The sequence below is a fragment of the Panicum virgatum genome, chromosome 1K (assembly GCF_016808335.1).
Source record: "Panicum virgatum strain AP13 chromosome 1K, P.virgatum_v5, whole genome shotgun sequence".
Taxonomy (NCBI): domain Eukaryota; kingdom Viridiplantae; phylum Streptophyta; class Magnoliopsida; order Poales; family Poaceae; genus Panicum; species Panicum virgatum.
The window spans coordinates 44,425,106-44,482,216 of record NC_053136.1 but is presented as its reverse complement, the minus strand read 5'-3'; the positions used below and the strand labels follow the sequence as shown (position 1 = coordinate 44,482,216).

Sequence of the window (57,111 nt, the reverse complement as noted above, 5' to 3'; positions counted from 1 at the left end):
CGAAACACACTTTCCTTTTATTCCTAGTAACTACTTTTATATTTTTTATTATAGTTGCTACAGCAAGCTACTAAAATCCAATCATCAAAGATAGTTTAGAGAGATGAATCCCCTTCATTTAAATGAGATGGGGTGTATGTTGGTTATTAAAAAATTAAATAATAGAAATTGGATTGGTAATATGCTGAAGTACCGCCAATTATCAAAATAATATTTTTTTATTAGGAAGAGGGAGATTAATTTTTTGGAGATACTCTAGGTATATACTTATCGTGTATGTACTCTTTGGTGAGGAATTCTGTAGAATTACATTCCTACCAAATATGAGGTTTAAGGGTGATTTCAGAATATCCCCATAGAAACTCTTTACGTCCCTCCTCATTTTGGAGTACAAACATAAACTCCGACCTCATTCTGAATTCCATAATCCGAAGCACATTGTGTATATTTGTGTGTTGCTTTTCATGTATATAGTGGCGTGTGCACTTTTTTGGAAATTGTAGAAGAACACTTGTTTTTCTTACGTTTCTAGCCTAAGGTTCCTACGACCAGTCGGCTGATGCCGGCGGCACCCCCGCGGCCGGCAGTTGGAGTTCGAATCTCATGTGGGATGAATTTCTGGTCCGTGGGATAAAAATCCTTCTCACTATGCTCGCCGCAATGCATGATTCCTTGTGGGCATGGGCTAGAGACGGCTGGGGACCGTTGCATCCCCCCGAACAAGTTTATGGGATTCGGTTTGACCAGGAAACAAGATGGCTGGCTTGAGAGTTGGTTGGCCCCAGCCGATCGATCAACCCATGTTACCGTGCAGTCTGAGCTGGTGGTCAAACAACAGGCCAGATGGACAGGGGAAAGGGATGGCAGCATCAGCATGCAGGCTGTCAAGGCATCATCGATCCATCGTGCTGGTGCTCGTCCATTCCCATGTCCACAGACCGGCCGGTCGACGACGCTGCAGCTTCAGCCAGAGAGCCCACCAGACCAGAGCCAGCCACGGGAGCCCTCACCCGACGCTGCCTTTGACTGCAACCTGCTGCTTTGCTAGCGCTTGTAGAGTTTGTACAAGATGCATCGCCCCCGTCACGGTCATCCTCGGCAGGCTGCATGCAGGTGTGCCGTGTGTCTGAAGCGATCCAAGATGTTTACCGTTTTACACTGTAGAATACTAGTGCAAAACAGATAACAGTGTACCACTCCGCGCGCACGTACTGTACGTGCGTGATGCTGCATTTTGCATTTTTGGAAGCAAGCCCATGACCATCAATCAATATTACTCTTAGTTGCTCATTAATGAACAACCATAAACACTAAACAAGGAATTATAGGGAGTAGATGCTACTACTACTAGTATATTCAGCTCATACGTTATGCGGGCATAGAGAAAGGGGAGGTCAAAATTTTGGGAACGGCAACGGGGGCGGTCGCCGTAGCTTGAAGCCGCAGCCACCAATGCAAGAATCCCAACACGAACGACACGACCACTCTGCATTGCAGTACAAGACAAGCCAAGCCAAGCCAAGCCAGGGCGTCGATGTTTGCCGCGTATTTGGCGGCGTGGGATCCGTTTGGTCTCACAGTCCGTTCACGCATGGGCATGCTGATTCCTAACGTTTTCTTTGCAGAGTGGCACATTGACGGCTGCCAAAGCACATACTATCTAGAACGAAAAAGGTGCGTTTGAGTTCAGTTTCTAGACCACGTACCAAACATCTATCGAACGAGCACCTGCATGTGTTGATTCGGTATTGCGCAGCTCGTCTTTTCTAAAACAATTATTACTGCACCAGTGAGATGGTGATTTGGTACGCATCTGATGATTACCCTAGTTCAAGCACAAGCACAAAGCAGCATGCAGCGAATTGCGTAATTATTGGAGAAGTGGACAGCCGCGCCATAGGATTAGTGGCAGATTGGCAGTGTGGCGCCACCGCGCCAGAAAAAACGGTCCTCGAGGTGTCAAGGGTGCTTGGACTCAGGGTTAACCGAACCGTCGGTAACCGGTCCGGTTTGACCGGTTACCGGTCAAACCGGTCCGGACCGGTTCCGGTTCGGTCCGGTATGAAACCGGTCCAAATTCAAAATTTAAATTTAAATTCAAAAAAATAAAAAATTCCCAAAAAATTCCTAAAAATATTTCAAGGTGCAAAGAATCTAATGGTGTCAAATTTTCTCAAAAATTCGTTTATTTAGTATGGTTTGCGGAATTTATAAGTTAAATAAAAAAAATGTGCATACGAAAGTATACAAATACAATGTAAAAGTAGTATAAAAAAGAGTTGGAGGGTTCATTTAGACTAAAATATGTTGTACAAATATTTATTTAGTATACTTTGTGGGCATTTGAATTTAAAAAAAAAGAAAAAAATTTGAATTTGACCGGTTACCAGTCAAACCGGCCGGTTATCATCCAAACCGACCGGTATACCGGCTAAACCGGCCGGTATACCGGTCTAACCGACCGGTATACCGGTAGGAACCGGTTGAACGGGGAAGTTTGAATTCAAATTTGAATTCCACCGGTTCCGACCGGTAACCGGCCAAACCGGACCGATATACCGGAACCGGAGGCCGGCTGCTTGGACTTTGCATCGAAAGCAGGCAATCAGTGGCGCTGTGTGCTGTTCGGATGCAGCTCTCCTTTTCAGGGCCGGGCACGTGGGAGTGCGGCTGGTGCGGCCACACAGCGACCCCAAAATTTTTGGTCTGCAGCCCACCAACCAGACCCGTTAAAAAAACTATGGTCCAGATGGGTATTTTGGCAGCCTGTCACGGTCTCGCAAGCCAAAGTTTTTGTAACCTTTCCTCACGCAACATTGATCCGTCCTCTCATGAGAGTCCCGTCTCGATTCCTGATCAGCATCTCGGCTAGGCCCTGTCTTTGAGCCTCACGTTTGGGTGGGTCAGTGGGTGCGCCGAGGGCCAGCCGGCCAGCGGCGCTGAGCACACCTGCACGGCTGCAAGTGCAGTGGCTGCACATCATCGGATCATCATCCTTGCCTTGCAAGTTGATCTCGAAAGGTTACAGGTCAAGGTAATTTTTTATTCCTCACTTATTCAACTCGACTCTATTTCCAGTCCTTCGCATATACGTACGAACTAGAACTGTTAATCCATTATACTAGCTTGCTTTTTTTCAAACTCAAGTTACTGAAGTTCTACTTGCATTCCACAATGAAAGAATGAATGACACAAAAGGAGACTTAATAATTTGCCACAATAGCACTTGAGAGTAAATTGGTGGAGAAGATTGATTATATCATTGAAAGATTTTATTTTAAAGAATACTAAAAGAAAGAAACATGTTGTTCGAGTAAAGATTATGTACCCGCAAAAAAAATGTACCAGGAGCTGAATAGATAATAGATTCTAGATTTTACATTATCATTGTTCTATTTTTCTAGACTGAAAAGGCCCCATCCTATATTTGGTAGAGGTCCCAAAATTTGCCGGCACAGCCCTGCCCCTTTTCTTTACTTTTTTGCTCGCTGCTCTCAAGTCTAAAAAACTCATCATTGTCCTCTTGCCATGGACACCGCCGCTAGACAAATTAGGAGTACTCCATACTAGTATAATGTCCGTGCTAACTCTACGGCGACATTTAGTATCACAAGCCAAAACAAACTAAAATATAAAATATGTTGTGGTAATTAAGCATATAATTAAAAAAATCAAGGCTTTTAAAACATTGGTCCCACCAATGCAATAAGCAAAGATCTGTGCCTCAAAGCATATACAACATTCCGCAATACATATTCATCTACATCTTCTACTTCTGGTGTGCAGGAAGAAAGAGCTTCATTTGCCTCAATAAGAGTAGCCACACAAGCCTCTCTAGAAGTCACACATTCATGCGGCCCATGTCACAACTCGCAACCCGTTCTGCTCTTGGACCCAGCAATCTTCAACTGAAATCGCACTCCATTTAAAAATCTGCCTCAGTCCGAGAACCTCGCGTCAGAGTTCATCGTCTTGTCTTGTTTAGATGCGTAAAGTTTTTGGTATAAAGTATTGTAGCACTTTTATTTATATTTGATAATTATTGTCCCGCTATGAGTTAACTAGGTTCAAAAAATTCATCTCGCAAATTATAGACAAACTGTGTAATTAATTATTTTGTTTAGTTACATTTAATACTTTATGCATGCGTTAAAACATTCAATGTGATGATGAATTTTTGTAAAGTTTTGGAATTTTGAAAGAAACTAATTAACAAGAAGGCCTAGTGCTGAAAACGTACGTACACACGTCCCGTTTTACTGCTCTGTACCTATTCTTTTCCTCATGCTTAGACGCACGTACGTACTACGTACAAAGAGGACCGTGATGTTCAGAGGCTATGATTGCAAAGCTCTGTGATTTGACAGCGGAATTGGCAGGTCGTCGCGGCAAAAGGGGAGAGGGGCACACACAACACTGACAGGAAAAGAAATAAATGACTGTTTTGTGGTACCTGACCCTGTACTACTGCATGGCTTACGTTGCGGTTAGCCGGGGATTACGGTAATCGCGTGGAAACAAAACACCGAGCTCAGGCCAAAAAAACCTGTCTCGGTGTCCCATGGTCAATCGGCATTCTCCCGGCCGGGCCGGCGCACTATTCCCTTGCCCGGCACCGGCAGGCCGCAGCGGCATCGTTTTCTTCTTTCCACGTCGCCACAAGGACGCCCCCGGCGCCTCATCTTCTCATCATAAAACGGAAAAAAATCCCGTGAGCGCCGCGCGCACGGGGCGCTGGGTGCGCACCCCCTCGTGGCGTGCAATGATTGGACGTCGCCGGACGTGTGGGTCCTGAGCGCGGAAGCGCGGCTCGCCATCGCGCGCGCTGCCGGCCTGCCCCATCGCGCCGCTCGGCTCCCTCGCAGGTTTCGAGCCCGCTCGCGCACGAACGCAGGCTCGCATCGCATCGGCTCCACTTCCTGGGCGAACTACAGCTATTCAGTTTCTCAGTTAACACTCCGTGACAGCGACAAAATTCCATCTTTGAGGTTAGATTAAAATTAGTAAACATCTTTTACTATTCCAACCAATGGAACCATGGTAATCCTTACTTCCAAACCTTATTTACCATCAACAAAACTTGCTGTCATACAAAGCAAATTTCTCACAAAATAATTCCAAACTTCCTTAAGCATCACTATGGGCAGGCAGCCCAGACTTAGAATTTTCTTTCAAGTCTGGCGCCCAGGATGTGCAGTGCTGAAATCAATTTTTGGAGCTCTCTTAAAATTACTTAATTCCAACATCTAGCTCAACAAATGAGAGTACAAGCTCACCAATATTCATAGATCCCATTTTAAGTATTGTCTGCGCTCGCGACCAATCTCATTATAGCAATCCATCTTAGTAAATGGTACTTTGTCTTCCCCTCCATAATGCTCCTTCATAAAATTGAAAACTTGGGATGGCTTCATTCCAGACTGCCGTGCCTGCCCAATTAATTTTCTATCTGCCTCTATAATCTCTCGTTGGGACCTCAACTTATGTATCTTATTTGGACTGGCAAGATAATGGTTGTGCTCTACTACGATCTTTTGCACAGTCCATACATTCTCCTTGCTGATACTAAACTGGACACGAGCATCACAACAGGTCCTTGTAATATCTTTTTGTGATGCCTCATTTTTCCCAAGTCCTTGGCCACTGCAAACAAAATATTTCTGAGATAAACTATCATCTGATTTGCGGCGCTTCGTCCTGCTCTTTCTAACACTGAAGCCAACAAGTCCAGCATAGTTATTGTACATCTCATAAGCTTTTTTCTCACAGTCAAAAGTCATTCCAACTTTAGGTGCCATCTCAGCATATTTATCAACCACATCCTGTACAAATAATTATCAATTAAATGTCTAACATAACAAAAAATATTAGATATCGTTTGTGAAGTTTGTTACTTTTATTTTACCTCATTTGGTACTTCAATCTCCACTGCTCCAACATGTGGTATTTGTTGTTCCTCTTCTCCACGATCACAAGCAACATCATGATTCGCAGAAGGAGCATTTAATCTACATTTGAAAAATTGATAGTGAGGTGTAATAATAAACCCTAACGATCACGAGGGATCGCAGGAGCTTCCTCAGGGAGTAACAACATGGATCAATAACCAAGACATGGATGGGGATCATGATGAAGCGAGGAACAGCCACACAAGTTAGCTGAGGATCGACGACGACAGAATAGCTTGCTCGCGATCGACCAGGGACGTCGCGGGCACGCCACCTTCTGCCCCGTCAGTGGCGTGGCCGTCGCCGCCTGCTGTTCCGTCGACGGCGTGGCCGTCACTGCCTTCTGCTCCGTCTGCGGCGTGGCCATCGTCGGGTAGGGCTTCGCAGCGCAGCCCTTCTTCCATAGCTGAGATGGCACCTATTCCGGCGCCACTGTTCCGCTGTGGGCAGTAGTGCGGCGAAGACGAATCGACGGCGGGCGCCTGGAAACCTAGGTCACGATAGCCTCCCGCTAGCAGGCGGAGCCGAGCGCTACGAGACGATTCAGTTCGCAACAAGACAATTCGCAGGCGGAGCCGAGTGCTACGAGCCGCGCGAGGGGCCGAGCCGGGAGCGATCCAGCGCAGGGACGCGAGGGGGCGAGCCGCGCCAGACCCCGTGCACTCCGTCCAATCCCGACACGCCACGAGGGGGGCGCACCCCGTCGCTGGTGCGCGCGGCGCCCATGCAATTTTTTTCCCATAAAACCCCCCTCGCTCCCGCACCCTCAGCTCCCAAGTCCCATCTCACCACTCTCGCCTCTCCTCCGTCCGCGCACAGTCACACTCCTCCCGGTAGGCGGCAGCAGCAGCTCCCTGCTGCCAACCAACTCACCCGCGCACCCATGTCACAACCCGTTCTGCTCTTGGACCCAGCAACCTTCAACGAAGAAGTTTTTAGTGCAGGTCTCATCTTCTCACGACTACTTTACTGAACTCCTGTTATAGTTGTTCAGAGTAAGCTTGAGTATAATCTTTTGCTGAATTTATAGAAGATCAGAACCGAGGAACCATAAAAAAGAACTATGAACCAGATAGTACCATTTCATAAGTAAGATGACAAGAAAGTCTTATCAGTTCAGTAATAAGAAGGAAGACTGATAAACACGATCTTTTTCTAGCATTTGCTTTGCAAATCAATTTGCATACGAGACATCAAAATCTTGCTATTAATAGGGTCGTCAAAGTTTGAAAAAACTGGAGCCTTATCTCCAAGATGTCGCTTTAGATGCCTTGTGCCTCCATGCAACATATGATTTGATAAGGGTTCATGCAACCTCGCTCATCTGCTGTCTGAATTCAGCAAGTGTTCAAATATGCATTTGAATGATAAATTAACTGATTTGACAAGGGTCATTATATTAGAGTAAAATCTAAGACTAATAATTAAAATGGAATAAACCAGAAAACGCACAGCTTAGAACTCATCTATTTGTAAACAAAGTTTCTTTGATGTCTGAATAATTTACAGCATAGACTACAAACGAAAGAACTCTGACCCAATTTTGTGAAATTAAGTCTACAAGTATTTGCAAGATTAAAGGTTGGGCAGCCGAGTTGGCTAGCTCAGTCACGAGGTCGTGAGTTCGAATTCTAGCTGGGACGAATTTTTGCTCGTGGTTAAAAAAAATCCCCTCATTGTGCTCGCCGCAAGGCTTGGCCCTCTCGGGCATGGGCCAGGGTTCGGGGGTTTTTCCGCGATCGGGAGAAGCCTTAGTCGCTTCCTCTTAATGAAAAATGGTGGAGTCCGTTCACCCCCCCCCACCCCCGCGGGGCCGCGTTTTTTAACACTTCAGAAGTAGATGGGCCTCATCTATTTGTAAATAAAGCTTCTTTGATGTCTGAATAATTTATAATATATATACAAACAAAGAACTTTGACCCAATTTTGTAAAATTAAGCTTACAAGTATTTGCTAGATTAACTTTTAAGAAGTAGATGGGGCCAAATCTAGCACAGGACCAAAAGCACAATTAAGCTGGAATTTTAAATTTAGGTAGGTCCGAGATCAAGAACCTAATTATTTAATAGGCTCTTAACTGGTTGTTATGTCATTGCATTTTCTTCGTAATATACTTTTCATGATGCCAGTAGCCCTCCTTGAAATTGTATCATGAAGGTGGACCATATGGCAGATTTCAGATTGGTGATGACTGAATAAGCAACAGAGCCATCCGAACAAACACCCAAAGAAAAGAGAAAGAAATAGAAACATGTTTGCTCCTTTTGAACGAGCAGCTGATATTACCAATGTAATATATAACTATAGGAGTTATACTTGCATGGGACAAATTAGAAACAAGTTCTATGTTTGGTTCTAAAACTTACAAAATAGACCAACATTCTTCCTCAATTTGGTTTTATTACAGAGCAATGTCCAGTGTCAGACTTTATATGCGTGAAACAGTCAAGCTTCCACAACAAATTTGTATTATAGAAACTGACTCCCAACTCCTAAAGTGCTAACAAGTCTAGATATTACAAAATCAATCCAAGTCAACCACCAATACAGTTATTATCTTTGTCAAGCCACAAACAAATTATCTTTGCCATGATCCAATCACCAAGGAGATATGCCAAAATTATATCAGTATTGCCCTTCAAAATATAGCAAACCATACAGGAATACATCAACAGTTAGTTCTGACTTCTGAATATTCCTTCAATCTAATTTTGAAATAGAACAACCAATATGCTAGTCAATAGGACATGTGACAGACCCGCCGAGTTAAAACGTTTAATTAAGCATAACCGCCATTATTTGAACGCATCAGACGCATTAGTTTAATTAAGTGTAACTTGACAGGCTGTTCCAACTTACAGGCCGATCGAAACACACCAGAAGTCTCGCACGAAGGCGGGCGCAGAAGGTACCAGCATGATAAAATCTTACAAAAATAGTAAATAATATTAAGGTATTTACAAAATGACTTTTCAAATTTAAGTTCACATATTAAATACTAGCAGCGGAAGAGAGTCTAACCTGAGGATATTTTTCATTAGAAAGCGAAATGAATAAATGAAATAAAACGATACTATGAAGACGTGAGGACGTCACATCGAGCCCACCGATGTGAATCCGGGTTAGCTCCTATATCTGAAATAGGGTAAACAACAAACCCTGAGCAACTAATACTCAGCAAGACTTACCCGACCAGTGGGTATACTTAGCCCACATACCTAGACATGCAAGGCATTTGGCTGGTGGTTATTTTGCAGAAAAGCGACTAAATTACTTCCTTATTTTTCATTATTTTAGCTTCAAGTTCTATGTAAATTACCCATAATCTAATATTTGCATAAACTCAACTATAGCAAAGATGGTGAAGCACAAATAATAATTCAATGCATTCACCATCAGGTATAATTATCATTCCATCATAATACTACGATGTGACACAGTGACCAAGGTGCTCATATCCGAGAGCGACTGACGGCGAATCGATCTGATTTAACCTTGCAAGGTGGACCTAACCAACACGGCACGCATTTGCCCCGTCGGACTATACATGCCAACCATTCTCCTCCCCGCCTCGAACTACAGGAACCAACCCAACGACATATAATCAGCCGAGCCCTACGTGAGACCACCAAAAGTAAACATATGCAACCCTTATTCTCCGCGGCCACTCGACTACCCTAGGAGTTGGGTGCGAGTTCCTGTACTTCCGAAGCAAGGCAGTACTCGACTTACCGGTTTTGACTACCTCCTACTCGTGGCATGCGGTTAGTACAATTCAAACATGATCAGTAGGGCCAACAACGGTACAGTCCTTAACCGACACAGATGGGACTAAGACACACAAGAACCCTGTCCTGTTGCCACACCTACATATCATCATCATTCTCCGTCCGGTCTCAAATTTCCATTCATTCCATCTTAAATATAGTAAATCATATAATGTAATATAAAGACAGCCTATATCTCGCGAGTGACAGAAAGATCACTCGACTTCTATCGAGCCCTATTAAGCATAGCAGTGCTACCGACCTATCCATACTAGTATAAGGCCCAGGGGACCTAGGGATCATGCAACTAAGGTTTCAAACAACTCATAAAACATAATGTATAAGTAGTAAATACATATAGTGATTCATAGATTGAAATAGTAGGACATGCACCGGGGCTTGCCTGAGGGTAACACTAAGTCAGTGTTAAAGCTATCAAGGCCTTGGGCCCTTCCGACCATTGGGCCGGGTCTTCGGTTGCTTCAGCGGGTCCTTCCATTTTCTGGAGATGTCCACCGAACACCGTCTTGCGGTTCGCCCCCAACATCGCATGCTTCACGTCCAAATGTTGTACATCTAACGTACCTAAATGAGGTGCAACGATGCATATGTATGAATGCAAGGATGATGCGATAAAAGGTGCAACAATACAAGCACAAGATCATTATTGCCTAAACCTAAACAACTATATAAGCGAAGGTTAATTAAACCTTACACGAGTCTAACAAAGTTAACCCAACTAGTTTTATATTTTTAGCACTTTCCTAGCTCCAATTATGCATTTACAAACTATAAAAGCATTTTATCTTGCATAATTAAAACTACATAGTAAAAATTGTCAAATAACACATTTTATGGTTCTATTATAGAGCATGAAATTACGAAGCTAACAAAATTAGTTTTGCATTTTTCTGATTTGTCTGCAATTTTCTACGCATTTTATAAGCACTAAAGGTCTGTGCTGATCGGATGATCCGAAGTAAGGCCAGATGATCCGGCCCAACAATACTTTTTGCCACTGGAAGGTGCCGGATGATCCGACCCTAGGCCAGATGATCCGGACCTGGGCACGCGGGCGGCGTGTGGCAGTGCTCCGGCGAGGAAACTATGGGAAAAAGGGTGGGGGAGGTTGAGGGCTCACCGGGAAGTCGATTCTTGGGGTCCGGGGCAAGGAGAAACAGCTGGAGGGAGCAGATCGATGGCGGCCCCAAGCTTCGGGCTCCAATGGTGAACGGCCGGAGGAAGGTCGATTCCCGTTGATTCGGCCGGGGATGATCTCGGCCGGGGTTTAGAGAAGGTTGAGGGATGCATATAGAGACGATTGACCAAAGGAAAACACTTAGAACCTCCTAGAAAGATAGATCGGGCAGGCACAAGTTGGAGTACCTTGAACGAGCTTTTCTTGCACGAAGAACTCAAAAATTGAAGGCTCCCCAGGGAGGAGCACACGGAGAGGAAGGTCCCCCACGCCGATTTGAAGCTCTTTTGGCCTTGAGATCGAGTCGGTGTGGAGGATTTGAAGTGTAGGATTTGGGGGAGAGGGATAGCTAGTGATTGAGAGGGAGGGCACGGTGAGAGAGTGAGAGGGAGAGGGAGTGCACGTGGGGGAGAGAGAGTGAGCTGTGAGAAAGATAGAGAGAGTGAGGTTACTTCCCATTTTAATGACCGTGGGCCGTCCGGAATAACCGGTCTGACCGGCGACTCACACCGGTCGAACCGGTCCGGCCCGAGTTAAACAGCAAAGTTTTAACTAGGGGTTTTGTCGTCTAAATTTAAAACTAACGGCCATAATTAAAATTAATTATAAGTGTTTAAACACCCGGGGTGTTACAGGACAGCCTTTACATCTTCCGGTCAATACAATGACTAATTATGACCTGCATGCTACAGATGTAAAGTCCACTGCACTATACATGAAAAATAAGATTAAAAAAATTATCAGGAAGAAGTTTACATAGGGGAGTGAGCCTCTTGACTGCAGTTTACATAGGAAGAAGTTAGTACAAGATTTTGAAACTGACATAAGGATTATTTTGTTCTTTGGGAAAGCATACCACAGTCCATCAATAAGTAATGTTCCGTTTCTGAACATGATGATCTATCCATGGTTGATTGAACAGTAAAGTTTTTATATCAGGTTGTAGGCGATATTAGTAATCAGAGCGAATAAAACTAATGTAAATGATATCAGTAGGATACTGAACCAAATGAGGTTTGGATTGGATAGCTGCACTTACCTTGTGTTAGAGCATTGAACCACAACTCATGATCAAGGAGGAATTCCAGCTCATCCTTTGACGCCTTTCTGATATCAGCCTCTTTCCCTACCCACTTTCACTGCGTTCGGCAGGCTGGAGCTGGAGGCTGGAGCTGGAGGCTGGAGCTGGAATGGTGTGAGAGAAAAATACTGTTGGGCTGGCTGGAGCTGGAGCTGGAGGCCCAACAGTATTTTCCTCTCACACCACTCCAGCCACCAGCTCCAGCTCCAGCCAGCCCAACAGTATTTTTCTCTCACACCATTCCAGCTCTAACCTGACTTTTTGTTCAGATTCTTTAGTCACCTGCAAGGCTGGAAGTCAACATGTAGCAGTTGTGAACTCGTGATGTGGCCTGTTAAGATTAGGCATTTGGAGTTTGAATAGTATTAGTGGGAAGCTGGAGAGAGCAAACATGCGAGCATCCTCTGATTCATGTTACAGAATCAAACTCCAAAACTATACAGCAAATAAAATTAAAACGTAGAAGCATTTGCAAGAGGAAAGGAAAACACAAATCATCTGAAGGGGATATAGGGCTTAAGGATGACCAACCGAGGAAGGGCATAAGACCGTCCACAGCGATAGGAGGAAATGGAGGAGTAAATCTACTGTTTGACACTGTAGATGTACTGTTTGGCACTGTAGACAGAGAGGGCGTGGGAAACGAGGCAAGAGCAAATTTGCTCTTGCTCTTGCCATTGTGGACAGCCTAAGCATCAGGAAGTAGATGATGCATGGATGAGCATGCCGCGGCCGCCACCCCGTGTGGGCTCGCCGCGGAGCTCCCTCGCCAGAGCAAAATAAATTGAGAAAAAAGAAGCTGGAGAAATGAGAGAAGCAAACAGGGGGAAGTGGAAGAGAGAGGAAGGGGGAATGGAAGAAGCTCGTAAGCTCCTTTGCCAGAAATGGCAAGGAGATGCGCGGAGTTCCTACCCACGTCAGGATGGGAGCTCCATGTCGCTGCCGCTAGTCCTTGGCTCGTTGCAACATCCGCATCTGCTGCCGCTCCGACAGCACCTCCGCCTCCGCCCCTCGGGAGTCGGGGCAGCGCGCCCCGGCACCGGAACTGTTTTTCAAAATAATATTTATTAATAAAAAATTGTAGAAATAAATAAAAGAAATAAAAAATTGCCCATGTGGCTTCCGACGTGGACCGCCGGACGAGGGCTTACCGATAAGGACCCTGGTTCCCTCTAAGCACCGATAAGGGGGCGCGATAGGGGGTACCTATTTATCTTGTAGAAGATATTTAACACATATCTTTAATCCATTAACGGCCCAACAGTAGGCCCATAAACTACGAGCCGCCGTAGGCTCACAGTTTTTTCTTTTCTCGCGTCCGCAACCCGTCCAAATATTTTCAAATTCCAACACAAACAGATGGTAAAGCGTGAGCGTGGTGGTAGACCAGCAGCGCACGCAGGACAGCTGAAGCACGACCACGTACACTGCCCTGTGTCGTGGGCACCAACATAATAGTTTTTTCTCATTTGTTTTCCCATGATCCGGACGCCTGCTAGTGGTTTTTAGTTTTCCTTTTTTTCAACAATAGAAAATAAGTAAATGTTGAGTAGTATATATTATTTCAATATTTCAAAATACAGAATTCAACAATACTTCAAGTGTGGTTCAACATTTTATGTAGATATGTTGAAACAGTATATCCAAAATATTGAGCTAATACACCTAGAATGTTGAAATTAAAAAAGCAAAACATATAATCATATGGGATCGCAAATTGTTAGAAAAATTCTCATAGAGATGATGGTTCAAACAGAATCCAAATTGAATGCACCGTTTACGAGAAAAAATAATTTAAAGTTTGAAATTGAAACTCTAGTGAGCCAATAATGTCCCAGGCACCTGCCTTTTGAGGGGTCCCCACGCCAACCCAGATAGCATTAGCGCATCGTGACGTCGTCCTAGTCTCTCATCCTGTCCGTTAGCTTCAACTGATGCACATACCTTAATGCGAAAGATGTGGAAGAAACTTTCTTTCGGAAGATGCATAGGAATCCTGCGATAAGGGGGTGCGGTTGTACGTCACTTAAGGCGATGCATCTCCCACCATCTTGAAGAACCGGTTGTATATGTGGTGGGCTGTATTTCAGCCCAATAAATGACTGTTTGTGCGTAAAGAGAGAAAAGACATGTGTATACATACAGATAAGACAAAACAAGGGCATCATCCACTTGCAAACATGTTTGAAAAAAAATCCATAAGTTTTAGAGAGAATATCCAAATTAAATTCTGATTGCCGCATCATATTTCTTGTGCCAAGATCTTCAAAACAAGACCACACTTGACTATATTTGAAGAATTTTATTTTTAAACTTTTTTTGATAAAGCTAATGTATGGACTACAGCGAACAAATACATATCTCTTTGCAAACAAAATATTAAACCCAACGAACAAATAATAATACACTACGGAACATCACGAATAAAAAAATTGGTGATGCAAGTGTCAGTTAAATAACAGAGAGATTCTGTGCATGCATATAAAAAAGACAACAAAAATGACATCATCTATATGCATGTAAATTCAAATTAATAAAAATAAGTACTGTTAAACCATACATCTAAATTAAATTTGGATTGCACCATTATATTTTTTGTCATAAATTTGAATTGTACCATTATTTTTCTGTGACAAGATTTCATAAATAAATAAATAATTTTGAATTCTGAGAACAAATATTTATTTTTACTAACAAAAAAATAAATATAATGAACACATAATAACGTACAAAGAATAAAATATTGTACATCGGGAATATTTAATTGTATAGGATAGATATGAAAAATAAATATCACGTCGCGGATATTTAATTGTATAGGATAGATATGAAATATGAATATCACGAACAAGTGAGTTAACATCACGGAACAATTTAATTTACAAAGCGAACAAATTAGTCAACATCACAAAATAATTTAATCTCCAAAACAAATAATTTATTTTTATTGGCGAAAGAAGTCAACGTAAAATTCAACGAAGAAAACTGAAAACAAAAAGGGAAAAAGAAGAAAAATATGTTAAAAAGAGAAAAATAACAAAAGAAAAAATATGGAAGGGAAAAGTGGAAGGAAAAAAGAATGAAAAAGAATACATGAAAGAGAATGAAAAAAATAAAAAACATGTGTGCTACCCACCATTAAACTTTTCTAAAGAGTCAATTATGAATTTGTGTAGATACAGGAAACGAAGAAGAATGAAATGGGTTATAAAATAAATAAAACATCTATTTAGAAATAGAAAAAAAATAAGTAAGCAAATCAAAGGAAAAGGAAAATAAATAGAAAAAATAAAATAATACTAAAAATATTTGTACAATAGATAAAAGAGAAAGTGTCCGACGGAAGGGAAAAATGGATGGGAGAAACCAAACTATTACTGGATGAAAAAAAAGTACAGAAAAAATAAAACGAGAAACAGCAAGGTTACAGATTTCCTTCTTGCATATAACGTGTGATGGCATCCCAGCTTCATGTGTGCGTAGCACATCAACTATCAGCATGTAGTAGAGAGACATCCCAGTTTCATGTATGCGTAGCACATCAACTAGCAGCATATAGCAGAGAGACGTGGGGCTCTGGGCTCTAGTTGATAGCACCTTGGGCCACGAGAAAGATAAGAGAAAAATGCACGGTAACCGGTGCAAATATGGTAATGGGTCGAATTTGTCAAATGATGCACGCGCAGATTCTTATTTGTAGCGCGCGTGATATATAGCTTCCGCGACGATAAGGGCCCTAGTTATACTCACGGCCGACTGGTCCCATGGGCCGGCCATCGGAGCTGATTGAGCTGTTGCTAGCTGATGGCCGATGGGCCTGTTCGGCGGTTGGCAGGCCGACAGGACTTCTGAACGCTCACAGGGTCCGGTTTCTCGAATTCTGCTTTGTTTGGCTACATGCCTGCTGTGCTGTTCTCCCGATTTAACGGTGTGGGATTTCGGGTTAAGGTGGGTATACCGAACCGAAATAATTAAAATCAAAATCAAAATAACCGAAGCCGAAAATTCGATTCCTCTATTCAGTTTCAGAAAGTATGGAACTGAAATAACCAAAAAATGTTCGGTTACTACTCTCGAGTAATCGAATTAACCGAAAGAATCGAATTATATAAATCTTGCATTTTTAAGAGTATATTTAGTTTATATGTGATGTATCATACTATAATTGCTATATATTTATCTTACTATATTGTAATTGTTCCCTTCTCAATTATTATTAGTCTCTAAAATAGAGACAATATTATCTAAATTTACTATAGAACATGTATGTTTTTCTCGTTATCTTAGTTTCTGGACTTTCGGTAAAAAAATCAGTTAGTTTGGTTAGAACTGAAATAATAGAGAACCAAAATACTTGGTTTCTGAAATTTTTTGGAACCAATCAATTCCTATTTTTTCTGAACCGATTTTCTTCGAAAACCGAGGAACCAAATACCCACCCTGAGATTCAGGGAAGAGGGCGCCATTCTCAGGAGCAGTTATATATTGCAAAAGGTGATATATCTCCGATCCATCGCCTGAAAGTGGCCCGAAACAACAAGAGGATAGTGGGTGGAAATGGCAACACAGCAGTGCAATAAAATAGAGGTAGAGTGGGAGTGGCCCGTGGAGCAGGATGAGCACGCGAGCGGGCTGCAAGCTGGGGAAGTTTGCGAGTGTTTACAGCTAGCGTGGCAATGGGCTATGGACTTAATGATCTCTTCACAGACTAACATGGTCCTTAAATCTTTTAGCTCAAAATTATATACGATTAGAGTCCGACTCTTTTAAAGCCCAACTCTTAGATTTTCTAGACCAAATTTTAAGGATCTTTAACACCACCATTTACAGCCCAATAGGAATATAATTTTTCTTTAACTTTTCAGCAACAATATTTGTCTCATATATTTTTGCAATATTCAAATGAACATAATAATATTACATTCAATTAAAATAAAACATATCATTGGACATGTAGAATAGCCTAAAATTTTATTTAAATGACAAAAAATGACTCCTCATTGCGGACAAAATTTATATACAATAATACAAGTGAACAAAATATTAAACATTGCGAACAAATTAGTCTATAAAGCGAACATGACAATGCATATGTGAATGATTTTTTCTACACGAGAACCAAATACGGATGAGTCACTAGCATATTATTTTTATCAAGCGAACAATATAATCTACAAAGAAAAAATTATCTAATACCATAAAAATATTAATATAAAGAATACTCCACACTGCGAACAAATTGTCCAATACAGAGAACAAATGCATCCACATCACGAACAGAATATATGCATACCGCGAACTAGTTAGCTTAAAAACTAAATAAGTCTATTTACTTCACTAACTAACAAAAAAGATACTCCTATGCAAAGATAAGAAATAAAATTTAGCATTACTAGAATAAAAATAAAACTGATAATAAAATCGAAATATAAAAAAGGTATAATAAAATTAATGGGAGAATAAAAGTTGTAAGTACATAAGTAAAAGGAGAAAAAAGAAAAAAATATAAAAGAAAGAAAATAGAAATAAAATGAGTAGAAAAGATAAATCACACAATTAGAAAAATAATATCTAGAAATATAATAAGAACAAAAGAAGAAGAAATCGGAAACGAAACTAATAGAAAAGAACACTAGAAATGAAAACAGAAGAGAAGAAAAAATAAAAGGAGAAGGAAAAAAAATGAGTGCACCAGCTCCTTTCTCTCGCTGGCATGCAAAAGTTGCACCAGCCTGCTACTTTGGGTCTTCTTACCGTGGGCTAATAGACTTCCGCTCGCGTGGGCTAAAATCACCCAGTCAGCCCACCAGATTTGCTTCAGGTGATATCTGTGCAATTGTCGCGCGCGCGACATATATTCGTGGCGGCCGTTCGCTGTTTGCTGCAATGCTGGGCGTGAATTCACGGGGGATGTTTTTTTTCAAGAAAAATCTAGTGCTCTTCGGTGTTTAGCTGAGCCCGGAAGAGCGTATCGGTTTAAGAAAGCAAGGTGCCCCGCGCAATTTGTGCGGGTATCTAATTTTTTATCTAAATTTTTAGATTTTTTTACATTAGAAAAGTTGAATGCAAATAGTTTTGTTTAGTTGTATCTTTGTGATTGTCTTGTTCTAATGATTATGGTCCAGACACACAGGTACATTTTTTTTATTATATTTTGTGGTGTGCTTTTGGATTATAATTTAGAAAAAATGAATGCTTTATATAGAAAATTTATATATTTTATTTTGACATCAATATTACTTTTAAAAAATACTTGTGATGTACCATTTTTCTTGAATGTTCTAGTTATGGTGCATGATAAATAAATTACTCCAAAATTTGTAGAAGAAAATTTAGGTAAGTGGTTTAATCTAGGTACCAATAAAAGTATAATATACTTTCTTTTCATTATCCTCCAATCACCCGTTGATATAGCCTCGTAATGCATGCTCTCATATTATGTTAGGTATAGTTATCTCCATAATGATTCCAAAAACTTTTGCCCGCTATACTATGGTAACCGAAGATGCATCACTGATGGTGCACGCTATTACTTTTGAACACTACATTTGGCTTGCTATCAACGGGTGCATCTCAAACATCAATTTTCAAGTTGCTTTGTTCTACATCTCGCATCATCGCTCCATAATAGTTGTATCATATATCGTGCCTTCTTCTCTTATAAATATTTTTAGCTCACGGTCATCATCAAATGACAATATTATGTAGCAAAACATCACCATCTCAGTTTTTCTTGGTGTCGCTAGTGATGATCGTCATGCTTTGGTAATAGAGACAATGCAATCCATGTAAGAGCAATTATCAACTTGGTGATAGGGCTAATATTATGTCGTGGCTATAATATGGATGCACCACCATGCAGTCATCGCTATGCTTCTAATTTTGTTAGGCTAGTTATCTATGTGTTTTTCATGTTTAGAGAATGTCATCCACTCATCAGTCTCTATATCAAAATCACTTCTTAGCAACTTTTCTATCTTCCAGTTATGTAGAATATGCTACTATTCAACTAAGGTTCTTCGTGGCTAACTCATCAATTTTTTTCTTTTTTTAGTTAATATGGTAATTTTTAAATCATCTTGGCGAATGTGATGGCTTCTTTTAACACTTTGTTTAAAATTCATATACAAATTAACTACTAAGTTTATTAATTAAAATTATAAATTTAGCTATTTATTAATTAATTGAACATGAAATGTTTGAGAACTTGTAGTAGACTTAGGTCTAGCTTATTGTGGAAGCAAATTAAAAATAATCATGGATAAAATATTTAGAAAAAGGTTGGGCCTCTTTGCTGGCTTCGGTCAAAACATATTATTTATTTATTTATTTTCACTTGTGTAAGCATCTAGGCCCTCAAGGTATGTTTCGGTGATTTGGTCTTGTGGTAGACTAATGAGTTTGTGCAGCTTAATAAATCATTATCGCTCATTTGGTCTTATGTCAAAAGAAGCCCCTCAATCTCGTTATCCAAAAAGTCGATCTCGGTATTCAACTCTTATATATGTCAAGACTAAGGATCTTTCTAGTCCTAAGTGTCATAAGGTTGAGAAGGACACTTAGGTTAGTATAGGTTTTATAGTTTTGTAGTGATCGCACTATTAAGAGGGGTTAAGGCTAAGTAACTTGAGCATGGACATGGTCATTTGAAAATGGATGCACACAATGGTCACTCAGATTTCTAGAAGTTCAAATAAGTGGTTCTCAAACTATATCTCAAGAATATTTGGATTTCATTCAAGACTCAAATCAGAAAAGACAAAATCAAAAAAGTCTATACACCGGTTTAACCGACGATCTCAATTTTCTATACGTTGGTTAAACAAAGTCAGCAGAGTCTGGACAATTCAATACACCGGTTAAACCAACGTGTTTGAAATTAACGTCGGTGCATTAGTCCAGAGTTGGTTTTTCCAGGGCATTTCAAGTTCTATACACCGGTTAAACCGACGATAGGTTTGAGTTAACGTCGGTGCAGTTGTCCAGAGACTTGATTTTTCAGTTGATCAGTGGACAACTACACTCACCGGTTAAACCGATGATACGTCGGTTAATCTGCCCAAGTCATAACGGCTAGTTTTCAGAAGGGGCAGTTTACATTCACCGGTTAAACCGACGATGACTGTTGGAGGGACGTCGGATTAACCGGCGCTACGCAGTTTTCTGGCAGCTTTTGTCCAACGGCTCTATTCGTGTGAGCTGCCTATATATACCCCTCCAATGGGTCATTTTGCTACTCTTGACACCAGGCAACATCCATACACTCATACTATAGTCAAGAGCCACCTTGAGCTTCATCATTCACATATTTGTTCATTCAATCAATCAAGAAGCAAGATTAAGGACTTGAGTAGAGAGAAGCTTGTGTGCATCCGTTCTTGGTGATCGGTTCTTGCTCAAGTGAAGGCCTTAGCTTGTTACTCTTGGTGATTGGCATCACCTAGGCGATCTTGGTGATCGAGGTGTTTCTCGCGGAGCTTGCCAAGGATTGTGGGAGCCCGGAGAAGAAGATTGTACGTGGCTTGATCTCCACCACGCCGGGATGGTGAACGGAGACTCTTAGTGAGCGCCCTCGTCTCGGTGACTTGGGAGGTGACAAGACTCTTTGTGAGTGTCACAACGTGGATTAGGGGTGTGTGCCAACACATCGATACCACGGGAAAAAATCCGGTTGTCTCTTGTCCACTCTCTTTATTCAAGCATTTTCTTTCATGCAATTTATTCATGTGCTTGACTTAGAGATCATAACTTAGCTCTACCTTGCTAGGCTCTACTTCTCTTTTTATCTCTCTTAGCTTGTGTAGGTAGCTTAGTTATCCGGTTGGTGAATTGGTGCCTTACTAGCATTGCATAGGTTAAGGTTGCTTTACTTTGTTTTAGAAATTGAAAAAGGCCCAATTCACCCCCCTCTTGGTCCATCGATCCTTACAACTTGTCCATACAAAACTTATATACATACTATATATCTATATATCTATATATTAATTTTTATTCAGTGAAATCTATTGATATTTTCCCATTTATGTAGATTTTTTTATTTATTTTTAGCCCATCTGACTGATTGCATAATTGGTCAACTTCAAATTTTTTTCATCTCGGCGATGTATAGTGCCAGACATGTCTTCGCTGTTGTTTCTAACTCTTTTCTTTTGACTTCCATGTCCTTGAGCATTTCGACTGATTTCTCCATCTTCTGCTTTTTTCTCCACATATTTGAAATCAATTATTGTATTTCACGTCCGATGCACCTAACGGAGTAGTTCCCTGTTTAGTTCGACTCACTTGCTGAGTTTAGATTGTGTCTCTTGCTGTTTTTTCCTAAGCGAAGAGGAGAAACAATACCAACTGGATTGAACTATTTTGTTGTAGGCTATCAACTTAGGGCTAGTTTGGCAGGACTTCGGCTATGGCTGAAACGACTCCAGCTGTAGCTCCGTTGATGGACCAACTTCTCTAATGGAGATGGAGCTTGAAAAACATTTGGTAAGACTACTTCTATTTTTTTCATGAATACATGAAAGATGTTAAATATGCAAAGTGCTCCTAGGTTATGATTCCTTATAGATAAATTTTATTATTCTCCTATAATTTATAATATGATTTTATAATAATATAATTTTATATGAAGTAACATAGTAGTAATATAATAATAGAATAAGCAAAAAAATTATCTTTTCTTCTTTTTTCCCCTCACTTTTGTCATTTTTTCTACCTTTCTTTTCTCTTCTCTCTTTTTCTATTTTTTATCCGATTTACTTTGCTCCTTCTTTATATTTTCCCCACACAAGTTATGCATAGATTATGGAATATGTAATATTTTAAAACATGGTATAAGTCAAGACACTAATGGAAATATGGATTCTTATGCGAACTTTGTATTTGCTACGGGCTCTGTTTTGGTAATACGGACTTTGGGTAATTTAGAATATTGTATCTTCATTGAATTCAACATGAACTCTTCTAGTTAGTTTAGACCACATTGTGTCTCCTTTAACACTATTATATTTGATAATAGATAAATAATTAATTATTATACTTAGAAAGGTTAATTTTTTCTTCATGTTAATGGAAATTAACGTTTTGCCTACGCATCAAGAATATCACACGTGTGTATGGTTCAGCGTGGCGCATGGAGGATATCGTGCTTTCATCTTATTATGGATACAGGCTCAACCACATTGGTGTCTTGCTATTCGTAATGCGCGCTGCTAGCTTCTTGCTATTTGAATAGCTCAACATATAGTTTTGCGCACTCCACAACATCAGAGGACAAACCCGCTGAATGCCTAAGTTGAAACAATTTAATATGGTGCAGATCGATATATGCAGGGCGAATATTTGAACCACAATTTCATAGCCCCCAGTACTGGCATATGCAAGTTCTGTCTCTTATTTTTATCGAATTGCTAGTCAGGCTGATCAGTTTCTGTACGCATAGCAAATAAAACAAATTAGGTTGTGTTTAGATGTTGAAAAAATTTAGACGAAATTCACTGTAGCAATTTTCAACCGAAAGTAGAAAAACTAAACATGATCTAATTATAAAATTAATTACACAGATGGATACAGATGGACGGGAAATCGCGAGATAAATCTATTAAGCCTAATTAATCTGTCATTAGAAGTTGCTTACTGTAGCACAATATTATCTAATCATAGTCCAATTAGACTTAAAAGATTCATCTCACAATTAGACTCGGGGTTATGGAATGAGTTTTATTAGTTATTCACATTTAATACTTTTAATTAGTGGTCAAACATTCGAAATTATTGCAGGTTCTAATTTTTTTTGGAATCTAAACATAGCCTTAGGATGGAAGCTGCAACACTCAAATCGAGCTCCTCATCCACGGGATCGTGTTGTTTCCTGCCTAAACGAAGTACCCATGAGTCAATTTAATTACTTCTTGTCCAAATTGATTTTTCTCATCTGCAGATTGCGGCCTAGCCAACCGTCCAACTCTATCGAGATCTTGTTCTTTATTGGATTGAACTTCTTTTCATCAATAATTATGTTGCTAATTCTTGGATTTATTAACTTGCATCTATCTAGACCGGGTGTCTCATTATCTAAAATTGAGCTTGCATCTATTTAATAAGGACTTGGCTAACGTACGACCGACCGTAAATTAGGCCGGCCGTACGGCCTTTCCTTTTCTAGCAATAAAGCTATAGTTTTTTCCTTTTCTGGTAAAAAGACTCGTTTCACTTTTCCACGAGGCGGAGTGCAATTGTATTACAAGAGTAGTATAAGGACAAAAATTATGATGTTGACGCATGCAAAATCATCCTCAAGTTTAAAAAAGCTATACTTTTACAATTGTGCATCAAAACTAAAATCTGATTGCAGCACTGAGTTGCTAGCAACAAAAGCATCAAAACAAGATCTCACTTCAATATGTTTCGATGATATTTTTCTTATACAATTTGAAAAGCACTTTTGTTAAAAGTTGAAAGCATATCATAATAAACTCTGAAGCAAATTACAATAAATGTATAAGCAAATAAAACATATTATTTTGAAGCAAAATTAGAGTAAATATACAAGCAAATAGCATTAGAGTAAAATGCCTATTTGCTTCCCTTCCTGACTGCCAGGACCTGCAGTGCTTTTAAGAAAGAACATAATTAGAGGCAAGCACTAGATGTTGAAGACTTGCAGTGTGTTGCCTACATGAAACATTAGATCAGCACAACAAGACAAAAAAGTACAATATTCTTGCCTGATGAGATATTAGATTTAACATCTAATAATTTGTGGTGATGAATCGTAAGATACTCAAACAAAATTGCATAACAAAGTATAGTGTTATGCCTAGATAGAACAATATTATTCTTTATTGGAAACAAATATTATTGCCTCTATAGGATAAATTTATAGGGAATCAACATCACTGTCTATATAGGACAAATATTATTGCCTAATGAAAAATGGAAGGAAAGATATTCATTGTTGTTCAATTTCTCTAAACAAAGTCAAGTTGCAGTTGCGTGCATCTACTAAAACATACCAGTAAAAGCTACTGGACAGGTCAAATGAGATGGACAAAAAAGCACATGAGCTAAAACTCGTTGTACCGATAAAGCACATGCAAATCCACCCTATTGCAAGTACATGATACTGAGCATATTTCAAATCAAGAGCTAGGTATAGTTTTCAATGATGCAGTTCCTGGTGGCAATAATTTAGCTACTGCTGACAACAATCTAGTGGAAATTGCTGATAACACCTAAGGTGTAGTAAATTGTGGAAGAGATTTGGTCAAAAAGCTACAACTCATATGCAAAATGGATTAGGTTCTCAATTGGTGTCTATTCATAACAAAAAACTGTATGGGAGAAAAAGTAGAAAAATGCAAGTTAGTTGCTGAATCTGATGACAAGAATTACGAGGTAGGGCATTTTTAACCTGAACATGACTTGAGGTAATATAAACTAAATGTTCAATGAAATAGCCTAATAAAATTCATGAATTTGATCTGCTAAAAAAGAATTATTGCCTAACTAAGAACCAGATAATAGTATTGCAGTAAAAAAGGTGGAGAAAAAATATACTGCATTGGATGATATCGCGCCACGACTTGTGCTTCTGTGCTCTTGGCATCGTAATTGGTGCGTATTTGAAAAAAAAACTGCACATTAGCAAATGGAAAGGTTAGTGATGGTGGGGGAGTCAATGTAGCCTTCTGCAGAAAAATACCTACTGTAACTCACACTATTGCCTATCTAGAATAAATATTATTGCTTACTCTCTACCTATATTATTGCCAAAGTAAAGAACCAGATATGCTTATATCATAAAAAATATAGGATCTAGTATAAATATTAGATATGTGTGCTTGTAGATAAGAATCATATAATGATGCAGATCACACTTTATCATATCCAATTCTGGTGGTGTGAGCCATGGTGCTATGATTGCCCAAATTGCCTCCATTATGTACCGATCAAACAAAAGACTAGAGCAACTACTACAGCTCGTGAATCAAATTGAGGTTGAGCTGCAACTAAACTACTGTCAACAACAATCTGATGAACTTTGAGGCCATCAAACACCAATCTATGAAATAAGGAATAGAAACATAATACAGGTGCTAGTCGTTGTATGTGACATGCTGCTTAAGGCAACCAATAAAAAATATTGCCAAATGGAGTACACTATTTTGCATATCAAGAAGCATTTATTCCATAGTGAATGAACAGTGTTGCCCACTAAAATGCATTGTTTTGCATAATCCAGAATCATATTATATTGCTTACCGAGGAAAAAAATTAAAAAATATTAGAAAATAATCAAGGCACAGTCTGCCAATGAATTTGTGCACTGCCTCCCTAGGGTCTCTAATTTTCATATTATATTGCCACACCTTCATGTGCACTGCCTCCCTAGGGTCTCTATTTTTCACTAACCACTGCATCTAAAACATTAGAAAATAATCCAGGCACAGTCTGTGAATGAATTTGTGCAGGGGTTGTGAAAAATCACCAGATGAAGCAAAATAAACTGAAAAACAGCATGAGTGCAGGACCTCACCCCTCACCTGATCCTTTGAAGCACCCTCTTGCCACTCCGCCTGGAACTTATGCAGCAACAACCTTAGCAGTAAAAATAGTAAAATCACTTGATTTAAATAGTAAAATTGACTGGTTCAAAATTATATCGATAAGAGGGTTCCAGGTGATAGCAACTTTCCTTGGTGTTTAATCATGAGAGCATTGAATCAAAACAGATACATCATGAATCTGCGTGTTTTGGTTATGCTTAAATTTGGGAGAAAACCACAACTCGAATACTTATTTAACTTTACCCCATAATCCAAAGGAAAACTACATCCCACTTTCTAGAATTCTAAAATGAAATTCTAAAAATTAGATGCTGCATGAGTCCCCATGCCCCATTCCCTGACCGTACTAATGCATCACACCTAATCATCTAGCCAGAAAATGCAAGTCTGCAACAATAGGTCAATGTGCAGAACCCCAATTCCTAAATCCTCTCTAACCTTCTTACCTCTAATCCCCTGAAGCTAGAATCCAACATGAGATTGCAAAAAAGCATTTTAGTTAATACTACGCATTTTAATAATATCAGTTAAGCATTTTACATTTCCAGTACGGGTAGTTTCAGTAAATCAACACATCATAAGCTTGTAGCCTATACTGGACCATGCCAATGAAAATAAACAACTAGCAATATGATATATCAGTACAGGACTACCAAAAAAACATCGACTGGTCAGTACTTTTCAATACTCTATTGAATATCATAAGCATTTTCATTAGTGTTGTGTAGGCATTTTCATGATTTCGGTTCAGCATTTTAATGATATCAGTTAAGCATTTCAATAATTTACTCCATTGCTGCCAACTAAGACAAGGCTCATGATTGCAACCAACAAATTACAACAAAAAAGTTCCTGAACACACTATAAGCATCTAGGCCCTATAAGTATGTTTCGGTGATTAATGACAACCATTATTGTGACTAATGAGTTTGTGCAGCTTAATGAAACATTATCGCTCATTTGGTCATATGTCAAAGAGGCCCCTCAATTTCATTATTCAAAAAGGCGATCTCGGTATTCAACTCAAATATTTAACAAGACTAAGGATCTTTTTAGCCCTAAGTGTTGTAAGATTGAGAAGGACACTTGGGTTAGTATAGGTTTTATAGTTTTGTAGAGGTCGCACTACTAAGAGGGGTTAAGGCTAAAGTAACTTGAGCATGGACATGGTCAATCAAAAATGGATGCACACTATGGTCACTCAGGTTCTAAGAAGTTCAAATAAGTGGTTTTCAACTTATATCTCAAGAATATTTGGATTTCATTCAAGACTCAAATCAGAAAAGGCAAAATTAGAAAAAGTCTATACACTGGTTTAACCGACGATTCCATTTTTCTATACGTCGGTTAAACGCAGTTATCAGAGTCTGGACAAGTACATACACCGGTTAAACCGACGATATTTGAAATTAGCGTCGGTGCAGTTGTCTAGAACGTTGGTTTTCCAGGGTGTTTCAAGATTACATTCACCGGTTAAACCGACGATATTTGAAATTAACGTCGGTGCAATTGTCCAATGAGTTGGTTTTTTCCATGGATTTCAGAAGTTAAACTCACCGGTTAAACCGACGATGGATTTGAGTTAACGTCGGTGCAGATGTCCAGAGAGTTGGTTTTTCAGTTAATCAGTGGACAACTACACTCACCGGTTAAACCGATGATACATCGGTTAATCTGCCCAAGTTGTAACGGCTAGTTTTCCAAATGGGCAGTTTACATTCATCGGTTAAACCGACGTTGACTATTGGAGGGCCGTCGGATTAACCGGCGTTGAGTACTTTTCTGGCAGCTTTTCTGCAATGGCTCTATTCGTGTGAGCTGCCTATATATACCCCTCCAATGGATCATTTTGCTCTCTCTTGACACTAGGCAACATTCATACACTCATACTATTGTTGAGAGCCACCTTGAGCTTCATCTTCCACACATTTGTTCATTCAATCATTCAAGAAGCAAGACTAAGGACTTGAGTAGAGAGAAGCTTGTGTGCATCCGTTCTTGGTGATCGGTTCTTGCTCAAGTGAAGGCCCTAACTTGTTACTCTTGGTGATTGGCAGCACCTAGGCGATCTTGGTGATTGAGGTGTTTCTTCTGGAGCTTGCCAAGGATTGTGGGAGCCCGAAGAAGTTTGTACATGGTTTGAGCTCCACCACGCCGGGATGGTGAACAGAGACTCTTAGTGAGCGCCCTCGTCTCGGTGACATGGGAGGTGACAAGACTCTTAGTGAGTGTCACAACGTGGATTCGGGGTGTGTGCCAACACATTGACACCACGGAAAAAAATCCGGTTGTCTCTTGTCCACTCTTTACTTTCAAGCACTTACTTTCATGCAATTATTCATGTGCTTGACCTTAGAGATCATAACTTAGCTCTACCTTGCTTAGTTTCATAACTTGTTACATCCTTTATAGCTTGTGTAGTTTGCTTAGTTAGCCGGTTGGTGAATTGAGCCTTACTAGTATTGCATAGGTTAATGTTACTTTACTTTATCTTAGAAATTTGAAAAAGGCCCAATTCACCCCCCTCTTGGTGCATCGATCCTTACAATTGGTATCAGAGCCTCGTTGCTCATTCAGATCAATAGGCTTCACCGCCTAGAGCTATGGCCAAGATGGTGATTCGCCGCCTCACTTCGAGGGCAAGAACTTTACTTATTGGAAAGTTCGCATGGCCGCATATCTTGATGCGATTGCCCCCGAAGTGTGGTTAGCGACTAAGACCGGGTTCACCGGAAATCCCACCACCGAACAATTAAAGTGGAATGCTAAGGCTAGGAATGCAATTTTCGAAGCTATTAGTGAGGAAGTCTTTGCTAGAGTAAATGGCATGGACTTGAAAAATGATATTTGGAAAGAGCTAATTGAAATTCATGAGGGCTCCACAAAAGTTCGTGAGCAAAAATATCACTTATTTAGAGCTAAGTATGATTCTTTTAAAATGCTAGCTCATGAAAATTGCAATGATATGTATTCTCGCTTGAATGTCATTATCAAAAGCATTAATGCTCTTGAAGTATCTAAAATTGACAGTTGTTCCATCAACCGCAAAATTCTCATGCTCCTTCCGAAGCCCAAGTACAACATCATCAATGCTATGCTTCAAAAGAAGAATCTTGATACGATGGAAGTGGGAGAGCTTGTTGACGAAATTCGCACGCATGAAATGGGTATCCTTGGTATGTCCGAAGAGCCAACTACAAGCAAAACAATCGCTCTCAAAACCAAGGCCAACAAGCACCGCAAGCTCAAGATGATCAAGGAAGAATCAAGCTCAAGCAATGAAGAAGAAGATCATCATGAAAGCTCATCCGATGATGAAGAAGATGGAGAACTTGCTCTCATGATGAGAAAGTTCACACACTTGAGCGACAAGATAAACAAGAAGGGTTACAACTTTGACCCTAAAAGAAGAATGTTCCGGCCAAGGGAAAATGTCAAGAACAAAACATGCTACAATTGTGGAGAAAAAGGTCACATCTCTCCCGATTGCCCCAAGCCGGACAAGAGAAAGAAGGACAACAAGAGCAAGCATCGTCATGATTTAAGCGATGATGATGAAGATGAAAAGAAGAACAAGAACAAGAAGCTTGGGAAGAAGAAGAGCCATGACAAGAAAACCAAGCTCTTCACAAAAGAAGAAAGGCCACACCAATAGAAGCTTCTTGGTGGAAAAACAAGAATGGGTGACCGATGTCTCATCAAGTGAAGATTCAAGTGATGAAGAAGACATTGTCACCATTGCTCTCACCAATGAAGAACCATCGCTACCTCCACCCCCTATGTGCATCATGGCCAAAGGTAATTCTAAGGTATGTGAAAGTGAAGATGATAGTGATGATGAGCTTTACCCTTATGAGTTTACTAACCTCATTAATGAGTATACATCCGTTATCAAGAGGGAAAAGGGCAAAGTCAAACTTCTTGAGAGCACTCATGCCAATTTAGAGCTTGCCCACTCCGATTTGCTTGGCAAGTACAATGACTTGCTCAAAAAGCACAATGAGTCACTTGTACTTGCTAAGCATGTTGAAGAGAGCCACAAAAAACTTAAACAAGAGCATAGGGAGTTGGCTCACAAATATCAAGAACTTGAATTTGCCTATGAAGCAATTGACCCGAGTCTTGAGAACTCTTTCAATGAAAATATTGAAAAGGTCAATGCTTGTACTTCATGTGATGACCTACTCATTGATGCAAGTGCTACTAATGTTGTGCCCGAGCTTGCTCCTTCTAGGGAAAAGGAATTGATGGATCAAGTGGCAAGCCTCAAGAGTAGTGTGGAGAAGCTCTCACGAGGAGAATACATCCACAAGGAAATTCTCTTCAACAATGCTCGTGACTATGGCAAGAGATGTCTTGGTTCATTTCTGGAGCCAAATCAAGGCACTACTCCTTCTCCGGAGATCAAGACTAGCTTCATCAAGGAAGTTGGTTCATATTGCCAACATTGCCAAGTCACCGGGCACCACACTAGGGAGTGCACCTTACCATCACGCCCTCTTCTCACTTTACCAAAGAATTACTCATCAATATTTCAAAATAACCATTTTCTTTTGATCACGCCCTCTTCCCACTTTACCAAAGAATTACTCATCAATATTTCAAAATAACCATTTTCTTTTGAGTAAAGTGAAGGGCAAGGTGAATGCCAAATTCATTGGCAAAATCACTAAGGAGTCAAAGAAGAAGCTCCCCAAGCAACTTTGGGTCCCAAAAGCTCTTGTCACACATGTGCAAGGCCCAAAGCTTGTTTGGGTTCCAAAAACTCAAAAGTGAATTCTCATGTGTGTAGGTGAACTACAAAGCCGGTGAAAAATATTGGGTACTTGATAGCGGTTGCTCTCAACACATGACCGGCAATGATAGCATGTTCACCTCTCTTGAAGACCCCGGCGATCATGAACATGTCACCTATGGTGATAACTCAAGGGGGAAAGTCTTAGATTTGGGTAGAATAGCAATTTCTAAAGATTTATCTATTTCTAATGTCTTGTTTGTAGAAGCACTTAGTTTTAATCTTATTTCAATTGCTCAATTGTGTGATCTTGGACTAACGTGTACCTTTGACAAGAATGGTGTTGTAGTAACTCTTGAAAAAAATAAGTCATTGGTATTCACGGGGTTTAGGCATGGCAACATTTACTTGGTGGATTTCTCTTCAAAGCAAACAAGCTCCATGACATGCCTCTTCACCAAGTCGTCGCTTGGGTGGCTTTGGCATAGAAGAATTGCTCATATTGGCATGAGCAACCTCAAGAAAGCCCACAAGAGAGGGATGATCACCGGCTTGAAGGACGTCACATTTGACAAGAACAAATTATGTAAAGCATGTCAAGCCGGAAAGCAAGTTGCAATGCATCATCCCATTAAGACGATGTTGTCTATCTCCAAGCCGCTCGAGCTACTACACATGGATCTCTTTGGTCCAACTACATACAAGAGCATTGGTGGTAACCTATATTGCCTAGTAATCATTGATGATTTTTCACGTTATACTTGGGTCATGTTTCTAGGCGATAAAAGTGAAACTCCGAAAGTCTTCAAGACATTTGCAAGAAGAGCTCAAAGGGAGTACAACTCCCCAATTGTGAAGATCCGGAGTGACAACGGCACCGAGTTCAAAAATATGAAGATTGAATAATGGTGCGATGAAGAGGGCATCAAGCATGAGTTCTCCGCCACCTACACGCCTCAACAAAATGGAGTGGTGGAAAGAAAGAACAAGACACTAATCACTCTAGCAAGAGCAATGTTGGATGATTATGGCATGTCCGAGAAGTTTTGGGCGGAAGCAATCAATACGGCTTGCCATGCATCCAACCGAGTGTATCCCCACCGACTCCTCAAGAAAACGTCATATGAACTCATCACCGGGAAGAAACCAAACATATCCTACTTTCGAGTCTTTGGTTGCAAATGCTTCATTTATAAGAAGAAAAGACTCGGTAAGTTTGAGAATAGATGTGATGAAGGAATCTTTTTTGGTTATGCATCAAACTCCAAAACATATAGAGTATTCAATCAAATCTCCGGGTTAGTTGAAGAAACATGTGATGTTGAGTTTGATGAATCTAATGGCTCCCAAGAGGAGGTTGTTGGCTATGACAATGTAGGTGATGAGGAGATTGAAGAAGCTTTGAAGAAGATGTCCATTGGGGATATCAAGCCGGAAGAGGTGCATGAGGGCAATGATCAAGTGGGAGGACCTTCCTCATCTACACCAAGCACCACCATGGCACCCCAAGTGGATGAAGAAAAAGAAAAGGATGATTCACAACTTCAAGAAAGTGCTCCAATGCCAATACCCCAAGTCCAAGAATAAGATGAGCAAAATGTTCCACCACAAGCACAAGTCACCCATGATCCACCCCAATAAACATCCACGTATGAACTGCTAGTGAAGCATGGTCGCATCTCCAAGGATCATCCAATTGATCAAATCATTGGTAGTCTTTCCAACGGAGTAAGAACTCGTTCTAAGCATGCTTCATTTTGTGAACATTACTCGTTTGTTTCTTGTATTGAACCCACTATCATAGAGGAAGCACTTGATGACTCGGATTGTGTGCATCTGTTCTTGGTGATCGGTTCTTGCTCAAGTGAAGGCCCTAACTTGTTACTCTTGGTGATTGGCAGCACCTAAGCGATCTTGGTGATTAAGGTGTTTCTTCTGGAGCTTGCCAAGGATTGTGGGAGCCCGAAGAAGTTTGTACGTGGTTTGAGCTCCACCACGCCGGGATGGTGAACGGAGACTCTTAGTGAGTGCCCTCGTCTCGGTGACATGGGAGGTGACAAGACTCTTAGTGAGTGTCACAACATGGATTAGGGGTGTGTGCCAACACATCGACACCACGGAAAAAAAATCCGGTTGTCTCTTGTCCATTCTTTACTTTCAAGCACTTACTTTCATGCAATTATTCATGTGCTTGACCTTAGAGATCATAACTTAGCTCTACCTTGCTTAGTTTCATAACTTGTTACATTCTTTATAGCTTGTGTAGTTTGCTTAGTTAGCCGGTTGGTGAATTGATTCTTACTAGTATTGCATAGGTTAAGGTTGCTTTACTTTGTCTTAGAAATTTGAAAAAGGCCTAATTCACCCCCCCTCTTGGTCCATCGATCCTTACACACACATCAAGTAATAAAAATTGTATGTGTTGCAGAGTCCTAAACAGAGCCATCCACATCTTCAGTTCTTCACTTACCATCCTCTAGCTATAAATATGGATTGGTTGCATCACTCGGTTTCTATGAGCTAGTTCTAGAACCAAAACAACAAGCACACAATTTATAAGTGGAAATGATAAAATCAGAATCATGTTGAACAACTAGATCCCTAGCCTCCTCACCTCGAATCCTCGATGATGGAGGAGCATCCATTAGGGCCAACGGAATGGAGACTACCAAGGTCAGCATTGTCGTTGACCTCGCCCTTTCTCCTCGTGGATCCATGAAGCTGCTTGTGAATCCTGGTAGAGCTCAGCACAGTCACGGGAGCAGCTTCGCTGTGCGGGGGCGCAGATCCAGTGAGGAGGGTGGGGGTTTCGGGCTGAGGAGTATCTGATCCGCCACTCCTCGCGCCGTGCGGCACGTCCTGCTCCGTGCAGCGCGCCGCTGCTGTCTCCGCGCCGCACACCGCCGTGGCCCGCCCTGCACTGCGCCGCACATCATCGCAGCCCGCCCCTTTGCCGCCATCGCAGCTCACCCTCGCACCGCAGGGGAAGGGGTGTGGAGAGGGATGGCACAGGAGAGAAGGCACGATGGGGTGGAGGGGCGGCGCTGCGACGGGAGGGCCAGCAGGGGAGGTGGGATTAGGGGGAGAGAGACAGGAAATGGAAGAAGGGCCAGCGGGGGATCCGCATTGGGGTGGGGTGGGATTGGGGAGAGAGAGACAGGAAATGGAAGAATAAGTTTTTAATCAGAGGAGAGTATCGGAGGGTGGAGGGCGGTAGATGTTGCGGCCGCGTGGACGGACAAATTTACGGCCGGCTTGAAACTAGTCTTTACCATTTAATAATGTGAGCGATGTAGAGGACAGGATACATGGATGTGCTGTACGTGTGTGATTAGGGAAGGGAAACATAGAATCCATGTCCATGTTATCGTATTCGGCATGAATTCTTTGGTCATGTCCTAATTTTTTTAAATCCAAAAATAGTTATTTTCTAATTGTATTTGATATGGACTCTTGAGTTGACCGTTAGATCTTCATAAAATCCAACGGTGCAAATATTCTCTTTTTTAGATTAACGTGGGAATTTCTAGACTCTCTCGGCGAATGTGGTGGCTTCTTTCGACTTCTTTTAACCTTCTCTTATTAATATAATAGATAGATAGATAGATTGTGGCGAACGTGGTGGCTTCTTTCGACTTCTTTTAACCTTCTCTTATTAATATAATAGATAGATAGATTGTTGTGGATCTGCAAATCGAGAACATATCAGATGCAAATCAACATCTCTGTGCAAACTATAAAAACTTCAAGCTGAGCCATTGAATCAACATACAATGGGTATGGTAAATTGTATAATTTTACGTGGGTGAGATGGGGTGGATATCGGAAAGAAATGAACTGCTGGTGTGTTTTAAAGGGATATAGATCTGCACGCAGCTCATCATCCGGTTTGATCCGGACTGTCACAATGGCGTGTGAACGTGATTATGCCAAAGTGACCACGCGGCCGGCCTGTCGTCAAGCCAGCCAGCAGCCTTTCAAGTTTCAAACCACACCGCCATGATCGTCTTCCCTCGCTGCTCCACTGTTGCTTCGCAGCCAAGCCCCCGTCGTCTCGGGCGCCGCGTGCTTCATTCTCCTCCCCGCGACAAAGCAAGGAATCCGGAGCAAAGGCAAGGGTCATCAGGTTAGTAGCGAAAGCACGGGGACCCATCCCTAAACCACAACCCAAGAACCGCGGACGCGTGCACGCGCAGTCCTCCGCCTCTCTCCCTCTCCCCCCGCGCACTACCATGGCCGGCGGCGTAACCCCGAGCCCCACGCAAACAAGCCGTGTCTCGCCGAGGGCAATGGCGATCCCTTCCGGCCTGGTGCCCGCGGCCCTGCTGCTCGCGGCCGCCGTCGGGCTCCTCGCGCTGCTGCCTTCGCTGGCCCAAGCGGTGTGGGAGGTGCCCCACCTCGTCCTCCTCGGCCTCGTCATCTCCTACGGCGTCCTCACCCAGAGGAACGCCGACGCCGGCGGCAATGGCAACAACGCCGCCAAGGAGGGCTCGGTGGCGTGGAACGCGCGGTACCACCCCGACGGCCCCCTCGTCGTGGTCGCGGATCACGCGTCGCCGAGCCCGAGGGTCGTGGGCGGCGGCGCCCGGGAGAGGCCGCTTTCCTTGCCGGTGAGGAGGCTGAAGACCGCGCCGTCTTCGGCTAAGGAGTCCGAAACCGACGGCGACGGCGGTGACGCCTTGGGTGAAGAGACGGATAGCTGCGCGTCGTCGTCGGGGTTCTGGGCCGGCGCGCGCGCCGTCCCTTCGCCGCCCTCTGTTCTCGACGCCGACATGGGCCTGTCGTCTCCGTGCTCGCAGCCACAGTCGTCACGGCCCTTCTTTACCCACAGCGCCGACACGTCCCACGGCCTCAACGCCGCGACGCCGTCTGCCGTCTCGAGAGGTTTCGTCCCGGGTCACCGTCCTCCGGTGCCCCGCGACCAGCCGTGGAGCGACGACGACGGCGAGGCCACCGACTGGGACGACGAGGACGACGCCGACGTGTCGGACGGGATGGCCGTGTCTTCAGAGAGATCGGTCCGCGGCTACTTCGCAGCTGCCTGCACCAATGATTATCACAGCGAAGCAGGCGACGGCGACACGTCTGTGGACGAAGAGCTTGTCGAGCTGGCGGCGAAGGCGGCGCCGGACGGGGAGGAGGAGGTGGACAGGAAGGCCGATGAGTTCATCGCCAAGTTCAGGGAGCAGATCAGGCTGCAGAGACACTAGCAGCCGCCCATGGCGCATGCATTGCCAATTTGCCATCCTTGGATCCATGCATGCTCTGCCAAATGCCGAATGGCGACTGTTGTAGTCGTACGTATTTGTTCATCCGTTCATATCCATCTGTAACATCGTGTTTCTGGCCTGTATCATTTCTCTTGTTTTTTTGGGTGCTTCGACACAAATGTAACTTGGAGCCGGAGACACGTACGGGTGTACATGATGAATTGGAAATTACACGGCGTTTATTCAGCGCATTTGTGCAGTCCTTTTTCGTATCTTCTGGAAAGCTTGAGATGTACTGTAGTACCAGGGTGTACGTAAATAATGCTCTTACCTCTGAAGACAATACATGCGAACACCATGGGCCAAGTCTGACGGAGACGTGTCCAGCCATGCATGGTGGCTTATGCTAGACTTGGGCATCAAGTGTCATTGCCCCATCTGCTCGTCTGTTGGACGCATCAGCGAACATTTGTAGGCTTGTAGCCGTCCCTTTTTTTTTTTGATCAAGTAGTCGTCCTTCTTGAGAGGAACAAGACCTCCCAACAGCAGCGTGAAAACTGAAAAGGCACATCTGTGTTGTGCCAACCGGTGCCATGTGCCAATGCATCGATCTCTTAAACGAACAACAGCTGAAGTTCCTCTTTAATTAATCTCGCCAGGTACGTCCTCACTGAACATCGTAAACAGGTGTGCTCCTAGTGAAGCCATGGCAGCGGTGGTTGCGACTTGCGAGAGCAGGGTTGGAGCGGCGCCTGTTCAACGAGAGCACGTACGTGCGTGTGCCGTCACTCGTCGCCAGCGATGACAACTATATCATCAGAATTAGATCGAGATTGTCATCACTAGAATAGGCTAAGACCGTAAAGGCTAACCAAACCTGTCCTCGAGCAAAATTAATTGAACGACAGGCCGAAGATCTCCGTGCGTTGTAGTACTGCTGCTCCTCGTACTGTCGTCGTGCAGCAGCAGCGATGAACCACTCCGTCAATTTTTTTAATGCACCATCAGGAGACTTCAATTGACGAGAGTACAGTGCCCCCATGCTGCTGCCCAGTGCCCACCATCAACCTACGCAGTCCCACGGTCCCAAAATCCGGACACGATCCCAGAACCCTGCTCGCCCGAGGCCAAGATGGAGCCCTCGTGCCACGCCCGGCCGCCGAGAAACCCGGCGGCAGCCACCCGCGCAGGGATTGTCCCCGCCGTCCGCCCGCGCGCATCCTGTTCCGGCCTTCCGGGGCACCAGCGTCCCCCACGGTCCACGGGCAGGAGAGCCAACGTGCGTACGCCGGCCCGCGATGGAGATAGGATACCTTCCGTGCGCCGGTCCCGTGCCCCCAACCGCCGGTGCCACCAGCCGCGCCGTGCCCTGCGCCTCTGCACCCCGGACCTTCTTCTCGGCAGCCAAAGTTTCAACGGGAAAAAGCGGCAAAAGCGCTTGCTCGCAGCGAGATGCCCCCACTAAACACCTACCACTCGCTAATCTCCGGAAGGAAAAGGCCAAGGCCTCAAAGTAAAAGAGAGGAAAGGAAATAGGCAACTAATAAAGAAGGCAGATTGACACTCTCTCGCTCACACGTCACACAGTCCCACAGTGATAAAAGCCTCGAGGTGAGACGACAAGAATCTCTCCCAAGCCAGACCAGGGTTAAAAGAAACGGCCGGAACCAGTCCGGTTACCGCGGTTACCGGTCTAACCGGCCCGGACCAGTTCCGGTTCCGGCCGGTTTCAAACCGGCCCAAATTTAAATTTTAAATTTGAATTTCAAAACATGAAAAAATCCCAAAAAATTCTTAAAAATACTTCAAGTTGCGACGAATCTAATGGTGTCAAATTTTTTCAAATATTCGTTCATTTAGTATACTTTGCGAGCATTTGAAGTTAAACAAAAAACATATATACAAAAGTATACAAATACAATGTAAAACTAGTACAAAAGAGGGTTGGAGGGTTCATTTAGACTAAAATATATTATACAAACATTCATTTAGTATACTTTGCGGGCATTTGAATTTAAACTAAAAAAGAAAAAAAATTAAATTTGGTCAGTTACCGTTCAAACCGATCGGTTACCACTCAAACTGACCGGTAACCGGTCAAACCAGACCGGTAAACCAGTCTAACCGGCCGGTTAGCCATTCGAAACCGGTATAACTGTGGGTTTTGAATTCAAATTTGAGTTTAATCAGTTTTTACCGGTAACCGATCAAACCGGACCAATTAGCCGGAACCGAGTGCCGGCGGTTCGAACGGAACGGTCGGTAAAAAAAAATCCCTGAGCCACACAGCCACCCTCCTCCGCCAGTAGCTCACCAGGCCCGCTAGGCTAGCTCCTCCTCCCTTCCCTTCCCTTCCCTGCGGCAGCGGAGAACGGCCAGTGGTAAGCAACTGAGCAGAGCAAGGCAAAGCGAAGAAGGGCTTGCGTTGCCTTGCCTTGCCTAGCAGCTAGCTTCGCCGCCAAGGACCTGGTCTGAGAGCGCGGCCACGACCACCGGGCAGCCAGCTTCCGTCTCCCCTCGCGCGCGCCTATTTTACGCCGGGCACCGGGCGCGCCAAGATGGAGATGGCGGGGGCGGCCGAGGCGGACACGCCGTCGCAGGAGCCGGTGCGCACGGGCCGGAGCAACACCATCCTGCTCCCCATCGTCGGCATCCTCTTCGCCTACCTGCTCTACCGCTTCCTCCGCCCGCGCCTCCGCCGCCTGCGCCTCGACCGCTACGTCCCGTCGGGCGCCCGCCTGCCGGGCTGGCTGCGCCGCCGCGCGCCCAGCGGGGGCGCCGTGCTGCCCTACTTCGCGCCCATCGCCGACCGCCTCGGCGCGCTGCCGTACCTCGGCCCCTTCGCCGAGCGCCTCGGCGTCGGCCCGCAGGGCGGGTACGGCTACGGCCACGGCGGCGGCGCGCAGGCGCTCGTCAAGTTCCCCGGCGGGGAGGCGCTGTCGGTGGCGGCCATCCTCGAGGCGCCAGGGGAGGTGGTGGCCAAGTCCGCGCACAGCACGCTGTACCGCGCCGCCATGCGCTCCGGGGAGGCCGCCGTGCTGCTCCGGTTCGTGCGCCCCGCGTGCGCCGTCGGGGCCGACGAGGCCTACGCCGCCGCGGGGCGGATCGGCGCCGTCAGCCACCCGAACCTCGTGCCGCTCCGCGCGGTGTACGTCGGGCCCAGGGGCGAGAAGCTGCTCGTGCACCCGTTCTACGCCGCCGGCTCGCTCCACCGCTTCTTGCAAGGTTGGTAGCCCTTTGCTTTCTTGTTGCTCTCGTTTACATTTCACATTTTACCAAGTTTTTACTACTCATGCTTAATCGCGTTCCAAAGATGAGAGGTTGTCGCTCTAAAATGTTGGTTGGATGTGGGGGATCATCGGGTCAAATATTGTCGACAGAAGTCTGTTCTTTTAGCAAGATCTCCGACCACCGTCAAAGCAAGATCTCACACCTGTATTGCACAATGTAATACTATCAAATTATACCTCCCCCCCCCCCCCCCCACCACATGATTATTGATTGTATATACTAGCAGTTTGCATAATAATTGCATTGCATCACTTAACTGAAGTCTTCAACGCTAGGGCATTTTTTTCTCTTGACGGCACCCATCCATTATGCATATAGTTCTTTTCAGTATGCATTTAGTATTGGTAAAATGTAAATGTTTTGCATCCAAACTGGAATCTGTCATTTTTTTAGTGAGCAAAACTATGTCCTTTTTAAGAGTTTGGTTCAACTGAAGTAAATTGAAAGCGTCAGCTCAAACGAGCTGAAATTGGTCCTGAATATTGATGACAAATTTAATCTAGTTTGGTGATGTTATAAAATACAGACGAGACCTGAGGCCGAGGAAGTAGTACATCTGTTGATATTTTTCTCTCCAAAAAACGTAAACTGTCATGGCATTGTTAAACTAAATTGTGGTATGAGCAGATCACTAGGGCCGCTAGCACTTTAACTTCCTTTTTTGGGTGGGGCTGGGGCGATTGTGTGTAGGTACCCCCATGTGTTCTTGCTATGATGCTATCTGTTGCTGTCATCATTATATTCGACACTAAATCAACTTTTTTGTATAGACCTTTTCTGTCAGCTCGAAACTTCCAATGGGTCCTGGTGCCATGTCCTCACTCCTGTTATTTGTTAAGGTTGCTAGTTTCGGTTCACACTTAGCAAAATCAGAGTAGTTAGGGAACGGTTAGTTCGATCTATGTGTTCCCAATAATAAATGATCTTTGTTATAAAGTGATAGGTTGGATTTTTGGTTATGGCTATTTAAGTAGAGGTATTGTTGTCTAGATTAAAGCAGATGGCTTGTTTATTAGCAGCTTAGTACTTTTAAATGATTTACACTGTTCGTGCAAATTTTTTATTTGAATGGGTTGTTGAATCACTATCTTTAACAGAATATGATGATTTATCACTGAAAATAATTGATGCTCTGAACAAAATAAAAGATGAAACTGTTGTTCATCACTTTTTGGTAATAGTAGAGATGGTAGCTCATTTCTTTGTTGCCATCACATACAGAGGGGATCGCCGAGTCACAGAGATGGAGCATAGTTTGCAATCTCTCTCTCAGCATTGCCAGGGGCCTGGATCACCTCCACACAGGCTTGGAGAAGCCGATGGTTCATGGAAACCTCAAGACGAGCAACATCCTTCTCGACGCCAGCAACGAGTGCAGGATATCGGACTACGGCCTCTACCTCCTGCTGAACCCCGTCGCCGCCCAGGAGATGCTGGAAGCCTCCGTGGCGCAGGGGTACAAGGCGCCCGAGCTGATCAAGATGCGGGACGCCACGAGGGAGAGCGACATCTACAGCCTGGGTGTCGTCCTGCTCGAGATGCTCGCCCAGAAGGAGCACGCCGAGGACGGGCGGCCGAACCCGCGGGACATCCTCCTGCCGGCCTCCTTCAAGAACCTGGTGCTCGAGAGGAAGATCTCCGAGGCCTTCAGCTCCGATCTCGCCAGGCACTGCAGGAGGTCGGGGAAGGAGAGGAACCTGAACGCCTACTTCGAGCTGGCCACCGCCTGCTGCAGCCCGTCGCCGTCGCTGAGACCCAACACGAAGCATATACTCAAGAGGCTCGAGGAGATAGCGAGATGAATCATGAAGGGATGATGCGAGTAGGTTTGCCAGCTTGTGCTATTTAATCAGCATTGCATCGTAGCAGCATACAGTTGATGCCGTGAAGCTGAAGCTCCCTGGTCCCTGCATACTGCAACTTCCCCAAAGCTAAATGGACTACGGAGTTTGAGCTGGGCAGTTGGGGAATGGATCCATGCGTTTCGTTCAACATCCAGGAACGTGTACAGTCTTCGCAGAGAGAGACGCATGCAGGGAACTCATCTGAAGGTATACTGGGGGCTGTTGTCAGTGGATGAGCATGACCGCTAGATTATGTTTTTGCCGTGTTTTACCTGAAAAATAGAAATGTACAATCATAGAGTGGAATGTTCTATTTCCAGATGCATGTAACAATGTAACATGTCTTTTTTTTAAAAAAACAATGTAACATGGTTTCGTCGTCGCCATTGTGATTGATATTCCCAGACTCCCTGCGCATGTGCTTATGCGCTACCGACGATTCAATCGAGTCATTCTCTCCGGTGGTGTTCCTGTCTCCTTGCCGAGGCCAATCTCTGCACTTCTCCGGGGTTGGTGATTTGTCCTTATCAGCAACAATAATTCACATCGAGCGATGGAGATCTGCTCTTGACGTGTTCCTCTATAGCCCGGCGCAGTGGTATCTTGTCGAGAACCTAAAATTTCCCATTCGAGGCCTTAAATCAATCGCTTTTCTTTGGTGGACACTGACAGGCACACATCTTGCCGTGTGACACCTTTGGTCAGATGCTACGCTGATATTTTTTCCCTCATTCGTAGCTACACAATTCACTCAAAACAATATATCGTAGACCGTAGTCATCCGGCTTATGAACATAACCGGTTGAACCTGTTTCTGCCCTGCTGGTAGTGCAAGTGCGCAGCAACTGCAACCTTGCCTACATTTTTTGGCTACCAAGTCTGCATTATTGGCCTATGCTCCAAATGCACCCCGTATCAACGGAGAAAAAGAAGAGATCTTTTCAAAAGGAAAAAAAAGGGAGGGGTCTCGCTTGCCGAAAGTAATACCCTACCTTGCCGTCAGAATCAGGCAGGTGAAGTGGTGAACTCTAGCTAGATGCCGCTTTTTTCACCGGGTAGCGGCGGCATGCCGGCAACCCATTCACGGGACGGGGACCAGACCGCAGGCCCCGCTCCATCACCCGTCCTCACCCGTCCCGGCGCGAACCGGACGCAAAAGGGCGGCAGCACGTGAAGCAGGTCTGTCCCAGCGCTGCAAGGGCCAGCCACCGAACAAAACAAACCGCAAGCTAGCTTCCAAATCCGCGGCCGGCCGGCCGCAACTCCCCCGCAGGCTCTGCCTGATCTTGCCGGCGCGTACGGGTACGGCGCTCCGGTGCCGGTGCCCCGCTCGTACGCGCCGTGCTGCAACTGTGAGCCTGTGACAACACCCCCGCGATGATAAACCCGGGGCCCTTCCCCCTAATCGTGCTGATCTGATCGATCGATCCATCGATCATTCCCTCCACGCCTCCACCTCCACGGGGTTACTGATCACTTGGCCAGTGGGCACTGCCGGGCAGTGGCGTGAGTAGCAGTTCCAACCACTGTTAGCCAGACAAGCCAGTTGCAGGCTTCTACAGCCTCCCGTCGTGTCTGCTCACGCCGGCGTGGTCCCGCGCCCACGGCACGCACGGCCGTTGCGCGTCCATGCTGTATTGTGCCGTGACTACCGTCGCGTAGCGCGCAAGGGAATACCAGCCGCTGTAGTAGATCAACCCGTCAACCGTGCCGCGCTGATACAGGCATACACAGCTGGGCACGCCCAATAGCGTCGCGCACGCCAGCGTCGCTGCTTACCGGCGCGAGACTTGTTTTTGTACGTGGCGGCCTGGCGGATCCAGGTGGTTAATTGCGTATCATCTCTATCAATGTATCAAATATCAATGCATCTGTCCGGCGATGCGATGCGGGCGTGTATGCGACAGAACCGCCAAATTAAAATTCTAATTAAATTTAATGACCATCATTTGAACATATCGGACGCATTAACTTAACAGTTTAATTTGACGATCATTTCTCAACCCACGGCCCGATCGAAACAACACCGGTAGTCCCACGTGAAGGTGGGCGCAGATGGCACAAGCACGACTCATTACTTGAAAATACAAAAGTGATCACGACACGAAACATTTAGTTTTACAAACCGAGTTCAAATACATAAATAATTTACGACCTAACTTTACAATAGATACGACTGAAGTTCAAATATAAAAGATCCTACAACTACTCTAGCTTTCACCAGTTCTGATCTAACAAGACCGGTCTGCGCAAAACAGACAGGCTGCACACGCAGCCCCAAGTATACAACTCGACAAAGCCCTAGCCTAAGGGTCCCGCTCATCGACCTGCCACCCCTCTGCATCCCGGCGGATGAACTTGACACAACAGGGGCAGAAGTCGACATCCGGGTGTCCTGAAATAATAAATGTGGCAACAAACACTGAGTATTCTAATACTCAGTAAGGCTTACCCGACCAGTGGGTATAACTTAGCCCACATAACTAGACAAGCAAGGCTTTTGGCTGGTGGTTATTTTTGCATAAAGAGTGACTAAAGTAGTTTCCTTACTTTCATTATTTTAGCTCCAGGTTCTATATAAATGAACTCTCATCTAATATTTGCATAGACCCACTATAGCAATCATGGTGGTGCAAGAAAAAATATTTCAATGTACTCAATATTTTATATAAATATACATAACTCATATTCTAACATTTTGCTACGATGCAGCAAAGAGATCAAGGCCCTCATAACCGCGAGACACGGCGAATCGATCCGATTTAACCTTACAAGGTGGACCTAACCAACACGGCACGCATTTGCCCCGTCGGACTATACATGCCAACCATTCCCCTCCCTGCCTCGAACTACAGAACCGCCCCACCAGCATATAGTCAGCCGAGCCCTACGAGATACCACCAAAAGTAAACATATGCATCATGATTCTCCGCGGCCACTCGACTCGCCCTAAGGGGTGGGTAGAAGTTCTGTACTTTCGAAGCAAAGCAGTACTCGGTTTACCGGTTTCGACTACCTCCTACTCCCGGCATGCGGTTAGTACAATTCAATCCCCGATCAGCACTGCCGACAACGACCGGTTCTTAATCGACTCAGGCAGGGCTAAGTCACCCAGGAACCCTGTCCTACGGCCATACCTATACATCATCCCCGCCCGGTCTCATATCTCCATATCCATTCCAATACTCAAGTACTGTAACATAAGTAGACATAACCTATGTCTCGCGAGTAACTGGAAATTACTCGACTTCTATATATTTTATCTCTCGCGAGTGACAAGAAGTCACTCGACTTCTACCGCGAACTCTTAAGCATAGCATTACTATCGTCCTATCATACTAGTATAAACTCAAGGAAACCTAGAGATCATGCAACTAGGGTTTCAACCAATATCTATACGTAATGCACAAGTAATATATATATATATATATATATATATATATGTCATAATTTAAAGTAATAGGTTGTGCTACGGGACTTGCCTTGCGTCTGCTGCTCAGCACTAGGGTGAGTTGGGCCTTGGGCCGACTCCCCGCGAACCTCCTCCTGCGGGGCTTGCCCCTGCGGCTCCTGTGGCTCCGCAACCACTTCGTATATGACCTCCTCCGCCGCGACTACTACACGTATGCATATGACATAAGAATGCATGCAGTATGATTGTAACTTTGAAATAATCCTAACCCGTACACACGCACCACTACCCAAGACAACCCGATGTTCACAATTCTGCCAGACCGGAATATCTGGATTAATACCCGGAGTTTCCGGGTGTGAAATTTCCAGAATATCCGGATAAATACCCGGAGTTTCCAGGTTTCACACTGCTTTTGCCCCCAAATCTGAAATTTTGATTGAGCCAAAACCAACCCACAAAATTTGAAACCCTTCTAGACCCTAGTAGAGTGATTCATAAGAAGATGATTGACCCAAAGGAAATCGCTTAACACATCCTAAAACGATCATACCACTTAGCCTTAGCTTGGGTACCTTGAGGAAGCTTCCCTTGCAAGAAAAACTCGAAAATGAAACCACCCCAAGGTGGAATACCTGGAGAAGATGATTCCCCACGTCGATTTGAGCCTCTTTGGCCTTGGAAATGGATTGGGAGGGAAGGATTTGGAGTTTAGGGCTAAGGAGAGAGGAAGAGCTTGTGGAGAGAGTGAGGAGAAGTGAAAAACGGAGTAATAACGTTTGGGAACAATCACCATACCCAGGACACGTGATATAGCACTTCAGGTCCGGAGTATCTGGAAGAATACCCGGAGTATCCGGGTTAATCCGGAGTTTCCGGTCTAATACCCGGAGTATCCTGATATTTCCGGAAGTTCCGGGTCCAATTCCGGAGGTTCCGGTTTTCTCTGGCTCCAGAATTTGAAAACTAAACTTGGATTCATTTCCGTCTCGATTTGTAACGGAACGTCTTAAGTCACTAACTAACTAATTAAATGAAAGTTTAACACTCGGGTGTTAAATTGTCCCCCTCGGGTCCGCGAACGAGCCGCTGCTGCTATCATGAACAGGGCGCGCTGGGTGCCACGCACGCACGCACAAGGAGGGCCCAGCGCATGTGGTAGGAACGGCCGGTAGCGCGAGCTGGAACTGGACGCGACGCGCGTGGAGTAGGCAGCGGCCAGTCGGCGAGCGGCGAACTGGCGATGGCCGTGTCACCCCGCTCGATTCGCTTTCGCTGGCTCTCGGCCTCGGTTCGTCAGGGCGAGTGTGTCGGCTTCGACCGCCTCCTACAACACTACGCTACACATGGCAGGTACGGGGCCCCACTGTAGTTGTTTTTTTTTTCTCTTTGAAAATAAGACCGGAGTACTAGTCCTGTACTCTCTGCTGCAATGATGGCTATCACTGACGTGTTCGTCCGTGCGTGTCTGGCCATTGAATGCAAGACGCCGACCGGGGGCCGGGGTGGGCGTCCGATCGAGTGCCCGGCGCATGGAGGAGGGCCGACGGGTAGACCGGACGCGCTGTCGAATTTGCCCGTGCCGGGGGTAGCAGTCGACTCGTGCGATCGCAAGAACGAGGCTCCCGCCGCCGCACGGTAGCCGTGGCGAACTGCGCGCACGGCGCGGCGGGAGGAAAGGCGAGGACGAGGCGGCCGCCTGCCTCTGGGCCTGGGCGCGTCCTCGGCAGATTTATCACGTACAGTGTCAGTGACCACACCACACCACCATCCTCTCCTGGCCGAAAGTACGGCGGTGCGGAGGAGCGAGGCCCAGGACCAACGGAGGAGCAGCTGGCGGCCCAGCATTTTATTTTGATGCCGACTGCCGAGGCTCCGTGGGCCTGTGGCGCTGTGCACGGCAACGGCACAGTGCACTTCACAAGAACTCTTCACAGTAAATATACACAAAATATTCTGCGCAAGACGAAGGGTTGCTGAAAGTACTGCATCAGCTCCTCCTTATTCTCTCTTTATTGGGTATGAAAGTATATTCACTTGGCACATTCAATTCCTTAACAAATGGTGCGGTGGACACTACAACTCGTTTTACAGGCTAAGAAACTCGTCGTCTACATATGTAACTACAGCGTACGAACTGTGCAACATTTCACGAGGAAAAAAAGAGAGATTAGATTCCATCTTATGGTGCTGGATTTCCGAAGAACTTGGAGGCTTGACACAGGCACACAGCTCATGGAGCTTCAGAAGGAACACCGTGGTAACCAACAGAAGAGTGATCTGAGCTGGAAGGACCAGCGTTGTACTGGCCATAGCCGGAGTAAATTCCCACAGCGACGAGGCTAAGGATGACAAATCTATACCACGCTTCTTCATGTAGCTGCCCAACAAAGTGTCAATGCCATCAGTCATGACTCATGAGGATGTGGTGGTAAATAGACGTCATCAAGGCAACATCATAAAGGGATTTTTTTACTGCTGAAATCTGTAACTGAAACCAAAACAATGCGAAAATGTAGAGCAGTGCAAACCTGAGCAAACAGGACCATGTTGAAGAAAACAGAGATAACTGGAACCAGCGGTACCCCAGGACAAGAAAAGCCAGGCGGATCCACATAGGCCTGGAAATACATGGCAGGCAAGGTTTTGCAGAAAACAATGCATCAGCAAGCTGACACTGAACATCAATGCATCTAAATTTTAGTTCCATGACATGTCTATCCATGGTTTCAAACAGCAAAATGAATGGTGTGATTTATCCAACATAACCATGGATCATTACATGCACATGAGATTATATGGATATGCAATATCTGATAATTAGGACTGGCAGATATAAATGGGGATTTACCTGACGGAACTGGAGAGCAAAACTGGCAGCAACAGCTATCAGGAAAGCTACTACCATAAAGGCAATAGAATAGTTGAATCGATAGCAAAGTCCCACTATAAAACCACAAAGAGCAACAATGACAAGACATAGAGCACCCTCTTGCCAGATTGACATACTTCCAAGGGAGCGACAACTAGTTGCTTTGTCATTCCACCTTAATGTGATCACACAAGCTGATACAACTGAATAACCGGTCTGCTCCCAGAAAGATAGAACTTAGAAGGGTTAAAAAGGCTAATATTAATGTGACTGATGAATGGTAAGAATGAGATATTGTAGTGAAAATATTTACTGAAGTTTCCGTACCAGCGTGCCAACGGAAAGAATATGTGAGAGCATGTGCACATTAAAGAGACCTGCCATGACTGCCGCAACACAGCCAACCCAGATCTGAGAGTGCAGAGGAGTATGCCTTGTTGGGTGTACTCTAGCAAATATTGAAGGTAGAAGCCCATCCCTTCCAAGGCCAAGATACAAACGTGACTGTTTAAAATTATGGAGGATGCAATGTTCATCAAGTAGATCAATTTGATGAGCAAAAGTACGATTCTGATCAGTGATACATAATAAATTAGTAGGTATACCTGAACATACAAGCCAACTAGAAGTGTTGTAGTAAGTCCAACAACAGCACCAATGCTGATCAATACAGTAACAAATTTGAGCCCCTTAGCAGCGAAAGCCTCAGCCAAAGGAGCATCTTCACCAAGTAATGTATATGGCACCATTCCAGTAATGACCAAGCATACAGCAACATATAATAAGACACATGCTAGAAGGCTTCCTAGAATACCGATGGGCAAATCCCTCTGAAAATGTTTGTTTGCATGGGCAGAAAAAAAAGTTAAAATGCATTTCACACTAAACAGAATATGGTCCTAAAGAAACTAGGTGACGAATAAGTGAGCCTACTGTCTTACCTGTGGCCTTTTGGCTTCCTCAGCAGAATTAGCAACTGCATCAAATCCAACATATGCAAAAAAGACTACTGTGGCTCCAGTCACAACGGATTTGAAACCATTAGGCATAAATGGTGACCAATTTGATACATCCACCTCAAAAACACCGGCAAATACAACAACTATTACAATGACTATCTGCATATTAGAAATAGGTGCATTATCACATCAGCCCAAAAGAATAAGATCTCCCAAACATGAAAGGTATCATGAGAAAAATAGAACACCTAATAATGACCTTATGTATGTGTATAAATGTGTAATAATCAATACCCCCTATCATAGAAGAACCAATAATAATGTTATACGAAAAAGGCTCACTTAGCCACTTAACGCTGATGTTACATAAAAAGTCACTTAATCACTTGTTCACCTACCCAGATTAACACAGTCACAGTGTATAAGCTACAAATTGTAGTGGAAGGAAAAACTATTTTAGCACGCAAGCAGTCTTACTCTTACCTTCAGAGTAGTCATAAAAGTGTTCACAGCTGATGATTCCTTCACACCGTAGCACAGAATCGCAGTTAATAGGATGAGAAGAATCGGGGCCAATATATTAATCGACACAACACCCCCGAAAAACTCCTCTCCATGTCCTATCCAGCTTGGAATGTGCCCCTTCAAGAACGGGATAAGCTCCAAGAATTGGATAAAGTAGCTTGCTAAGCTGCGAGCAATGCTTGCTGCGCCAATATGGTAATCCACCATCAACTGAGTGAAAACCAAGAAGGCAGTGATCTCATTGAATGCCGCATATGTGTACAGGTATGCTCCCCCAACCACAGCAGGGAATCGAGATGCAAGTTCAGCATAGCACAAGGCATTGAGCACACACGCAGCTCCAGCAAGAACAAAACTGATCGTAACACCTGTTTCAATTTGAAGCACTGGTGTTATTTTCAGCAGAAAATAAAGAACGGAAAACTCTGTGTAATAAGCAAGTAAAGTATCGCTCCGATTCAATCTACAGAGAAAAAAAAAACAGTTCAATTCAAGCATTTGACGGAGCCAAACAGCCAAGCAATTCTCGAACGATTTACTGGTCGCACGAGTGATTCCACCAAATTTTCCATGTCATTGCAAATTCTACTACACGCTTGCACCAAGAGGTTGTTGGTCCCCTCCACTCCAAACTCTAGTAAACAAATGGCAACAGGAGCTAAGGGACTGTTGTGTTGACCTGGGCCGGCGTCGCGGGCGACGGTGCCGGTGACGACGAAGATGCCGGCGCCGATGGAAGCCCCGATCCCGAGCAGCACCAGCTCGTGGACACCGAGCTGCCGCACGAGGCCCTCGCCGGAGGCGGCGGTGGACGTGTGGGCGCCGAGGGGCTTGCGGCGGAGCGCCGCGGCGCAGAGGCCGGAGAGGAAGGGGCGGCCGGCTGAGGAGTGGGGTCTGTGGTCGTCGGCTTCCTCCATGGCGCCTGAGGAGATGGGTAGCTGGTGGCGTCGCGACTTGGGCCGTCGCGTCGTTGGCGTCCGCGCCCAGGCCGGCAGGATTGACGTCGGCTCTTGCGTCATGCGGAGGAGCAGCGGAGGCGTGGCCCCGCCGCTCGCCGCGGATTCGTTGGGGCCTTGGGGGAATCGGGTTTGGTTGGTAGAGGCCTAGAGGGAAGGGAAAGATCCCGGTTGGGCTGCCATTCTTCGTTCTTGGGCTGTAATTGGATGTGTTAGGTTGGGCTTCAATCAATTTGCACAGTATGATGTTTCTGGGTTCAATCTTCGGAGGATTCGCCGTCCTGGGCTTCAATCCGTCAGAATAGGCTTCAGCCCGTTGGCTCCCGAGCCGTCTTTTTTCCGTTGTGTTCATGTGTGATGAATTTTTCGTAAGGAAAAAAAATCTTGATTTGGATTCTTTCTTGGAACTGTAGCTCCTTGATGAGGAAGAACACCAGATCTAGCTCATTTTTCCATTCCTCACCTGGAAAGCTACTCACGCATTCATTTGTCCCAACGCTCCATAATGACGTCAGCGAAATAGAGGAACCTGATTCCTATGAAATTCCTAAGATCGAGAAACCTCCGTTCTAAACTGGCTAAAACAAAGGAACGCATAGAGCTGGTAGATTCCGTATCAAAGAGCTGGTAGATTCCGTATCAAATCAAATCAAATAACAGTCGAAACATACGACCCACTTAAACAGATCCACAGTTATAGCACCTTAGTAACATCACGCAAATAGATCAGACAAGCAGACGTCAGGATAAACATCTTAGCGATACCTAGATCAGACGACACAGGTCACACAGCAGATAGCAGGATAAACATCTTCGCGATACCGTTTCTCCCCCGCGAAACCCAACCTAGGCATAGGTGACTAGGTCGGACTCTCGGAGCTTGGGGTGGTTCTTGTAGAAGCGCTCGGGCAGAGGAGTGAGCTTCCGCCGGGGACGCTTCAGCAGCATTTGGATGTATTCATCCGGCACCCTCTCGGCCTTGACCGCGACAACCGACGGCTTCGGCTTGGTCCCCTCCTCAGCCGCCGGCTCGATGCTGCTCGCCGCCTCTGGCTTGGGCTTGCCCTCCTCCCTCGCCGCCGGCTCGATGCTGCTCCCCGCCGCTGGCTTGGGCTTGACCTCCACCCTCGCCGCCGACTCGACGCTGCTCCCCGCCGCTGGCTTCCCCGCCGGGTTGGTGGCGCAGAACGCGAAGTCGCTCCAGGACGCCGCCTTTACCATGCCTCTCCCAGTCGCCGCCTTGTTCCCCGCGTCACCGCTGCCGACGGCCGACGAATCGTCCTTCGGGGGCATGGTGACGATCCTCGCAAGGCGGCAACCAGGCGCAGACGCCACCAGCCCGTCCAGCCCCAGCCCCGATCGCGGAGTCGCGGCGGCGGCGATTGTATTGGTCTAGAGGAGGACCCAGGGCGTCACACTACTAGAATGCACCCCCTTTAGTCACGCTTAATTTGGAGGTAGACATGCTTTATTTCGTCTCTATACAAATCTAGGCATGCTTTCATAAAGCATGTTAGGAGCATCTTCGTATGGACTGTGTCAGGCTTTATAGAAACGAATTCTTTAAGCGTGCATATAAAAGAAAAAGACGTTTCGTAGACACGTTTGATTCATGTGAACAAACATTGATACGTTTTTACAAACACATCTACAAAATGTGTTTATTGGTTTAGTTACACAATATAGTAACGCTTTATCACATGTTAATCAAGGTAGAGACAATCACGTAGATACATTTATTGACATGTTTACCAATATAGTAACGTTTTCTAGTGACATCTTGATGCGCATTTTACATACTGAACATATTTATTTCGTGTGTATTAGACAAGTTATATAGTAATGACTGATTCATTGCATCACAACACATATAAAGGTGCTTTCATAGATATTCATTGCATAACCATATATTATATACTGTGTTCATAAAATTAATTCTTGTGTCCAGAAAATAATAAATGACCAATAAATCCATTGATTCAAGTTCAAGGCAAATGTGTTCACAAAGAATCATGTACAAATTGGCAATATCTTACAAATACTTCTAAAATATTTCTCCAACAACTAAAAGCTATATTTCTTTGCCCCTTCTTTCCCCTCTATCCACTCGGTGCTTGGTTCTTCTCAAAGTTATCCTGAAATTAGGAAGACCAAAGTAACATCAATATTTATCACATGAGTTTGAATCTAGTAGCATGCGTGATTTTAAGCCAACCCAAAAAATGGTAGTTCTATTTTTTCCATGGTTGTGATTTCAGCATCAAAACATGCACGTAAGAATTGCAAAGTCAAAAAAGTAAGCAGACTGTCATCTGATTGTGCACATATCCTTGATCACATAATTGAAGTACACATAAAACTTGTAAAATAGATAAAAGGCTAACTTATGCATATAGTAGACCATGCAGCAATATTCTAATCACTCAAAGAAAAAATATGAGTAAAAAGGAGCAGACACATTTTTTATGTATATTACCACTCAAGTTCAGTATATCTTTTCTAAATTTGAGTTTAACTTAAAATTGTCCACTATATCAAACAAGTTCAGGAGGAGATTTAGTTCAGAAGGGTCAACTTAATTAAGATTCTCTATAAAATTTAGTTTTGTTTGAAATTAAAAGAGTGTGGATTTAAGTCGATTACATCTACAAACTTGTATCTGCTGATACTTGTACAAGAAAACAAATGATAGTACATCAAATACTCAAAACATTATATTCAAGGATTTGATACAGGTGATGAAAGTTCAGCTAATATGTACTACTTATCTTATGGGTAATGCAAGCTTGCTACGATAATTAGATGTGCAGCATTTGCAAGTCAGAAAGGGATGGTCCAATCATATATGTTTATACCTTGACTAAAATGCAGTATAAGAATTTTAGGATAAATATTCTTAAGATAGCTAAATCCAGGCTCATTTTATTGGTTGCAGTTCAGTTCACCTTGCTATCATATCATTACTGTCGGTACCCTGCAACTATGGTACCCACTCCCACTGTGCCAAGACTCGCGTAGTTATCCGTAACTACGCCCTAAGGAGCTGAGCAGCCGGACCCCTGGGGTCCGACTCCATCTCACCGGACCAACGGTCCCGGACCTGCTTTCCGCTCGGAGACGGGTCTGGTGTCACTACGTGTCCCAGAGGTGGAAATGCTCAGCACCTGTGGCCGCGGACCCGGACCGCCGCAGGTGGGTCCGGGACCTCCACGTGCCATCCGGACTCCCGCAGATGGGTCCGAGACCTCCACATGCCTATCCGGACCCCCGTGAGCTCTTGGCTCAGCTAGCTGCTCGGGAGGGGTCCGGAGCCGCCACGTGTCACGCAGACACGGGCGCAAGCCTTCCGCTGGAAGCTCCCTCACCCACCCGCATTAAGTGCGAGTGGTTGAGGCGTGCTCTGCTGCCGCTGGGCACGGGGCAACTTTTGTCAGTCCACACTGTGGATCGCCAGTTACCGAGACGGCTCGTCTGTTACCGAGGCATACAGCAGTGTCTCAGTGCCGCGCGCGTGGGAGACGAGTCATGATGACCAGCTACTAACTTGAGTAATAGTGCACGCTGTTACAGCGGACTGAGTCAGTAGTTCGGCGCTTCATCATGACCTCGACGCGCGGCTCCAGAGGCTAGACTCTACTCCGACAAGACAGCTCAAGACCATCCCTGGTCATAAGTTACGCACGGAAGCCGACGACGAAGATCTCCGGATCTGTAGCATTTAAGGCTCCGCTGTGTACAATATCAAATATATCACCGGGCCCACCTGTCAGGGCCCCGCTCAGTATACGTGCTCCCCTTGGACATATAAAAAGGAGAGCACGCCCGCTAGAACACAGGTTAACACAACCCAGGCCAAACGATACGAGGGCAGACACAACACAAACTCGAATTCACTCCGAACAATCCCGTTCTCAACCTCTTGAGAGCACAAGCAATACAACACACAGTGGACGTAGAGTATTACGCTCTGGCGATCCGAACCACTCTAAACCTGCTGTGTTCATCGTGTTCTTGCATCTAGATTGGGCTAATCCTAGCTAACCCCCGAGTACTCACCCTCTGGGTTTAGGCGGGTGCACTACGCCACCCGGCTGTGGGTTTGCACACCACGACATTTGGCGCGCCAGGTAGGGGGCTGCTTGGCTTTTGCTTGATCATCGGCTCGGCATCACCACGTTTCAGGTGGCGAGCGCCCGGGGGCCAGAACTCGCGCGGCAAGCGCCTGCGTCAGCAGGACGGCGACAGCGGGTCATGCTCTCCCAACTCGTCATCAAGCAGGTCTGGGGGAAGCACAGCTTCAACAAATCCCAGCTCGCAGCATACCTCACTCATGTGAGGAAGCTCGCTCCGGCGGAAAGCTGACTCCGGTCGCACCAAGCCCACTCCGGCAGAAAGCCGACTCCGGTCGCACCAAGCCAGCTCCGGCGGAAAGCCCACTCCGGTCGCACCCCCGACTCTACATCTCTATAAGTCCTACCCTTAGAGGCCCAGCAGGGAATAAAATCTTTTCCTTTGTAACTAGGTAGTACTTCCGTGTGGTCCAGTCCGGTGAGCCTCCCCAATGGAGGGGTCCGGACCTCTGCAAACCAGGTTCAGGGAAGCGTACTCACCCTCCGGGGAGGTCCGGAGCCGTGTAGCCGCTTAGCCTGGTTTTGTACCCTAAGCTTGCATGCTCTACCTCCCTAGGGCGAGTACCGTAGTACCTAAGACTGGGGGCACGGAGGTCCGGACAGCTCCGACCTCATAAACCCGTGTTCTGGCTTACATCGCACATCTCATGTACATCTAGTTATAAAGGAAAAGTTTATTCTCAGTTCGCCTCTAAGGATGTTACATTCCAATTTCAATCTACGCATTCTGTTTGCGCTAACCCCCACGTGGCTTCTTACTCTTGTGTGGTGATTGTGGTCCGAATTGAGTTGGCTAGCTAGTGACTTAGCTCGAGACCCCTCATGGAAGAGAGGGGTTCAGACCCCTGGGAACCTGCAGGTTCAGGGAAGCGCACTCATTCTCCGGGGAGGTCCGGAGCCGTGTAGCCGCTTAGCCTGGTTCCGTACCCTAAGCCTGCACGCACCACCCCCTGTGGGAGTGCCGTAGTACCTAGAACTGGGAACCTGGAGGTCTGGACTTTCTCTTAACCTAAAGGCCAGCCCCTTGAGCTCCGTTCACTGAGCCTAGCTGTCTATCTCAAAGGATCACAGCCAACAGGATTTGGGACCCGTGGGCACGCTACTAAGCATCTACCTTGAGTCATGTGCAGGTCCAAACGTGATGATGCAGCAGGTGACCCAAAGGATGGACGACGCAGGACAAGACCCTTGCGGCGCGCACCGCTGGGCGCCAGAAGCAGCCAAGTTGCTCACAGTAGTGGCCCCACCTGCGGGTTCGTTGCCTCTCCCGAGGCAGGCCCGGGGGCCTCTGTCGGTACCCTGCAACTGGGGTACCCACTCCTACTATGCCAAGACTCGCGTAGTTATCCGTAACTACGCCCTAAGGAGCTGAGCAGCCGGACCCCTGGGGTCCGACTCCATCTCACCGGACCAACGGTCCCGGACCCGCTTTCCGCTCGGGGACGGGTCCGGTGTCACCACGTATCCCAGAGGTGGAAATGCTCAGCACCTGTGGCCGCGGACCCAGACCCCCGCAGGTGGGTCCGGGACCTCCACGTGCCATCCGGACTCCCGCAGATGGGTCTGGGACCTCGACGTGGCTATCCGGACCCCCGTGAGCTCTCGGCTCAGCTAGCTGCTTGGGAGGGGTCCGGAGCCGCCACGTGTCACGCAGACGCGGGCGCGGGCACAAGCCTTCCGCTGGAAGCTCCCTCACCCACCCGCATTAAGTGCGAGTGGTTGAGGCGTGCTCTGCTGCCGCTGGGCACGGGGCAGCTTTTGTCAGTCCACACTGTGGATCGCCAGTTACCGAGGCGGCTCGTCTGTTACCGAGTCATGCAGTAGTGCCTCAGCGCCGCGCGCGTGGGCGACGAGTCATGATGACCAGCTACTAACTGGAGCAACAGTGCACGCTGCTACAGCGGACTGAGTCAGTAGTTCGGCGCTTCATCATGACCCCGACGCGCGGCTCCAGAGGCTAGACTCTACTCCGACAAGACAGCTCAAGACCATCCCTGGTCAGAAGCTACGCACGGAAGCCGATGACGAAGATCTCCGGATCTGTAGCATTTAAGGCTCCGCTGTGTACAATATCAAATATATCGCCGGGCCCACCTGTCGGGGCCCCGCTCAGTGTACGTGCTCCCCTTGGACATATAAAAGGGAGAGCACGCCCGCTAGAACACAGGTTAACACAAGCCAAGCCAAGCGATGCGAGGGCAGACACAACACAAGCTCGGATTCACTCAGAACAATCCCGTTCTCAACCTCTTGTGAGCACATGCAATACAACACACAGTGGACGTAGGGTATTACGCTCCGGCGGCCCGAACCACTCTAAACCTGCTGTGTTCATCGTGTTCTTGCATATAGATTGGGCTAATCCTAATTAACCCCCGAGTACTCACCCTCTGGGTTTAGGCGGGTGCACTACGCCACCCGGCTGTGGGTTTGCACACCACGACAATTACTAAACCTAATAGTAATCTCTATTTGGTTCCCGGTGCATTATGGCTACTAACAAAACAGAGTAAAAATGCTACGTACTTGGACGGAGGGTTCACTAACCTTTGCTGGGCACAGGATCCCGTAGCCTCGGCAAAAGCTTATTTGGAGACCAGTCCTGCAATTTGACTAATGAGAGCTCCATTAATCATTTGCAAGAGCATAAACCTACAAATGTAGAAAATCTGAAAGCCATTTGAGATATTGAGAGAGAAGCTCTTAATTGTCCGACAACTTCTAGAAAACTTAATAATGTAATTCAGAGACTCGTTGCAGGTATATGCTAAATACAGCAAAGGGCAGCAAATAGCTTTTTTCGTTCTGGAGGAAACACAATGTTAAATATCAGATTCACAGTTCCATAAAAATTCGCAGATTCATTCATAGTAGTTATTTCTACAAAAAAAAAAGTTGTGGTCTCTATTCAAAACTTTCAAAGCTAAGACCAAAAAGGTTCCGTAATTAGCAGTTAAGAAAGTTCATTTTGAAAGTAGGCTGGATAAAATAGATTAAGGTGAAATCGGAATACAACTACAACAATAATACAATAAATTGAATCAGTATTCATCAATAAGAAATGTTGTCCTATATTCAGTAAGAAGCTTTTCATTGTAACAAGACCTGGAACACTTAATATTTATTCAGAGAGATTTTGGAAATAACAAATACTTATATTCTTGTAAAATACTTGAAGAAGAGGCAATATTCTGATCACTCAAAAGAATAGAGAAAAGGAATTCTGTATCTTACCATGACATGGCAGTGCGCAATGTAGCACCAAGAGGCTTCCCTTTGCAAGAACTGAACTTTGATTTTTTCCGAGTTAAGTTCGTCTTTCACACATTTGTCCTATAGAAAGACAAACATTAGTAAGCCACGTAGGAATATAATCAGTTTGCTGCACATACAACAACATCGAAATTCAAAGGTACACTGCAGCCAATTATAAAATTGCAACAGACTGATCCACCAATAGACTTCTGATCTAAATTAGGATTCCGATATAACTTAAGACTCCAGCGTAAAAATGACAATACATCTAATCCGAAACCCAAGCTAGAAGTGCACCTGAAATTTAAGAATCTAAGCTACTGCTCTTAGACGTGTACTCAATACTTGGGAACCTACTACAGA

At 44.7% G+C, this 57,111-nt stretch overlaps 4 protein-coding genes across 4 annotated transcripts; 2 read left to right on the top strand and 2 right to left on the bottom strand.

The window, feature by feature from the left end:
• Positions 1-23,363: 23,363 nt before the first annotated feature.
• LOC120655696 lies at positions 23,364-34,295 on the bottom strand. The gene is made up of 5 exons (XM_039933645.1): positions 34,285-34,295; positions 32,909-33,265; positions 25,536-25,590; positions 24,550-24,626; positions 23,364-23,595 (listed from the first exon to the last, which is right to left on the bottom strand). Exons 1-5 carry the CDS (start codon positions 34,293-34,295, stop codon positions 23,478-23,480), a joined length of 618 nt encoding a protein of 205 aa, XP_039789579.1. The 3' UTR covers positions 23,364-23,477.
• On the top strand, positions 34,110-35,750 carry LOC120711493. The gene has a single exon (XM_039997051.1). It carries the CDS (start codon positions 34,527-34,529, stop codon positions 35,502-35,504), a length of 978 nt encoding a protein of 325 aa, XP_039852985.1. The 5' UTR covers positions 34,110-34,526; the 3' UTR covers positions 35,505-35,750.
• Positions 35,751-37,789: 2,039 nt separating this feature from the next.
• Positions 37,790-41,045, top strand: LOC120711483 (putative kinase-like protein TMKL1). Its single transcript, XM_039997039.1, has 2 exons — positions 37,790-38,729; positions 40,017-41,045. The coding sequence occupies exons 1-2, from the start codon at positions 38,063-38,065 to the stop codon at positions 40,595-40,597; spliced, it is 1,248 nt and encodes a 415-aa protein (XP_039852973.1). The 5' UTR covers positions 37,790-38,062; the 3' UTR covers positions 40,598-41,045.
• A 4,960-nt stretch (positions 41,046-46,005) lies between these two features.
• LOC120711476 (cationic amino acid transporter 9, chloroplastic-like) lies at positions 46,006-49,468 on the bottom strand. The gene is made up of 8 exons (XM_039997027.1): positions 49,087-49,468; positions 48,366-48,775; positions 47,865-48,041; positions 47,529-47,753; positions 47,251-47,427; positions 46,903-47,139; positions 46,583-46,672; positions 46,006-46,431 (listed from the first exon to the last, which is right to left on the bottom strand). Exons 1-8 carry the CDS (start codon positions 49,424-49,426, stop codon positions 46,285-46,287), a joined length of 1,803 nt encoding a protein of 600 aa, XP_039852961.1. The 5' UTR covers positions 49,427-49,468; the 3' UTR covers positions 46,006-46,284.
• Between the last annotated feature and the right edge of the window lie 7,643 nt (positions 49,469-57,111).

What these genes read in the sequence shown, in the direction of transcription:
- LOC120655696 (XM_039933645.1), bottom strand. An exon ending in TCCATCATCGAGGATTCGAG is followed by an intron (nt 25,591 to 32,908) that starts GTGAGGAGGCTA and finishes TTTACTGCTAAG; the next exon opens with GTTGTTGCTGCATAAGTTCC. An exon ending in GCGCGATATCATCCAATGCA is followed by an intron (nt 23,596 to 24,549) that starts GTATATTTTTTC and finishes AAAGCACTGCAG; the next exon opens with GTCCTGGCAGTCAGGAAGGG.
- LOC120711493 (XM_039997051.1), top strand. Translation starts at nt 34,527, where the DNA reads ATGGCCGGCGGCGTAACCCCGAGCCCCACGCAAACAAGCCGTGTCTCG.
- LOC120711483 (XM_039997039.1), top strand. Translation starts at nt 38,063, where the DNA reads ATGGAGATGGCGGGGGCGGCCGAGGCGGACACGCCGTCGCAGGAGCCG. An exon ending in GCTCCACCGCTTCTTGCAAG is followed by an intron (nt 38,730 to 40,016) that starts GTTGGTAGCCCT and finishes CATCACATACAG; the next exon opens with AGGGGATCGCCGAGTCACAG.
- LOC120711476 (XM_039997027.1), bottom strand. Translation starts at nt 49,426, where the DNA reads ATGACGCAAGAGCCGACGTCAATCCTGCCGGCCTGGGCGCGGACGCCA. An exon ending in TAGTTGGCTTGTATGTTCAG is followed by an intron (nt 47,428 to 47,528) that starts GTATACCTACTA and finishes AATTTTAAACAG; the next exon opens with TCACGTTTGTATCTTGGCCT. An exon ending in ACATGGTCCTGTTTGCTCAG is followed by an intron (nt 46,432 to 46,582) that starts GTTTGCACTGCT and finishes TTTGTTGGGCAG; the next exon opens with CTACATGAAGAAGCGTGGTA.